Source organism: Enhydra lutris, unplaced genomic scaffold, assembly GCF_002288905.1.
Source record: "Enhydra lutris kenyoni isolate GAN:26980312 unplaced genomic scaffold, ASM228890v2 scaffoldscaffold20, whole genome shotgun sequence".
In the NCBI taxonomy this organism is placed as follows: Eukaryota; Metazoa; Chordata; class Mammalia; order Carnivora; family Mustelidae; genus Enhydra; species Enhydra lutris.
The window spans coordinates 12,574,523-12,646,611 of NW_019154104.1; positions in this window are offsets into that span (position 1 = coordinate 12,574,523).

Consider the following 72,089-nt stretch of genomic DNA (forward strand, 5'->3'; position numbering starts at 1 on the left):
GCTCACTCTTTCCCCAAATCTTCCCCTCCCTCTCCTTCCCACTCCCCATCTTTCCTGCCTAATTTTTAGTTTAGTATAGCAGTGTTTGGGTTTTCAGTTTGAGCTTTTGTTCCACACCTTGAGAGGCAATATGCCGTGGGGATTTGCAGCATGGGCTCCAGAACCAGATGTACTAGGTTTGACTCCCATCCCTGCCATTTATTAGGTGTGAACTTTGTCAATTTTCTCAACCTTGCCCAGCACTTTTTCTTTCCTTTTTTTCTTTTCATTTATTTATTTTTTTAAGTTTTTTGTTATTCATTTATGTGAGAGAGAGCATGAGCAGGTGGAAGGGGTAGAGGGAGAGGGATAAGCAGACTCCTCACTGAGTAGGGAGCCCAATGCAGGGCTTGATTCCAGGACCCCGGGATCACGACCAAAGCAGAAGGCAAACGCTTAACCGACTGAGCCACCCAAGTGCCTCTGGCCTTGTTTTCTTAATTACAAAATAGTGATAATGATATCACTCTCCTTATGGAATGTTGTGAAGAGTTAATACATGTAAAACGTTTTAAACAGTCCCCGCTGCACAGTAATATCTACAGAAATGCTTCCTAAGCCTGAATTGCCTGTGGAAGTCCCAGTAAGAATCAGGTAGGATGTTTACTCTATGACATGTGGACATGGCAAACACACTACTAAGAACTTTGTGATTTAAGAGTCTGTTCATGCACTGGCCAGAATGCAGGGAAGCAATAAGAACATGAACCCTAATGTTCAAAGGGCCATAGGAGGCTGGGAGGGCAGGAGGCTGTTCCAGAGAGGAGGAAGGGGTGTCCTGACACAGGTTTCAAAATCGTGGGGCTTTGTGAGGAAGTTCAGAATTTGTGAGTCAGATGGACAATCGGTTCCTGTAGTCAGCAGAATAATGCGCCCCCTCTCCCCACAAAAGGTCCACTTCCTACTCCCAAACGTGTAAGTGTGTTACTTTTCATGGCAGAAGGAACTTGCAGTGTTGATTAGGTTAAATATTTTGAGATGGGGAGATGAACTTGTATTATCTGTGTGGTTCAAATGTAATCACAAGAGTTCTTATAAGTGAAAGAGGGAAGCAGAGAAGTTGGAGTTGCCATGCTGCTGGCTTTGAAGATGGAAGAAGAATTGAGAAACTGGAAGAGGTAAGGAAACAGATTCATGTCAAGAGCCCACACAGAAAGAATGCAACCTTTCAATACCTTGATTTTTGCCCCCGGAGGTATGTATTGGAGTTCTGACCTATTGAACTGTAAGATAATACCTCTGTGCTGTTTTAAGTCAGTAATTTGTTACAGCAGCAATAGGAAATGAGTAGAGCTTCCTAGTGCTTCTATACCCTGTGACTTTTTTATGTTTTACCAAGAAACACAGTTAGGTACCATCACTATATATGGCTACCATGAAGATGTGACAAAATCAAGATGCCAGGCTTTGTGAAGGCCATTAATATTTGCCCACCCAGCACTTCTTCCATGGATACATATCTAGTTTCTGGTCCCCTCTCCTAAACAATCCAAGAAAAGATTTTGTCTCATTTTCAATGTTTGGTTGAGATTTATGTGTTTTCTGTGAGGTATCTGAATTCTTAGGATATTTTTCTCATACTTTAGAAGAAAAGCTCTGCTTCCTACTAGTGGAAGAAGAAGAATACATAGTTTGAAATCAAGGGATTCTTCTCTTAACTCTGTAGTCAGTCATTCAAGGATAAGGTTATCTGGAATAAATTGCCCTTACCTCATACTAGGTTTCTGTGATGACGGGTTCAGATGGTGTTGACAGTTTTGAAATCATCAACTTTCTTCCCATCCCTCTGTTAATCTTGTCCCAATAGTTTAATGAACTAAATTAATCTTATCTCAGTTCACATCCCAACATAGCAAGATGCTTGGTACTGAGGATACATTTTCATTGTTCCCTTCCCCTTCATGTATAGGTCTGTCTTTACCCAATTTCCTCATCTCTGAGCTACACAGCAGGTGAGTGATCAATGGTTATCGCCTTTTGCTCTAGCCAAGCATTTCCTGACCTGCACTTCATCAATTTCTGAAACATAAGGCTCTTTCAAAGAAGGAGTAAAGAGATTAATCATATGTGATGGAAAATAACTTGACCCTGAGAAATGCACACAGAGGTCCTCACCACAGAGGAGAAAACCCAGGCTTTCTATCTTATAACATAGTGAACGTTAGCTACTGCATGATGATTTCATTCAATTCAATCCAACAAACATTGATTGAGACCTTACTCTGGGCAAAGAATAATAATTAAGTCACACATGGCATTAGGGAAACTGCTGACATTTGTGTTGTTGATAGATACTAAAGAATTAACACAATTAGAAGGGAAAACCTAAAAAAATTGCCATGGTGGTATAAGAGTAATACTAATTACAGTAATTTATGGGAACTGCTTATCACTAATGCCTAATTATTATGCAGCAAAATCACGAGTATGCATGCCATTAAATGTGTGTTATGAGGGGCTTTGGTGTGTATTAGATTCGATTAAAACAATGAAATATAAACATGCATGCTCAGTCCTCATAATGTGTTACCATGCAGTAATTTGTCATCTGCTCCCAATTTTTAAAAATTAGAGAAAAGTGCTTAGCCCGTGAATAATATAACTTGGTTCTTTTATACCAGGGAAGCTATAAATTGATTAGTGCACTTGATTTCCTAAATGACTTCCCTATTATCGCCATCAAGAATTGTAGTATATTTTATGTTTTTTCCTCCCAGGCTTTCTTATAAATATTTTTAATTTTTCTTTTACAGCATTCTATTCTAGAATAAATGCAACTCTGAGATGTTCATTATCTCGATAGTCCTCAGAGAGAATGAGATAGATAGAATGAGAGTGACCAGCTCTGTGTGGTCTGACCAGCCCATCTAGCTGTTTGCAGATTACTTATCAATCCAGACAAGAAAGAAGCTCAGGTCCCGATTACTTCAGGTTCAGTTAAAATAACAGAATAAGACAGTATTAGTGTTAACATGGTTAACATGGACAAGGTCACATTTATGTGCCAACCTGAAAATTCAATGAAACCTTCTGGCATAAAAGGATTTAGAAATAAAGGACAGCCCCCAATGTCACAAGACTGTCTTCTGTCTCAATTTATCCATTCTTTCAACCAAAAATTGTTAGAGATCTGTTACGTGTCAAGCACTGTGCTACACACTGGAAAGACAGACATTTATGAGACTGAATCCCCCCACCCCCAAGGAAACTCATAGTCTCGTAGTAGCAGTTTCTTTGAGGTCTACAGAACTGTAGTATCAAAGATGCTGGTGCTTCTTCTGTGTCCATGACCCTAGTTGTATAAATGAGAAAGTAAGTATGAGTCATTAACTTCCTAAGGCCATAAAAGAAAGTAAATCCAGATACATTACAACCGGATGAATAGATACCTGCCCCGTCTTTTCATCCCATCTCCATTATTTTAAAGCCATGCCCAACCTCAGGGGCCAGAAGGAAACTATTCTGTGCCTCCATTAGCTTTCTTTTCTGTTCCACAAGCTGCCCTCGTGCTTGCAGGTCTTACTGGGGCCACTTCCATCCATCCTCAGGTAGGCCTTTGGTTTTGCTGCACAGCAACAGAGTATTTACAACATTGTACCACGAGGACACACTTAAAATTTGTGTTTACCTTTCCTCAATCATAAAATGATGATAATAATGTGCACATATGTATCATATATAATCAAATAATATAAATGACCTAAGCCAGTGTTTTACATCTGTTCGTGTATTAGGATGATAGTAAGTATCTGTATGCTACAGGAATGAACCCCAAGCAAACCTAAAACTTGGGCCTACTGATAGATGCTTCTGATAAATTGACCTTTGACTCACCAAAGAAACTCAGAAAATTTCTGTCATAATCACCAATGGGTGGGCTGCAGACGTGTGAACTGAGACTTTAAAAGAGTTTAGAGGATCTACAAACGTGTAAAAAAGATCAACGAAAATGGCAAATGGATCTTATGGTCTTCATTTTCTGCATCAGTTGTGCATTCGCTATATTCCCTGCCATTAAATGAGGCTTTACAAACTTAAACGTATTAGAAGCTTTTCATCAATCACATTACTGTGTCGTAACAAATATGCATCTAGTATTGTCTACCACCTCTCCCTGAAAATGGCATTCTACCTGCTTTTCTTCCTCTCAATTTTTTAGGAAAGATAAATAATCTTTTTTTCAAGTCTAAAACGTTGGCTTGTTTTTAATCTCAATCCTTTCTCTTTAGAATGTTAGTGCCTTGTATCTTTATTCTTCTCTTCTCTGTTGGATCCTTTCTATCAGGCCACAGATTCTTCATCATCATTTAATATTTTCAACTTTTTATGCATCACGAAATGCCCAATTGGTGATTCCTAACTTGTAAGCAAGAACCACCTCTTCTAGGAAGATATTTTTTATTCCCAAATTGACAATAATCCTTGAGATAGTATATCAACCCCCCTAAAACTTTTATACTTCAACCACAGATAACTATCAAAATATAGCAGGAAGTTTCCAGGGTAGTTGAGCTTCCTTAATAAGGGGTCTATGGTTATTGACTTTGATAATTGCGAATAGTGGGTATTCAATAAAATTGTCATATGAATCAACTTGCAATCACACTTCACTAAAAATAAGAAGAGTAGGTGGCTTTGATTTGATAATGACAGTCCCTCCAAAGGTTTTCCCTTTCCCCCAACTAAATTAACCCACTCTTTTGGGTCTTCAGAAAAGACAGAGACAAACCCCAACATTTATTTCCATCTGAAGGAAAAAATCTTTGTTTCTCCTTTGTGCTCCTTTCCACCATCAATACTTCACTCTGACACAAGGTAAGTGCAGTCATAATTTATGCCCTTTTCTGTACATATGCTTTATTTCAATTAAAACTTCATCAAAGTATAAAAGTACCAAAACATCAAAGTATAAATTGAAAACCAAATTTAGAACATGAATTACCAAGATTTAAGATGGGACCTTGGCTATGTATTTTTTTCATTATGTTCAGTTAGCCACTGTATAGTAGGTAATTAGTTTTTTGAGGCAAATACACAGCTGTAAATGCTTTTATTTTTAAGGAAGAAAGAATAAACTAAACATTTCATGTAAGAGGTTCTGAAAAGAATATCAAACAGAATAATCTAGCAAAAACAGAAGGAAGGAGTTTATAAAATATTGGCATATGGATAAATGAATTAGGAGACTACAAACAGGATAGCCAAAATATTTATCTCAAATTGATTTCCTTAAAAAAGCAAAAACACAGATAACCCATTCTCTGGCCTAATGAAGATAAAAGAGAGGAAACGCAGAAACGATAACAACAAAAAATTAGAAATCAGGAATGATTTTAAGAGATAAGATGAGTATTTTAAATCACACACAAAACATATGTGTATTTAAAAGCGAATTATTTACAATGATGGAAACATGGAAGCAATTTAAATTTCCACTAAGAGGGTATTGACCATATAATATTCCTATTTTTAATGTAATAATTTTTATTCAATATTATACAAATATTGAACAGATTTACACAGATACAGGGTTTTTTTTTTTATTTGTCCACAAGACTTTTATAAGTGTTATACAACAAAATGTTAGTTTTTTATCTATGGGCAGTGGTATTATCTGTGAAATACTACCTCTTAATGAGATTATTGCTATATTATTATATATTTAATTTAATTTAATTATTTAATGAAATAACATGTTTATTTTTTATAGTCAACAGTTTCATTCCAGTATTTTTTATGTGTCAGACTCAGTGCCAGGTAGGTAAAGAAAAAAGAAAAATCCCTGCTTTCATTTTAGTGATTATCTGCTTTTTGAATTAGACATTAATCACACCACCACATAAACTAACTTCAATGCATGGAAGAGCTATTTATAGTGTCGTTTGGGAACATATAAGAAGTACCTAACAATCTAACACACTGTTAATGCTCAATCCAAGTGTGTGTTGTTTTTTTTTCTTCCTCTCTTTTAAATATCCAACCTACTGCTCTTTTCAGGAGTTAAATTTCTTCTCAAAGGAATCCTGAATAGACATATTACAGCTTCCTAAAGTAATTATAAAAAATAATAAAACCAGGGAATACTAAAACCAGTTTCAACTCAAGACACTGGGGTAATCTGGCCCATTGTATGTCAATAACATCTAGTCTCTAAATCCCAACCAAGTAGGCTTGCTAAAATTCCCAGCTCAGGAGAATGGGTAATAAGTTACCTGTTCCTGGTACCTCATTATCAGTCAAAAATAGGTCAAAGCACCAGGCTAATGAAAATGCAAATATGGCCTCCAAATCTGTGTCACAGGCTGGTTTAGGCTGTTCCTGACCACTCACAGGCCCCTTACTTACTTGGACCCATGTCACCACAAAGGTGTGGGTAGGCCCATTGGTCATAAGTAGGATCACTGAGGGGAGTGTGTATATGCCATAGCACTTTTCGTGATACTTCATAATTCCCTTCATAGTACTTAGCATTATATGGAATTATATAAGCCTTGGGTTTGTTCCTGTAATTATTTGATCATTCCTTAATCACCTTGTTTTAACTGTCTGCATATTATGTTTCATAATTGATTTTTTTTCCTTGTTTCCTCTACAGCCGAGGGTAAGAAAGAATAGGGAGATAAGAAGACAGTGGATTCTAGCAAGGAACTCTCTATGTGAAGTCCTGGAAAAAAGAAGAAGACCCCCAAGAGTAAGAAGATTGTACAACTACTTTAGATTGTGGGGTCAGGAATACCTAAGGGGTGACATTTAAGCTAAATGTCCATTAGAAGCCATTCATATATCCCCTGAGAAAGCCAGTTCCTGGCAGTGGAAATAGTGCATGGAAAGACCCAATGGTGGCGAATGGACTTGATTCGTTATAGGAACCTAAGAAGGACCACAGAAAATGGGAATTTAGAGAGTGAAGGGAAAATTGATATTAAGTGAGTTCAAAGAAATTGTCAGTAGAAAGATCATTTAGGGTTTTATAAAGCTGGGAAAGAAATTCATTGTTTGTTTTGTGCTAAATACAATGAAAAGTCCTACGCTATTTTTCATCAAGAGAATGATGTAGTCCTATATTTCCAAGAATCACTTTTGCTGCTGTGCAAAGAATGATTCACGGAAGGGTCAAAGTTGTAGGGAGGAAACCAGTCAGGAGATTCTTGTATTTGTCAGGGACAGAGGAGATGGTTTTGAGCCAGCCAGGGTGGCAGGAGCAGAAATGGAGACAAGCAAATGGTTTGGGATATGTTTTGTAAGAAAAGTCAGCAATATTTACGAATGACTTTGAGATGGCAGATATAGATAGAAATAGATTTAAAAAATAACACCTAGATTTCAGTCTCTGAATCTGGATGCCACTGGAGCTGTTTGAAGAAGGGTAGAAAAAGAAGGAAAGAAGGAGTTGGTTTGGATGGACAAACCATGAATTCATTTTTAGTTTGAAATGCCTGGCAAGAATTCAAATGATGACATCAAAACCTGAGTTGATTTGAAATATATGGAATTAAGATTATAGTCTGGGTTTAAAGGGCTAGGAAATATGTTACCTCTTTGAAAAAAATTCACATGTTTTTGCTCTAGTCTATTACTTTGTATTTTATTGCTTAATCCCAGAGAACAGAAATATCTTCTCTCTTATTCTCATGGATTAAAGAGATCCTTTATTTGGGGCACCTGGGTGGCTCAGCTGGTTAAATGTCCAACTCTTGGTTTCAGTTCAGGTCTTAATCTCACGGTCCTGAGATAGGGCCCCTGTCAGGCTTGGAGCTTGGCAAAAAGCCTGCTTGCCTCTCTCCCTCTGCTCCTCCCTCCCCCATAAGTAAATAAAATCTTTTAAAAGAGAGAGAGAGAAATCTTTTATTCTAACCCCCTAATAGAAACATGAGACCATAATCTCCATAATCACTACACACGATGAACCCTAAAAACTTGTTCTTGACTGATAAGGTTTCTATGTTGAAATACCTAAATGGTAACAACCAGTAAGATATATATATGTGTGTGTGTGTGTATATATATATATATATATATATATATATATATATGACATATATACACACATAGATATACATATACATATATATGTTCTTTTTTTTAAATGGCATATTCAAAGTGCTCATTCATGGTGAGTCACTGAGAGCAATTGCTTCATAAATAGGAACATGGCTATTTTAGTCCAACTTAAAATAAAAAGACATTAGGAACTTATATTTGTAGCTGGCCTCCATCTTCTGCATGATCATGGTCAAGTTATTACAACATCCCAGTTTCTTCTACCATAAAATGAAAGTCCCCAACAAGATAATCTCCAGGTCCCTTCCATTCACAGAATTAAATGTAAGAGAAATCCACAATTCTCCCAGCACCAAGCACCCTTAAATGTGCCTCATAAATAATAATAATAATGTTTCACAGAGTGTATGGCATGAAGTAAGGATTGTTTGCAAAATGCAATTTAAACAGATCGCATTTTATGGCTTGCCATTTACCGTAGTAGTAAATAGCAAATAGGCAGTTGTGCCTATGTGTATTTGCTGATCTGTCAGACATTGGAAATAAGGCCAGTGCATTATCCCCTTATAAACCAGAGCACGCATTCATTTTCTGGGAGAGGCATTAAGTTTTTATTGAAAACGACAAACCACTGCAGCTGGGGTGAACCACAGAGGGGGCTCCTCCATTATCATTTAACATATGCATACACAGTTTTCAGAGTGAGTGCCAGGGTTTTCTTAGCCTTGATCAGCCATGTGCTGGAGTTGGCATCCCCATCTATTTCAATGATTTTAAAGACTACCATTTTCTCATCACATTTTATCTACCCACGTCGGACTTCACCAGCTCTAATTATGTGACTTCCTTCTTGCTGATTCTTTTACCTCAATGTCTCAAATATGATTTGGTTCCACAGTTTCTCCAACGTTCTTTCCAGGCCCCAGGTGGCTATTTCTTCACAGCTAAAATCTGCTAATGCTCTTAAGATAATGTCCTTCACCCCTGGAAATAGAAAAAGAGCAATAATCACTGATCCTCAGTATGAAATCCCTAGACATCGTATGCCTTCTTTCTTTTAAATGCCTTACATCCTTTTACTTTTAAATGAAGTAAAAAGCACCTGGGTCTCAGTATTAGCTCTCTTATAGATGCTTGAAATCATCAAAATTCTACGTGATTTCTGTAGTTACAGATCTATTACAGATCTATGAGTTGGGATTGGATCTACTGTATCCTCATCTATTTTATTCTTGTAATGAGTTTACGATTGGTACAGCGCATTGTATCTCAGTTGCTGCATTTACACGTTGCCTGAAAATGAGAAACACTTATCTGAGCTACATTACAGAAATTGGAGAAAAATTCATTCAGAGTCTTCATACAGATCAGAAATTATTAGGATGTAAAGATTAAGTCTGACCTGGTACAGAGGTTTTACAATTTAGGAGCAGCTGATCAGATGACTGAATTGTTTGCTAATATTTTAATCCATACCTTAGAAGCACCATTTACAGTTCAAAGGATACAACTGGTTAATTCTGATAATATTCTGTTCAATAAGTCCCCAGAACAGTGTAGAATTTAATGTAGAGTCCAACCAAATTTTCATATGTCCTGTATAGAACGAAACATGTAGTGTTTAGGTTCAGGGGAATTGATAGAAAATTCTGTTGGTAGATGGTTCTATTTGTTTTTGAGTGAAAATGATAAGGCACTTTCTCCTCAGATATTTGTAGATTAGTACGGGTACAAAACTCTCCCAAGGTCACATCTACACCTTGAAGGTTACTCTGTAGTCAAGCACCATTTTACAAGATTGTATTGTATAACTTACTGTCTCACAATAAAATGGAGATTGATGGGGGAGAAAAGTTCCTTTTAATAGGAACTAAATCCAGAAGCTGATTCCACAAACATAGCATATCACATAAACTCAATTTTGGATTATTCAGAGTAACATCTAAATAAAACCAACTGTTCCTCTTTTCCAGAACGGTTTGGGTTACCCAATATTATTAACACATCAGAGTCAGCATGGTTAACACGGAATTTAGAGCAAAATTTAAATCACAATCACGGTTCACCACAAGAACATAGATAAACAAGAAGCTTCCTTCCTTTTTTCTATTTACAGATCCACTGAATCCAGTTCACGCAAGAAGTTACGTTCAAGGCCTGTGGTCTCTGCCATTCCAGGCCAAGGGTAACCTCTTCCCTTCTTTTATCACAAACCAAGCACAATGTTACACTTCTGTTGTGACTTTTCCAGTAATGGGAAGTGCGACATTGATTGTCTTACATGGAGAAAGTCTTATATTTTAATATACAGTGCATTTTTGAAATGCTGCTTAATGGTTGCAAGTCTAAGAGAAAAACAATAACCTTGCAGATTTTGAAGTAAGGTTCTATTTACAGGAAAATAGAACTTTTTACAAATTCCTTATTGAAAATATACAGGTTATTGATGTTGTTGCTATTGTTTTTCTTAGGTTATCCAATCTCTAGAATTATTTCAAATGTTAACAACCTGAATTTTCATTTGCTATAGACCACACAAATTAATTTTATGTATTTTGGAAAGCTCACTTTTTTAGCTAAACTGGGTTGACATTGAGTGCAAGGAGAAATTAGTTCTAATATTTGGAAGAAGATATTAAGACTGAAAACATTGCAAGGGATTGAGCATGGATTAAGGCTGGAGATGGGAGGCTGTTTTTTTGTTTTGTTTTTTGCATAGTCCACAGATAACAAAATGTAATCAGAGGAAAGAGAATGGCGATCTTCTTCAAACAAAGGGTTCTCTGGTGAGTTCTAATCCTATCAAGAGGTAGGCAGAACTATGAACTTCCCTTTGCATTTAGATCACTAGGATGATGTTTTGATACAAATCCTTGTGACTGATCAAGTCACCTGAGGTCTCAAGCCTCAGTTTCATAAAGCCGGGAATAATAAATCATTGTTGGGAGACAGTGCTCCATGGTCTTTCATATTTCTACATGTCTTGTGAATCAAGGTCCTGACAACATTTTGTTCAAAATGAGCTTTTCAAAAATGTTTGCATAGAAAACAATCTTGGAAGATAGCATAGAGCCAGCCTTTTACGGTCCAGAATAACAATCATGATGTCTCCCTCCAGGGCAAACATTTGGCAGGTTTGCTTAGAGCTCCTTTCAAAGATTGAGCTTTCCTAAGCTTGAGATTTCTGTCCTCTAACATTAACCAAGAGTTACTTGGCCCTCCTTGCTCTGCCCTGCAGAAATTTAGGCTTACAGAACCAGTGTAAACGCTGACGCTGGCTTTTGCTGTTTCTGTAGTAGCAGTCATTGTCTCTGATCCAGGAATCTGTATCTTCTACCATCAATCTGTGTTATGCTAACTTGTTAGTTGGCAAATGGAATAAAATCTCAGTCCCTTCACACTTCCTGACATGTATTTCGTACGGTGGTTGTGGGAATCAAATTACACAATGCATTTATAAACTTTAGCTCTGTGTTTGGAAAAAAAAAGCTTCCAAAATTTTTAGCTATAATATTATTAATTATTACTCAGACTAGTTTAATAACATCTCCTATACATTTATCATTAAGCCTCACCTTTCAAAACTAGATTCAATTATAATTTTCTAGGATTCCATATCATTTAGCTTTTTATTTTCTTTCATAATTGAATTAAATTTAATGAACATTAAAATGGATTAAAAGTTTCACTCTTAGGGGTGCCTGGGTGGCTCAGTGGGTTAAAGCCTCTGTCTTCGGCTCAGGTCATGATCCCAGAGACCTGGGATCAAGCCCCACATTGTGCTCTCTGCTCAGCAGGGGACCTGCTTCCTCCTCTCTCTCAGCCTCTCTCTCTCTGCCTACTTGTGATCTCTGTCAAATAAATAAAACCTTTAAAAAAAAAAAAAGTTTCACTCTTAATATGCTTAATATTTTCATCTTTTTAGCACTTTCACTTTTCTACTCATTTCAAAAGACAAGACATTATGAAATTAAATAGTCAAATAATTGCACAAACACTGTTACACAAAGATATTAATAATGCCAAAATCAAACAGTTGGCAGACATCCCAAGCCTGAGAAAGTGGCAAATATTTGCCAACCGATGTCTGAAAGCATATTCAGTATGAGGAGGGTCCTTGAGGAATGGGATTGATTATTTTAAGGCTATATAACACCTGTGGACAGGATAGAAATTTAAAGTCTCGAAATTTCAGGGGCACCTGGGTGGCTCAGTCAGATGAGCATCTGACCCTTGATTCCTGCTGAGGTCATGATCTCAGGGTTGTGAGATCAAACCCTGCCTCAGGCTCTGCACTTAGTGCGGAGTCTGCTTGGGATTCTTACTCTCTGTCTGCTCCTCCCTCTGCTCACATGCTCTCTCTTTCTCTCAAATAAGTAAATAAATAAATAAAAATAAAATCTTTTAAAAAATAATAAAATACAAACTCAAAATTTCATATATCGACTCACTTTTCCAGCTACGAACCTATATCTTTCATTTTATAAGCTTTTCCTATGTCTACCTGTAGCCAAACCACCAATCAGGAAAATGAAAGAAGTCAGTCAAGCTAAAATTAATAGAAAAACAAATGACCAAACAAACAATTAACATTAAAAATAAAGATTTATTAATGATATCAATTTTCTGAGATTTGGGTTTGTAGTATATAAGTAACTTTTTTTTCAGTTTATGTATATGTATATGTTATGTATATGTATATGTATATGTATAAATGCTTCACAGATGAGGAAAACAGACATTCGAATTTTAGTGTGGTATCCAAAGCACCAACAAGGATAAAAGTACGCTCAGTGTACCTGTGTGTATATTTGAGAAAGAGGCATATGTACAAGCATATGTATTTATGAAAATTAAGGAATTTTGTAGCAGTAAAGATTGCCCCCACATACACTAACAAAAACAAAATTAATCTAGAGCAATTTTCATATGTTAATTTATTTGGCAATCTATAAATGGATCCCAAATGTAAAGTCAGCCAAGTATTAATGAAGAACCAGAGACTATATTCCACAAAGTCTTTTTTATTACTGTAAAGTTAACATTGACAGTTCTAAAAAATAATTGGAAAGGCATGTACTGGAGTTAAAGTAAAAGAATAATAAATTTGGGTATATAGATGTATGACAGACCATTTAAATATCCTTGAAGCAGAATGAATTCACAATCTGCTAAAATATTATAATCATTGTTGTAGTGTACATTTAAAATACTTAAAATATTTCCCTCCGTTTTAAAATGTAGATTTTAGGGGCACCTGGGTGGCACAGTCGGTTAGGCGGCTGACTCCTGATTTTGGCTCAGGTCCTGATTTCGGGCTGTAAGATGGGGCCCCATATCGCGCTCTGCTCAGCCAGGAGTCTGGCTAAGATGCTCTCCCCATCTCCTTGTGCCCCTACTCCACTCTCTCTCTCAAATTAATAAATATATCTTAAAAATAAAATGTAGATTTTATTATCATTCAGGTATGGCGGGACAACAGATCAGGGGATAACTGCTATAGAAAGGATAGTTGGTTGTACTTACAGATCCCAAAAGGAGTGGACATGATACTTCGCGGTCGAGCCACACAGGGAAGTGGCAGTGTTAGTAGCGAGGCAGAGGAAATAAGGGAAAATGTTGGCATTTATTGTAGTTTCTGGGAAGAAACAGCAAAGCAGGCTAAGCAGGCTCAGAATTGCCTAATTTGAATAATTTCAGTGGGCTCTGGGGCAGAGGGGCTGTCCCTAACTGTCTGGTATATGTGTTATTATAGTTAAATGGTATTAATATAGGTATTTTTCAGTATCCAAGTAAAAGCCTCACAAAACAAATAAAATGAATAATGAAAGCAGAGTGTCTTATGGGAGATAAAGTTCATTACCAAATTAAAGGTTTATTCCACATCAACAAAAAATTCCCTAACCATTAATACGAATATAAGTTTTTAAAATGACATAAGGAATATTACATTCTTTTTTTTAAATTTTTTTTGTGATTAATTTTTTTAATTTTATTTTTTATAAACATATAATATATTTTTATCCCCAGGGGTACAGGTCTGTGAATCGCCAGGTTTACACACTTCACAGCACTCACCATAGGAATATTACATTCTTAATATTTGACTATATCCAAGCTTTTAGCTAGAAGTAATTGTATACAAATACACTTCCTGTTTTGTGTGTTGTTCACACAAAAAGACAACTTAAAACTTTTATTCAAAGTTACATGAAATTCTCTCACCACGGCTAGGTATCTAACTGTTCCTTACCAAAGTCGGCAATTAGGTTGTTACTACCTTCTTCACATGACTTGAGTTTTCAAAGTAAGAGAAGCGTATAGACTAAGAGAAGGGAAGATAATTAAAATATATACCTGACCCTTGAGCACTGCTAGGATTAGAAGTACCGACCCCCCTCTACAGTTGGAAAACCTGCACATAACTTTTGACTCCCCCAAAACTTAACTAGTAATAACCTACTTTTGACTTAAAGCCTTACCTATAACATAAATAGTCAATTAACACATATTTTGTATATCATATATATGATTTACTGTATTCTTACAATGAAGTAAGCTAGAGGAAAAAGTGTTAAGAAAATCATAAGAAAAAGAAAATACATTTATAATACTATACTATAAAAAATCCTCATATAAGAGGACCTGTGCAGTTCAAACCCATGTTGTTCAAAGGTCGACTGTATAACAATAGTGAAGATAATTTTAAAATTCCAAATAGAAATTATCGACATGTTGCATTAAATTTTATTTCAAAGAATGTATGTGCATATTCTAGACTAGAGTATAATAATGGTCCAAAATCGAATTATGAAGTATCCATATTTATCTTTAAAAACTTATCTTAAATAATCACAATTCAAAAGTCAGTTGGAGTTTCAAAACTACAGGGAAAATATATAGTAGGAAAATTCAGCCCATTAAGATTAAGAAAGATTAAAGAATTCCTTAAGTATTTACAAACTCGGGCTTAAAGACCTGCATAACAAGACTAGTCTTTTACTAACACTGTTCATCTTTAGAATCTCTTGCAGTATGATCTAGTTAATAAGCATAAACAAATCCTGCTGTGTCCTGCAAGGCTCTCAAATGGCCTTTCTGTGGTTGGAGCCTAATTAAATCCAAATGTACTTGTTTCTCCTTTATAACAAATTAGCAACAATTATTTAAACCATATAAAATTTTAGGGAGCATGTCATCTGAACAATTTTAAATCCCATGAAATTTGGGGGGTTTAAGATTTGTTTCCTAAAACTACCTGAATACTTTATTCTTCTCCCTAAGTTTTCTTACCTAACTTCTGTTACCTTGACAGTTGATAACCTAAACATCTTATTTGACTTATATAGAAGGGAAGTTAAAGAAGGTACAGCTCACACAGAGATTTTAATCTACAGCAAATAAAAAATGTTACAAGATATATATATTTTTAAATTTTGGTTAAAAAATATTCAATGACTATTACACCTCCCAATTAATGATCTGGCCCAAATATTAACTAAATAACCATCTTGAGGGGAAAACAATTTACTTAGTTTATCCTTTTTTTTTTTTCTTTTGAAAGAGTCTGCTCATGTTTCCCTAGGCTACCTATTTTGTTTATTTTGAATTTTATTCAATATCTCTCTAAGCTTCTGTTTTCTCAGTCAACGATCTGATACAATAAGTAGATTAGAGTGAGAAAATGTCTGTCCCAGAGAGATAGGAAAATTGTCTAGCAGAATATTAACGAATCCTAGTTTCAAGCATAGCCATCGTAGTCATTGGTCTAAATTAACGACTTAGAAAAGTGGGAAGAAATTATAAGTGAGAGGACAGACTGGGATTTCAATATGCCCTTTCCCATCTCTGTGATTACTAGTAGAACCTTTGCCTTTCCCCAGAATCATTGGATAATATTTCTGATGTGATATGTATTCAAGTAGCCAAAGGCGTTGTAGGCAGAAATATAGAAGCTTGTACTAATCAAGAAAAAAGGAGATAAGAAAAAATCATCAACATAAAAAAATCAACAAAGAAATCATTACCAATGCCATCTTTGTTCCATGTTCTAAACAAGGAAAAAAAAAAACATTTTGCAGACGAAGGAGCTTAACAAGTCTTACTCTTCCCTTACAAAAGTATACCAACGACTAGGTAGTGAATTCTTTGTTCTCTACACAGGACTTCATTCCCAAAGAAATCAAGAAAGGATCTCAGAATACTTTTGCTATTTATTCCACCAAAATGTTACTTCTGGCCTCACTAGTCATTTTAGCTAGGAAAAGCATTTGATGATATTTAGTATAGTGATTCTGGCTTCAGTAAAGAAAAAATCTAAAGCTCATACTTTACAGGGGTTTCTTCAAGCACCACCCTTGCTTCCTCATCCTCGTTCTTGGGGCTTTATAATTTTTGCTTAATCCAGGAAAATTCTATGTCAGAGCACAAGTTGAAACTAGCAAGGACCTCCAGTTTGACTCCAGTATCAGTTCCTTGCCTCACTAACAGGAGTTCAGTTGTTTTGGGGCACCTGGGTGGCTCAGTGGGTTAAGCATCTGCCTTCGGCTTAGGTCATGATCCCAGGGTCCTAGGATCGAACCCCACATCAGGCTCTCTGCTCAGCGGGGAGCCTGCTTCTTCCTCTCTCTCTGCCTGCCTCTCTGCCTACTTGTGATCTCTGTCTGTCAAATAAATAAAATCTTAAAAAAAAAAAAAAAAAAAGAATTCAGTTGTTTTTTTGTTTTTTGTGCTTTTGTTTGTTTCTTGAGATAGGAATTTCATTTTAGGGAAACACTAAAGTGTTTTATTATGTTTCCTTATTGTGATTCATATTTCTCCCTTTCTCAAAGTATTTCAAAAATTCAGTCAAATTTTCCTTTCTGGTAGAGCTGTCCTAGCTGCTGAAATGGAAACCAAAGAAGTTTTGTACAATATATAAACTGAAAAGAATTTCTTTTTTGTTTTGTTTTGCCAGATAGATAGGTTTTATTTATTTTTTTTTTCAGATAGATAGGTTTTAATCCTCACTCTGCAAAATGTTGTCTGTGGTATCCTAGAAAAGTTATTATATCTAGAAGACTTTATTTTCTCATGTGTGAAATGGAATAATAATAATTAGATTACAGTGACTGGAATTAAAAGAGATGATGGAAACGTTGTGCTTATCAGATCTCTAACCATACTGAGTACTCATTAAACATTGTAGCTGTTTTTATTGTCAGTGGTTGTGGTTCTGTCATAAGAGCTGGTTCTTATTTCTCAAGAGATACAAATTCACTTATAAATATAGGACAAACAATAAAAAAAATTAATCAAAAATTAGTTTGTCAGACTATGTGTTTAGATAAATTCAAATAGAAAGAGAATATACAGATCCAGTGATGGTCATAGATGGAATGAAGGATCAAACTGAACTTTGAAGGGCAAATGCCCACTTATTTGGTCAAGCAGATGGGACTAGAGGAAACAAAGTTGCAGCAAAGGCTTTAAAGTTAAGATTGAGAAATACTGAAAGAATTTTAATTTTTTTAAAGACAAATAAAACTTGTGGATAACTTGAATGTGAAGCTATTGAGTGAAGACTTTATCCTGACACAATGAGTAATCACTTGAGAATATATATATATATATAGAGAGAGAGAGAGAGAGAGAGATTATATAGGAGTGTGTGTATGTGTGTGTGTGTGTGTGTGTGTGTGTGTGTGAATAGTCACTTGAGAATGTATATATATTAAAGATCTATCTCTATCTATCTATCAATCTATCATCTATATGTGTGTATATATTTAACCATGAAAGCAATCGTATGGGATCGGCATTTTAGAAAGGTAATTCTAAAACCTTGCATAGAAAGAAATAAAAGAGAGAATGAAGAAAGAAAGAATGACATGAGTTGAGGACTATTTGGAAGAGGATGGAAGCTGTGGGAATAGGAAATAAAGAACTAGATGCACAAGATGTTTCAAAGGATGGATCAGCATAAATTAATGCAGTAAATATCTAAAATTAAAGGATTGAATATTTCCACTGAGGCTTCTTCTTTTATATTTTCATTCACACAGCTCTGGCTCCTCACCCTTACTTGACCTGTCTCTTTGGAGAAGAAAGAGAATAATAAACCACCTCATCATTTATGTTTCAAGTCTATATCCTCATCCTTGGCTCTCAAAATATAAAGGCCACATTTATAAATCAAGGGAGAAAGAAAACATAGTAAAGTGTGGGTATAAGTGCTTTTCAACTTGAGTTGAATCAATGATAAGATGTAGTAGTTCTGTCATAAGCAGTTATAAAAACAGAAGGTTTGAAGGTGAGAATAGTTCACTATTCATCCACCATATCTGGGACAACAGACCCATTAGCCTTCTAATCATATAAAACAATTAATGCATTTAATATAACTCTTTCCAGAAATGGGCTTGAAATATACGATCTGGCTTATAAGACAGAGTGATGATGAACTTATTAGAATTTTGATAAATTCCCATTTATTATTTTGATAAAAGGCAAACATTTCATTAGCAGAAAAGCCATTTCTTCAAGTAAAGTTTCACATGAAAGCTTTGCTAAAACAAGCAAGGCTGTTCTAGTGAAATCAGAAAGATGGTTTCAAAGTCCTGATAATAATCCTCCCCTATCACAACTATAGGAATAGACCACAGTCTCTGCAGGACACAGTTTGAAAGCCACTGCCTCAGTGGATTGGAGGTATTGGTTGTTGAGCCAATATTTATAACAGGGTTGAGGATGAGGTTCTAAAATGAAAACATCCCCTTTACCAAATCAATTTTATGGTTAAAATATGATTGTAGAATCACTTTTATGAATAGTCTGAGCTCACCAGGGTAATGCACAAAACGGTCAGGTGCAACACAAAAAAAAAAAGAAAATCACTCACCTTCTCACTTGAACAGTGAACAGTCAGTTTAAATCATTTTTAAACCTGCATTTGGTTTGGGCTCATATACATGTAGCATCCTGTAAACTACCCTCTGTTCATTCACATAATGATAGGTTAGCAAATATGCTTCCCATATTCAAGGCTAGGTAAGAAAGAACAGTAAGAGGGGCACCTGGGTGGTTCAGTTGGTTGAGCTTAGGACTTGGTATCAGCTCGAGTCATGATCTCAGGGTTATGAGATTGAACCCTGTGTCAGATCTGCACAGGGCTTGGAGTCTGCTTGGGATTCTCTTTCTTCCTCTCTCTCTGCTGCCCCCTCCTCCATTAAAAAACGTAAAAGAGAGCCAGAATGGTAAGAAAGACAAATGAGGAAGATGAGAAAAAGTAAGAGAGAGTAACATTTCATAGAAACATGCTGTTTAAATAAAGATTTTCAATGCATAATTTTACACAATCTTTTTAGCACACTCAGGGAGTAAACAACATTATTATTTCCATTTTATAGGCAAAGAACCTGAAAACTAAGAGAGGAAATAAACTTTCTAAACTTAGAGAGAAAATAAAATTTGCCCATGATCACATGAACAGAAAGTGACAAGACCGTGCCTCACTCAGAGCTTCATTCTGAGTTCTGAAGAGAAGAGAAAAATGAGAAAGGAAGATGCAAAAAAGAAAGGCACCTAAAGCATGCTTCATGAAATAAAAGATTCATAAATGAGACATCATTAAAATTAAACTCTTCAGATCTGTGGAAGACTATTAAGAGAATAAAAAGGAAAGGGACTTAGAGAAAACTTTTGCCAAACAAATGATCAGATAAAAGATGAATATCCAAAATATACAAAGAATTCCTACAACTCACCAATAGGAAAACCAGCCAACCCAATTTAAAAATAGCCAAAAGATCTGAACAGGCACCTCACCAAAAAAGATACACAGATGGCATATGAAAATATCCTCAATATCATGTTATTAGGGAATTGCTAATTAAAACAGTGAAATACCACTACACACCTATTAGAATGGCTAAAATTCAAAACACTAACAACCCTAAATGTTGATAAGGATGTAAAACAACAGGAAATATCATTCATTGTTGATGAGAATACTAAATTGTACAGTCATTTTAAAGATAGTTTGGAAGTTTCTTGCAAAGTTAAGCATAGTTTTACCATAAAATTCAGTAATCACACTCCTTGGTATTAAGTGAAATCCTGCACATGGATGTTCATAAAAGCTTTATTCAAGTTGGCCAAAACTTGAAATTACCCTTGAGGTGCCTGGGTGGCTCAGTGGGTTAAGCCTCTGCTTTAGGCTCAGGTCACCATCTCGGGGTCCTAGGATCAAGCTCCACATCGTGCCCTCTGCTCAGCTCTGCTTCCCACCCTCCTCTCTTTCTGCCTGCTTTTCTGCCTACTTGTGATCTGTGTCTGTCAATTAAATAAATAAAATCTTAAAAAAAAAAAGAACTTGAAATTACCCAAAATGTCCTCCAATTAGTGAATGGATAAACTGATTACTGTTGACCCTTCAGCAACACAGGTTTGAACTGCATGGATCCACTTATATGTGGACTTTTTTCAATAAATAAACTACAGTACTATAACTGTATTTTCTCATTCTTATGATTTTCTTTTTTTAAAGATTTTATTTATTTATTTGAGAGAGAAAGATAGCGAGAGAGAGCACAAGCAGGGAGGACAGGGAGAAACAGTCTCCTGGGGCTCCATCCCAGGACCCTGAGATCACAACCATAGCCAAAGACAGCTGCTTAACCAACTGAACCATGCAGGCGCCTCTCTTTTGATTTTCTTAACAAAATTTTCTTTTCTCTAGCTTACTTTAAGACTACAGTATATAATACATATAACATATAAAATATAAAATTTGTGTTAATTGACCATTTACATTATTGGTGAGGCTTCTGGTCAACAATAGGCTATTAACAGTTATGTTTTGGGGGAGTCAAAAATTATATATGGATTTTTGACTGTGCAGGGAAGGGAGTTCGCTGTCCGACTCCCATGTTGCTGAAGGGCCAACTGTACATTCATGCAATGGGATATTATTCTGCAACAAAATGGAATGAACTATCAAGTCACAAAAAGAAATGAAGGAGTATCAAATTGGCGAAGTGAAAAGAAGCCAATCTAAAAGGGTTATATTCTGTATGACTCCAAACACAAAACATTTTGAAAAAGAGAGTAAAAAGTTGTTGCTGCCAGAATTTCTAGGAGTGAGACAGGGAGGGTTGAGTAGGTGGAGCACAGGGAATTTTAGAGCAATGAAATTATTCTGTATGATACTGTAATGATGGCGGCATGGTCTTACACATTTATCATAGCCCATAGGATGTACAACACCAAGAGTGAACTTTAGTGTAAACTATATGCTTTGTTTAGTTAATGAAAAGAAAAAAGAGAGAGAGAGAAAGAGAGAAAAGAAAGAGAGAGAATAAGAAGGAAAAAAAAAAAGGAAGTTGGAACAAATCCAAAGAAACAATGGCTAAAGGCATCCACGCTGACCACGCTGACCACGCTGACCACGCTGACCACATATATTTCTTGGCATTAGCTTAGTGACTCTCATTATATTTGCTCAATTAACTATTGTCATGTAATACATTTTTTCATATTTCCCCTTTCCTGTTCATAAATCTTTATACTGAGTCTTCTGCAAATTAATCTTAACCCACTTCTGAGTCAACCCTTGTGTCAACAAATCAGATGATGAAGCAGATTATTCTTTATTATAAGGACTTAATGATCTCCCACTTAATTAACTTATATTTTTCATAAATAATGATTTATGTATTAGCTCTCCCTTAAAAAGGACAATATACACACAGACTCAAGAGGCATCTATACATACACAACATAAACACACACACAGACACACAAATGCATACACCCGACAAGAACCAGTCTTTTGCTTTTTGCTATAAAACCCTGACTAAACATGACAGCAAAGTCTCTAGAGAACTTTACCCAAGCAACAGGAAAAGCATGAAAATCCTAAAATTTCAAAATATATAAATTAGGAAGAAACAGATGGCAAGTCAATAATGATGACATGATTATCACAAACATGTCGAAAAATAAATTGAAAATCTGAGTAAGGAAAGACAGCATTCTGGGGAATTTTCAAATAAGCAACTAGCCCTTGAACTTAATTCTCAGTTTCATGGGACTCCAAATAATTGAATAAACAATAAATGGCTTGGGGAGAATTAAGGGAGAGACAAGATTTCACACAACCTATCCAGAGAATGGAGGAGGGGAAGAGGGAGTTAAGGATGAAGGTGAGAGATTAATATTCAGTCTTATTTTTATTGCAAACCGACAGGAAGATAATGAATTCTGGGCCTGGCTCCTGAGATGCAGGTTACCTCCATCCAGGCAAAGGAGGCATGAATAATTAATAATCCACTTCAAAGTTCACAACCCCCATCTCCTCCCCAAGGTAGTCATCAAGAGAGGCAACAACCAGCTAATGGGAAGATTGCTTAGTACATCTCATGCAAATTGAAGCTCCTCTGCCTCCAGGTTTTCTATCCTTTGCCAGCTCCAGAAGCAGCTGGTTCCCCCGAACTCCAGTAGAGAACATTTAGCCCCTTTCAAACACAAATCAGCCACCCCATCCTAGCTTCTTTAAAGGTTCAAAACATCATAGGGGTCTGGCCATCAATCAGTGATGGTATTTTTTTTCCTCAGTCTCACTGTATAGGAATGTATTTCCGCTAGGGAACCAAGTCTTTCACCCAAAATACAGAGCTCTGTATACTTGAGGACCCAGTTTATTTTTCAACTAAATCCAAGCAAGATAGTCATTGTTTTTTAGGGGGAAATATCTTAAAAACCAGCCTTCTTCCCTCATGACCAAGCAAATATCAGGCTAAGTGCATTTGCTGATTTTGGTATATCTTCAAGTTTTTCTATCAAATCTAACAGCATAGTTTCAAACTTGGGTGTTCATAGAAGTAGTTTTAGAAAATTTATTAAAAATGGGGCTCCTGGACCCCATCCCTGGAAGTTCTGAGTAAGTAAGTCTTAAATGGGGCTGAAAAATCTGTGATTACTATTGCATCATGACTATCTGTATCATTACTGTTACTACATTATAGTGATATGGAAAGTCTTGAACTAGATCTTAACAAACACTGAGGAACACACAATTGACACACATTTAGCATCCATGGAACAAATACTTTCAGTTTTGAGTTTTTTATCAAACCTCAACTGCAAATGTTACATGTGACATATTCATGACACCAGATTGAAACACATGCACAGTATAAGCAAAGCCGGCTTGCTTAAGCTACTACGCTGCACATCTCAAGATGGCTTTGTTCTGTCTGCTTTTTCTTTTTGAAATGATCCTCACAAAATTGCTTCCCCTCCCTTCCCCCCAAAAAGGAGGAAAAAAAAAACTTCCCTGGAAAATCGTCATCAAATGAATGAGAAAACTTTAGGAATTGTTGGAAATGTAGAGATGCATAACAACAAGACGGAAGAACAATCCAGAGCAATCACGATGAACCCTCGGAAGTACCTCTATAACATTCTCAGCATTTGTCGGTGATAAATAAGAAAATAAGGAAACTTGCACATACACATGTACCCATACACACCCATACACATTCATACACACTCATATTCACACCCCCCAAAAAAGATAATATAAACAAGTCAGTCTCTTTAAACACCTAAGTTTCTCTTCTACAAAGTAAGTTGATTGGATTAAATTCTCTGCAGCACAAATATCTATGACTACATTTGCCAATAATTTTGCTGACCTTCACTATGGTGTCTGTCATAGTGTTATTCATTTTACCTTAATACTAAAGAACAATTTTTTTTTTTATTTCTGACTTACTTGTCCTTAAAGTCTTCTTTTTCTTTTTTGTGTTTCTAAACTGCTCATCTATATTTACATAGGGCTCACTTATGGTATCTGTTAGAAAATGTCTTCTATACTTATATTAGTTAGGCTTCCAAAAGTAAACAGTTGGAAGACTTAAAGAGGGTATCTTGAAGAGAGTTGAATAAACCAAATTATTTTAAAAGTGAGGGCATTTGTAAGGAAATCTTAAAGGGTGGTGCCGTACTCTGGACAAGTACCTGCAGGGGAGCTGTCAGTCTCTCTAGCACTGAAGGGGCAGGGCCGTGGGCAGGGGAAAAAGACCTGCTGCCAGGACCTGTACCCTCTGGTGGAGGGAGGCAACCAACCAATGGCAACTCTGCAGAAAGGAAGTCAGGGAACTAAATTCCCCACCTCATTTTCCTCCTTCCTCTCACCCACCAGCTAGTGCTTTCCATCACCCAAACCAAATCAGAAGTCAGAGGGTGAGAGAGACCTTTGATAAAATCCATAAAGATTAGCTTCCTGGCACACAGAGCAGGGTGAGAAAGTGTAAAGAATTATTCTAGAAGGAAAAACAAAAAAAGGAAAAACTTCCAGCACAATTCCCCTTATTTCGTCCATAGAAATCAACGGCAACACAACGTGAGATTTCTTCAAATTCCCACTGGCTTAGCAACTCTCGGGCTCACTTGCAAACCTGTTGAAGTTTAGAGTTAAAACTCATTTTGTCTTATGAACGTTATTTATCTTGTTTTATATCACCTCAGAATTAGGACTTGGCTGCTTTCTCTTGATTTCCACAAAGCAGTCCTTGCATGAGTCCTGTGTGCATAGAGCAGACTTTACTAAATGGTTGGGGAAGTAGGAAGTAGTATAGACCACAACAATGCAACAAATGTTGAATGTCCATGTTCTCCAAAGACTCTCACTCCTTCCCACTCCTTTAGGCTCCAGTTTCTTTCTCATGGATTTTGGATCCTTCTTCTCCCACTGATGATCAAATCTTAAATAAAGATCCATCTTAAAAAGTCAATGAAGGAACCTTAGAAATGACGTAGTCCTCAAGCCCCCACCTCTCACCGAACCCTATGCATCTCACTTGCTCTGTTTCTTTCCCCTTTCCACATCATCCTATAATTTCTTTAATTACCATCTCACTGATCTTCTAGACTTCAGAGGTTCTTTTGAGGATTGAGTCATTATCACATCTGGATCTCCAGGGTCTGCCATCATTTTTTAATAAAGTAGGCACTCAGTTAATGCCTTTTGAATAAATGTGTGACCGCCCAGGATATGACATCCCCCGTGCCCCTGTGTATCTAGGTACACACACACGCACACACACACACACCTTTCATCATATATAAGTTTATAAGACTAGGCTCTGAGGAAAATAACATGCCTCAGAACCCCAAAACAAGAATGCAGGTATCCTACCTCCTCAGATTAATATTCCCCACAATATTCTGCTACTCCAGCTGTTTACATGTTATTGTGTTCAATGAATTTTCTTATCCTAGCTCTGCTATAAAACATCTCTACAGTTTTTTTTTATCAACAAATTACATTTAAGAGGAACAAGTTATAGAAAGAAATTTACTGTTGATAGGAAAGTTTCCTGCACCAACATCCTAGCATTTTCAACATATGTAAGTTCACCATATTTACAATATTAATTTATTTAAAATGCTGAGTAGGATCAATCTTTGGAATCGGCACTAAACAAGAAGAGGAAAGCAATTAACCTGCAGTGATGGCTATTTTGACCTCAAAGGACAGTTTATCTCTAACATTCAGCCTAACACTCTGTACCCAAAGCTTTTCTCTGGTTAAGCAAAAGAAAACAAAAACAGAAACAAAATAAAACGAAACAAAAAACCCAGTGCTTGCTGATGGTATATTTTGTTTTCCTATGAAAATCTATGAAGGAAATTTTTTAAATATTTCAAAACATCCCACTGCAAATCTGTTAACTTTTTGTAAGAGATTATTTTGTTGTTCTTTCATCAGAGAATGCCGCTTAAGATTTCGTTATCACTGATCATCTTTCCATGACTCATTAATTAGTTTCACATCCTAAACTAACAGAATATTTTGCTCACCTATTCATGCTACTAAAAACCTGACAAAGTGAAAACACAGTATCACCTTCTAGAAGTCTCTGTGCCTCTGCACGGACTTCATTCCCAGGTACCCCCTAGGATCTACCAATTGTGGAAAGAGAAACTTGCCCTCTGTGCGACATCCTGAAAAGCCTTTGTCCCCATACCACATTCTGCAAATGGTTCCACTACCCATAGTTTCCAATGGCTACTCTTTTTTAATGACTTCTATGGACAAATTAAGGCAATGTTTTTATGATAAAGCCATTCCATAAATGCATTTTTCAAATAACCAACTGATTTGTCTGTATACGTGTTCCACTGGTTTATATTTGATAGTATAAAAACAGATTTTTTAACTACTTTGTTTTGTCACATCTGTTAATTTGTTTCTTCCTTTGATCTCAATCTTATATGTGAAGAAATGATTCAAATATAGTAGGTTTGTTTCCAAACTTACTAATCATAATCTCCTAGACGGGAGGCAGGCAACTGGCATGTTTTAAAGGACTTCTGATAATTGTGACGATTTGATAGGTTTCAAAAGACTCCATGATGCCCAAGAATAGATCCAGGTAGAAACTGGAATTAACCGTAAAATACTTACATGCATTCGTTAATGTATTTTTTTTTTTCTGGAAAGATGATGTCTTTCCCTTTTTACATTCTCAAAGTCATCTTTAAGAGTGGGACAGACACACAATGAAAATAATGCATATACTGAAAGCTTTGGGATATTTTAGGATCTCAAGTCTCTTGACATGAGGCCAAAACAGAATCACCTTTTTAAAATTCTGTTCTCTGTTTATTAAGAAGAATTATAGTTCTAGAGGTCTGGGTCTAAAGAGCCAAATAGAATGATTCCTACTCCATGCCAAAAAAGTACTTCTAGATTTTCCTATTAACTTACATGCCTTCCTTTATTGACCCACCCCCAAAAATTCTGCAGTGTCATTTATTCCTTCTACATCAGTATGTGCTCTAGATCATATAATTCCTTCCATAGTCACCTTTCTCCCATCATTTACCCTAGATTACTGTGCATACTTAAACAGGTTGGCCATTTCCAAGCACACTAGGCAATAAGATATATGGCTCCATGCATCAACCCTGTGCAGCATCTACCCAGAGGAGATGTCTTTTCTCTAAGTCACATAAAAGTGGTGTATAGGTTGACTGTAGCCCTCCTTTTCTCACTCTTTTTTCTTCCTGCTAGGAAGAATAGAATATGCAGATCCAAAAATAGGAAGTCATACATAACTTGTACCCTTTCATCCCATAGTCTTGATCCTTCTTGGATCTTCTAAAGAGTAGAAATGTTTTGAGTAAGTCTGTTTCTGCCTGTATGCATTAACCACAATAAAGGCAAGTCAGAGTTGAGATAATGACAATAAAATCTTCCTACTTAATAATCAGATTCTATGGTATGTTATGACTACTGATAAGTATTTTGACAAAGTTTTATTTGATTCCATTTATTCATCTGCAAAATTAGAGTAGATGCTTTACTCATTGGGCAGTTGGAAGTTGGGGAATCTCAAGAGAAATTATACTGGGAATATTTTGTAAAATCATAAAATGATGCAAATATAAAATGGCATTAATATTATGATTATCATTAAAAATTGCTATTGGCAAAGAGAATACTGCTTAGGACTATGAGAATAAGTCATGTCTCTGACTTCAAAGAGCTTATAACTCAGTGAAGGACCTAAGACAGTATATACAAACAACTTATTATATATTATAGTGGAATATTAAGTTCCAGTTAGGTCAAATGAACAACGGAAGCAAAAATATTATCATTCAATCAACGTAGTCCAGGATAACTCTTGGAAGGTAGAAGGTAAACTATACTTTAAAAGATGGTTAGGATTTGAGTAGAAGGTATGGTGGGAAGGCCTGAGAAATGCTACTTTTAATTAACACTCTTTCTTTTTCTAAGGAGTGTTCCAAATTTTAACAAACTTTGAAACCCCCCAGGCAAAGTCATTAGAAGCATAGTAGAGTGAAAAAAATCAACAAGAGGCAGATCAGGATTCATAAGAGAAAGACAATTGGGGGAAATGAAATGTCAAATCAGCTTAGAACTCCATTTATTGTGCAAGAGTGCCCATTGTTTTGTCATTTCCACCTTGCTCATGGTACAGGATACACTTAAAAGTTTGGCCTAAAAGTAATCAATTTGGTAAAAGAGATGTTTTCTAAATCCAACTGTCCTTTGGGCCTGGAATACAAAAATTTGTTTCTAAATTTTAAGTCCTCTTTTAGAGAACTCAGAGCTTTGAGGGGATGTCCTCAGGGAAATTCTCTATAGAGAAGAGATTCCTTTTCTTGTGTAGTTTTCAATTTATGCCTCAGACCTGGGCATGTTTATGAGGTCCAACTCAGATGTTGGCGTATTAAACTCAGGCTTTCTACGATAAAAGCCTAATTCGTGTGAGTTGGGCCAAACATAAAATAAAACAGCTTCCCATTCAGGTAGGCACAGAGATCATGAAGAATTTGAAAAACTCCTATTAATCCCCCAAAACTCATATAAAACAAGTCACACTGCAATATTTCTATTTGCCCATATTTTTAGGGGTATATGATATAATTCATGGCAGGTGAATTTTTGGCTAAGTCAATGACTACCCTTCAAGCGAAAGCAGGAAATGAACACAAGAACATGGTTAGTCACCGTAGCCCTCTTGTTCTTTCTTATGATTGCCCTGTAATTGGTCATCCAATGTCTCGTGGGAACTTCTGAAAGAATAAATATCAAAAATATTTGTCAAATGAGTGAATGAATGAATGAATGAATTGATAAGGCACAAAATTATATAAAGGATTTAAATGTAAAGACATATGGTTACCAAATCAGACTTTCATTAGCATTGGCAACAACAACAGGGAGCTCATCATCTGTTGAGAGTGTCCTATATGTCAGGCACTTACATTGTTGCTCTCAGTAATGAACATTCATCACAACAATCCCTTGAGGTAAGTTCTATTATTACACCTATTTTATAGATGAAGACACTGAGGCTTAGTAACATGTCAAAGGTCATGCAGCATCAAAACAGCCAGATGAGAATTCAGAACAAAATCTATCAAATTATAGAGCTGAGCTCTTAACCTCTGTAGAGTTTCTATCCTTATCACTCAGGCTTCCCAGTTAGATTTTTGGAGGTAGAGAAAAAGTGACAGAAAAGAAGAACTTGAACTGTTTGGGTGATGGGATGCAGATTATAAAGAAATATGCGTAAGAACTTGCATTGTAAACTTAGGTAAATACATAAAACAATTAGATTATATGGTATGGAAGCAAACCATAACTTGTGTGTACATTTTCTGTGCAACATGTTACTCTGTTAGTTTCAGTCCAATTTTGAATTATATTTTTTTTCCAGTTTCCTCAGTTATGGTTGCAATCAATAAAAATAATAGTTACAATTTTTAACAAATTCACAGATTCCACAGAGGTTTACACTTTAATATTATTAAATAAGATGAAAAAAATACCTGGAGATCACAGCCCAAGCATCTTCACAGTCACATGGTGATATGACTTGGTAGCCTGGGTTATCCCTACTCCTTGCAGTGGGGACATCTATGATCACAAATAAATTATTTCTAGGCAATAAAGGAACATTAATCACTTGTCTTGGTGCTATCCTATTAGCAACTTCATCCTAATATTTTCATTCACTATTTATTTCCTTGATGGATACTCACTTTATTTATCCCCAAATAATTGAACCAGGTATTTTCCTAGTAGAAGGAAATCCTTATCCAGAATTCATCTAAATTAACTTGGAATATTATCTAACCAACTGAGTTTCTGTTCTTCAGCTATAAAACAAAATAGATTTAACAAATTAAAAAGGGAAAGAGTATAATAAAAATATCTGTCCAACTGTCTTCTCTATTTTCAAGTGATTACATCAAAACCATAGGAAGATAATATGAAACCATTAGCTGTTGTGTTAAGAAGATACAGACACTCTCAGGTAGAGAAAGACTTCTATTAACTATTTTCCAAAATTTTAGGGGGCTGGGTGATAAAACACTCCTGTTTTTCCTGGAATTATTTTCCCCCATTACTCATAGCCAAGCAACACCAAACAGTGATTTAGGTCACTACCAGGTGATATGAAATAAGCATGTGCAATAGTGCCTGCAGTTGGCCATGATCCTAAAATGCATTTTCTTCCTTGTCTAACTCTTAATTTTTTTTAGGTGCTATTTTATTGTAAGTTACAGAGTATAACACAGTATTTCTATTACAGCTGAATTCACTGCCTCTACTAAACATGTCTAGACAGAGCAGCTAACAGAAGAAGATAGGTACAGGGAAAAAAACTATTTAAAGCTGGAAATTTTGAAAAGTGGAAAAAATACTTCAGTGTTTTTCCATAGAAGGATTTTTCTCTTCCCATAAATCATTTTCAATTTGTTGCCATAAATTACTATTTACCTGTATTCTCATCAATAAAATGCAGTTGTCATTTCCATTATTGTTAATAAATACCCAATTATAAAGGATGTTATTTACCTATATAATTTTATTTATCAGCTCATTTTAGAGATGGAGAATTTTGTGCCAAACCAGTGTTTAAAACAAGATCTGCATGACTTTAAAACCTGAGTTCATTTCATTTCTGCTACCCTATGTCCTAAGCATACTATTGCATATAACAATTTGTGAAAATATTTCATCATGAAATTATTAGTATTTGGTTAATCACATAATTTTAAGTTTGCTACATTCTTTAGGATGATTTTTTTTATTCTTTGGGATTTAATTTTGATGGGAGTATATCTCAGAAATTACCATATAAAATCTGATTTACAAACCTTTGAGTTAAGTGAAACGCATTTATCATTGAATTTTATTTTTCTATGATACATCAACATGCAAAATGAAGACTTTGTCTTTTAAAGATGTGTTGCCTAGTGAGAATCTCATAAGTCTTGGAAAAATGAAATCTTGCCCCAGCCTGAAAGTATCTCTATAGTTAGATCAGAGTGAAATAGAAAAAAAAAAAATAGATTTCTTTCATGAACAATATGTTTCATCAGAAGAAAAAAAAAACAGAGCTCTAAATGCTGGGTTTTCTGCTTCCCTGAGATGTGTAAGATTGTCAGAGGTTGACAAGTTCTGATGTTCTCCTTCTGAATTTTAACCTTCTGACATATTCTTACACCATACCACACTCTAGACATTCGAGGAATATGGGCAAGAAAAATGACATTTATTGATTGCCCTCTGTATGGAACAGAGTGAAGACTTTACATATATTACCCTGTATGATCCTCACAAGATCAGTTGTCAGTTTATGGAAAAATGTTATGGTATCTTTCTCCACTACAACCTAAAAAAAAGAAAATAAGATTGTCCATTTTATTATTATTTCAACACATAAGATATGCAATGACATTTTATTTTTTATAATTTTTTAATTCAATTAGCCAACATGTAGTGCATCATTAGTTTCAGATACAGTGTTCAATAATTTAGCAGTTGCATAAAACACCCAGTGCTCATCACTTCATGTTGCAGTGACATTTTACAGAAACTATAGAGGTTCTGTCCCAGCAAGACTTGATTCTGGCAAGAATGAAAGCATCGGCATATCCCCCCAACAGACAGAGGGATGGTCACTCATGTGAGAAGAATCACAGGGATTAATTTGGCAGTGATCATCCAGATACAGACTAGAAGAGAGAGATCTTTATGAAACATGCACAGCTATCCTTGTTCCATTGACAAGGACTTCCCTAAAAGGAAGGTAGATAATGAGATGCTAGCTGAAGGAATCCAAATGCTCTAGTTTCAAAGGAATGTCTCAGGATGTCTTATCCCCTCGCCATTCAGCAAGCAATTAATCTAAGTGCCTTTGTTCAGAGTCAATGTTCTACAAGCAACCTTCAGTTATGACTTGTCTTTCCAGATTTGTCTGCTGGAGGGTGGAAAACAGGCTGCTGTGGAACCACTGAAGATTCCCATCTATGTGACAGAATTTTATTTTTTAATTACAAATCAATAAGCTGACATTCTGACTGTGTACTGGTTTACTAAGCTTGTCTGCCTGTAGGGAGAAAATGGTCTGGACAGAAAGACATGCCTTCCAGTCAGTGGGAGAGTTAGATCACACATGGGAAATTGATAAGTTATCACTGTGATTTTATGCTTGCGTCTCATATCTTGGTTCATGTGTGTGCATCCCTAGAAGGGATGTGGTAGCTAAGAATTGCATTCTGAGAGCACAACCTGCCAGCTGAATTGTGGACCTTGGTACATTCACTAAGAGTCTCCTATGACTGCCGTATCAGATTACCACAAACTTGGGGGCTTCAAACAATGATTTAATCTCCTACAGTTCTGCAGGTCAGAAGTCTGGAATCCGTTTCACTGCATCAAACCCAAGGCGTCATCTGAGTCATGCTCCTGTGGGGTCTCTAGGGAGAAATCTGTCTCTTCACCTTTTCCAGCTTCCAAAGCTCCTTTCTTTGCATGTTTTGACTCCTGGCACATTTCTCCATCTTCAAAGCCAGCAATGAAGCTTCCTGATTCAGCGGTCACATTGCCTTATTCTTCTGTGTTAAGTTTCCCTCTGCCTCCCTCTTATAAAGACACTTGCAACAGTATTTATGCACCACCCAGATAAACTCAACTCAAGCTATTTAATTCAATCACATCTCTTCTTTATATATAAGGTAACATTTACAAGTTCCAGGTACTCCCCAAACCTGGACATCTTTGGGGGCCATTTTCAACCTAACAGCATCTTTTGAAGACTTTTCAAGGAGTAAGTTGCATACTCCTTTCTGTATTTGCTGGGTGGCTATTTAGACGTTTTCTTTGAAAATAGACAATCATTTTGTTACCAATAAGGGTTCCATCAACAAATTGGATACCTCCCAGATGGTTCAAAAGAATGCATGGAAAACAGGACTAAGGGACTCAACAAGGCATGTGAGGCACTCAGAGATTAGCAACAGTAGGAAACATTTACTCGGTTTCCTCACATATTGGGTACAAAGGGAAAACATTGCTGGAGCCAGGTGACAATAGGAACCCCAAGAAGAATCCACCTGGCAAGAGCTGTAGTCACCACCAGGACAAAGACATTTCCAGGGACCAGAGCCAAAGTAGGGAGGGAGTGAGGAAGAAATACTTGAACTTTTCTCCCCTGCCATTGGTATCTCCCATTCACCAATCCAAGCCTGAAATAGCCAGCAGGGGAGCTTAGGGGAAACAGTCATAGTCATCAGTCTCTGAGGCAAAGGGAAGGAGAGAGAAAGGTGGGAAATTGATATTGGGCAGGTAGAGAGGAAGGGGGGTTAGCACACATATTAATCCTATGGTACCTGTAAAAAAAAAAATGAGTTTCAGAAAAATGGGGAATTTAACCAAAGTAACGTGACATGTGGTTGACCTAAAATTTGAGCCTACATCTGTCTGAGACTTGCAAGTTATTTTTCTTTCCCATTTCTTAAATTTCTCTCACAGCTTGCTACTTTATAGCATTTGGAGTGTAAGTTTGCCTCATTTTGTATATCTGGCTCTGAATTGCTTAACAATAGTCAAGCATTACGGAGTCATTTCTGATTTTCATAACCATTCAACATACAAAATTATATTATCTTCTCATTTATAATCTCAAATTGGTTTGAGTGTCCCTCCCACTGTGTCTCTCCCCCTAGCATTATTTCTCTAGCTTGAAGAAAAAAATGTCTTGATTGTGTTCAATTATTCATCCTCACGGCAAAGTCTGAATCAAGAATAATCAAATTCTATATTTCCCACCCCCAATTCCATGCTCGAAATAGTTTAAGTTTCTCAGTTTCAAGAATGTTCTTGCACACTCACCATTGTGAGAATATTGAATTATATGCAGAGTTTACAAATAGATCCATTATACATTATGTTCCTGCCTGATTTCCAGATTTTACATTTCTCTGGAAAAAAATTATTTTAACTGGCAACTTCTCCCAAGCAGAGTTGATGCACTCAGCACAATCTCCTTCAGAGTGTCTCCCTCTCCTTGTCTACACTGAGCCCACTTCTTATCCACTCACTGGAGCACCCTCCCCATCTTTCCATGGGCATCCTTGGCTCAGGACAGCTGCTTTATACATCACACTCAGGGCCATTCCAGAAGGTCTGCATTGAGTGGCACTGCATCTGCCACTTCGGAAATTAGATTCTGGCTCCAAATGCCATGCACTGTTAACAAAACACCTTTCCCCTTGCCCTTCTCCTGACACTGCCTTGCAGCCGGAAACTCCCAGAAGGGAAGCAGAGAGGAGCAATCAATAGCATCTCTAAACAGAAGATGCCATTGGCAAGGAGGTAGCTCTCAGCCACCACAGTGAACCGCAGGCCTCTGATTAAGACACCCGTGAGAGCCTGATTGATCTGCTTGTTCGCGCTGCATGCAAACCAGCTACCTACCCTCTCTCTCTTTGCTGCTTCATTCCCTCACAGAATGGAGAGCTCTTGGAAAGGAAAGTGGTGCTCCAGTCTGTGAGAGCTTAAAGGGAATTAATGACAGCTGATTGTTCTCCTTGAATTCAGATTCTTTAATCAATTAGGAGATATTTCATAAAAATGGCCACTGGAAGTGAAAAATCCCAGTGGGACCACACTACCCAAGTTCCTTGTAGCCTGCCTCATTAGAGACAGCAAGCTCCCAAAGATCTGTTTGTGCAACTTGATGCGGTCCAGCTTTGGACCACACTGGTGTTTTTAAAACACCAGGGACCCATAGGTTACAGTCAAATGAGCCTCACAGCATTTTTACATACAGTCAAATCTTGGAAAAATGAAGTTGGGTCGTAGATTGGGTGAATTTACTTAGAACCTCCTCAACACAGGAAACATTCAAGATAATTTCATTTTCTGAGGGTCCAGGTGCCTATTAAATATGTACATAAATATGTAATACCTAACACATGTATAACATGTACATACATAAATGGCAAAACAAGGTTTACAAAGTTGTAAAAACTTGCAATATGTGAATAGGCTCTATAGTTTTACTTTATATATTGTATATCTGTTTAGGTAGAGTACCTATGTATACTGTATATTTATACCCTACTTATGTAGTATATATTATGCTGATTTGTATTATATCAGTATAATATTGTGCTTACTGTATGTCAGTCATGGGATCAGCCACTCTGAGAGGGAAAGATAATAACTGGTATTCACATCCTAATATGTCCAAACGTTTTATATATCATTAAACGACCCTAAAACTCTGCAGTGTGAATATCACCGGCCCTATTTTGCTGAAGAAATTAACATTTACAGAAGTCAAGTAGCTTGTCCTAGTTTGTGCCACTAGTGAACAGCAGAGGGATTAGAACGTTATCATGTGTTCCTTGACAGGGAGCCAAATAAGAATAGCCACGGTCTCTGGCATCTGTAACTTATAATTATACTGTGGAAAGAAGTCATCTGTAGGTAAAAGGTCAGGCGATAATACAAAAGCACATAAGAAATGTCTGGGGTGATAAAAATTAAAAATTCCCAAAAGAACGGTATGAACAGTAAGTACTTGGAGTTCAGCAGAGAGAGAACTTCCTTTCTCTCAACTGCTTGCAGCCATGCTGTCTGAAATCCTCTTCCCCACTTGTCCTCCTTCCTATGTGTTTATACCCACCACAAACCCCTGGGCAATTGTTCTTCCCCATCGTCTTGTCATTTACTCAAGTTTATTATATACTTGGCCTCTGACAGTTCCTAAGAACTCAGTACTTCCAATCTGCCTCAGACCATATTTTCTTTCATTTCACTGAACTCTTTCCAACAGTCCTATCTTTCTGGAACTGTGCCTCTTTGCCAAGCAAAAGAGCATATAGTAGTCCAAGTGAAGCCAGGAGTTGCCGGCAACAAGCCCCCAAGTTCTATTTCTCCTTCTGAACCTCATGAAGGGGGTATTTAATCACAAAAAAATCTTTCTCAGGGAAATCAGAGCTGAGATTGCACAAACTACTTGCTGATCCATGATAGATAAAAGGCATGGTGGGAAGAAAGAGCTTTAGTAAGAGGAAACACTAAAACTTGACAAGTGTCTGTAGAGAGTTTAGGAAGCCCTTCAGCCATTTCAGTCATGGCTAGTGTTTAAGGTAGTATTTCAGTAAGTTGCTTGCTCCATCTGAGAAGAATGTCTAGCTCCTACACAGGTTAGTTCTGGAACAGAGATTACAAAGTAGGATAGAAATCACGCCAGTCCTACCTGCCTTATGAAAGAAAGAAAGAAATAAAGAGAAAGAGATAGAAAGAAAAAGAAAAAATAAGATCTTCTTATAATTAGAAAAATTGATTTTACTACATTTCTACTATTAAAAATTTATTTATATCCTTCTTTCTTTCAAAAGAGGGTTTCAGCATTTTGTATTATATACATGTAAATCCAACAATGTAATGATGTGTAAATAGTATGACTGACCATTGAATCTAGCTCTGAGTTTCCTAGTGGCCAAAGAAAGGGGAGGAAAGAGTATAGAATAGAAGTTTACTCTGTCATTATTTGATAATAAAGGAACCAGTATCTTCATGAATGACTAATTTTTGCTATTTCTATATTTCAAATACTTATTCATTTATTTTATTCTTACTGGCCTATTCAGGATTTTTCCTATTTGAATCAGTTTTGGAAAATCATGGTTTTCTTTTTTTTTTTTAATTTTTATTTATTTTTTAAAATTTCTTTCCAGTGTTCCAGAATGCATTGTTTATGCACCACACCCAGTGCTCCATGCAATATGTGCCCTCCATAATACCCACCACCAGGATCACCCTACCTCCTACCCGCCTCCCCTCCAAAACCCTCAGTTTGTTTCTCAGAGTCCATAGTCTCTCATGGTTCATCTCCCCCTCCAATTTTCCCCAACTCACTTCTCTCCATGTCCCCATGTCCTCCGTGTTATTCCTTATATTCCACAAATAAGCAAAACCATATGATAATTAACTCTCTCTGCTTGACTTATTTCACTCAGCATAATCTCTTCCAGTCCCATCCATGTTTATACAACACTCTCAGTAACAGACAGATCATCCAAGCAGAAAATCAATAAAGAAACAAGAGCATTGAATGACACATTGGACCAGATGGAACTCATAGATACATACAGGACATACCACCCTAAAACAACAGAATACTCATTCTTCTCAAGTGCACATGGAACTATCTCCAGAACAGACCACATACTGGGTCACAAATCAGGACTCAACTGATACCAAAAGATTGAGATTATTCCCTGCACATTCTCAGACCACAGTGCTTTGAAACTGGAACTCAACCACAAGAAAAAGTTTGGAAGGAATTCAAACACTTGGAAGCTAAAGACCACCTTGCTTAAGAATGTTTGGATCAACCAGGAAATCAAAGAAGAACTTAAACAATGGAAACCAATGAGAATGAAGACACTTTGGTCCAAAACCTATGGGATACAGAAAAGGCGGTCCTAAGGGGGAAATCCATAGCCATCAAGCCTCCCTCAAAAAAATTGAAAAATCCAGAATACACCAGCTGTCTTTACACCTTAAAGAACTGGAGAATCAACAGCAAATTAAGCCAATCCCACACATAAGAAGGGAAATAATCAAGATTAGAGCAAAGATCAATGAGATAGAAACTAGAGATACAGTGGAATGCATCAACTAAACTAGAACCTGGTTTTTCACAAGAATCAGTAAGATCAATAAACCATTGGCCAAACTAATCCAAAAGAAGAGAGAGAGGACCCAAATTAATAAAATTATGAATGAAAAGGGAGAGATCATGACTAACACCAAGGAAATAGAAGCAAACATCAGAAATTATTATCAACAGTTATATGCCAATAAGTTAAGCAACCTAGATGAAATGGATGCATTCCTGGAAACCCTATAAACTTCTAAAACTGAATCAGGAAGAAATTGACAACTTGAATAGACCAATATTTAGTAACGAGATTGAAGCAGTGATCAAAAACCTCCCAAAGAATGGAGCCCAGGACCTCTTGGATTCCCTGGGGAATTTTACCAAACTTTCAAAGAAGAAATAATACTTATTCTCTTGAACCTGTTTATGAAGCCAGCATTACCCTGATCCCCAAACCAGGCAAAGACCCCACCAAAAAGGAGAATTTCAGACCAATATCCCTGATGAATATGGATGCTAAGATTCTTAACAAGATCCTAGCTAATAGGATCCAACAATACATTAAAAAGATTATCCACCATGACCAGGTGGAATTTATCCATGGGAGGCTAGGGTGGTTCAACATTCTATTCTCTAATTTAATCATAATGATAGCCAGATCTAACTGGTACTTATTCTCTGCTAGACACAATTTTAAGGGTTTATATATATTAACCAATTTAATATTAATAATAATTTTGGATATACATGCTATTGTTATCCCAATTTTATACAAGTAAATCAAAGTCCAGAAGATTAAGTGATTTGTCCAAGGCCACCTAACTAGTAAGTACTATTGTAACTCAAATGTAAGCCTGCTTCTAGGATTCAAACTCTTAACCATGAGAATACTAGACCTTAATTTAATCCTCTCTAGTGGAATATTAGAAGGAAGAGGATGAAGTAATCAAACGAGGATCACTAAGACAAGAATTGCCAAACTTGGGGTTCAGATGTAGTACAAACCAGTTCCAAAGCTCACATCTGTTCCACTGCATTCTGCCGTGGTCCCTAGAAGCATGGAATCCCATGGGTCTTTAGGCATAGGGTATTCAATAATTCAGATCATGTGCCTTACAGGTGTTCTTATATTGACTCTTGATAAATATTAAAAGTATTGCATTAAAATTTCAATCATTAAAGACATTTCTATAATAAGTTAAACCAAGAAGATTCAGGAATGGTACTTTCTTGTGATCTAATTTGATTCCAAGAATTTACTTAGTCTGAAGAAGTTGAAAAGAAAATCCCTTGTCAGATTTTTAGGCAATACTTTTTCTCTTCGTGTTTTAGTAGAAGCCAGATATTAGCAAGGGAAAGGAGATTCACATGCTATGGCTATCTGAGCAGATAGAGAGAATATTCACATTCTATCATGAGAGTTGAAGATTTATTTTATTTTATTCTATTTTATTGTATTTTATTTATTTGAGAAAGAGAAAATGAGAAGAGAGAACATGAGATGTGGATGGGTCAGAGGGAGAAGCAGACTTCCCACTGAGCAGGGAGCCCAATGTGGGACTGGATCCCAGGACTCCAGGATCACATCTGAGCTGAAGGCAGTGGCTTAACCATCTGAGCCACCCAGGGGCCTGAGAGCGGAAGATTTTGATCTGAAATTGACCTAGAAGGAAATCAGATTAGTTAGAACAAATAGGTTCTTTGGAAAAAAGTATTTGCTACACATCAAAAATTCAGGTACTACCCACATGTTTCCACATTGCTCTTGGTTAAGTGAGGCCATATGATAAGTTTTGGCCAATGCGCCATGAGTGGGAGAGATATGTATCACTTCTAGACCAGAGCACAGAAGAGCCAATGTGTGTTTTGTTTTATTTTTTTCCTTAGCTCAGGTAATACTGGTGGGTCATGTCCATACAAGCTGTCAGAACCTTCCATTAGCCTGAGTCTTTGAGCAGCTATCTGGAAAACAGCTCCCTACCAAACTGTGTTGGACATATAGAATGAGACAGAAATAAACCTTAGCTATTATTAGGTCATTTATATTTCAAGGTTAATTTGTTTTTGCAGCAAAGCTACTCTATCCTGACTAATATAGCACCTCAATACTGCATCTAAAAGAGGGACTGCATCTAAAAGACATAAATTATCCTGGAATTTCCTAAAAATATAATATTTTATTTAAAGACATATTTAACTTTCTATCAAAATCACTTCATTTCTACATATGATATTACATTCATAAAATGGAGCACTGTTTTCCAAAGGAATAAATGTACCCCATTTTCAAAGTCTAGGCTTTTATTTGTTACACTTTGCTTTTTGTCCTCTAGTCATGATTTATTCTATGTATTGAGTACCTGCATCTGTGATATATCTTTCTTTAAAATCAAGTTCCTAGGCTTTTTCTCCTCCCAGATCTAGTTATTTGTTGTTCTGTCATTTTAAAAGTGTTAAAAATCTCAGTTCCAATCTACAGCTTGTCATAACATTAACCAACTCCATGAGCATGCCTTTGGAGTAGGTATAGTTAAAATATTAAATAATAGCCTGGGTAATTATACCCTTGGGAACTGTCCTATATCTCAACCACCAGGTGGCAATTTCATCACATTATATGTCCCATTAGGTAAGCAATGGCCTAAATGGTGTGAAAATATGATTCTTTTTTTCCTTCTGCAAGTTTGTGCTTTAAGGAAAGGCTGAGAGACACCAGGAATGGAGCTCAGGACTATACATAAAGATGGATGGAAGCCACCATTCTCTGGAAAGTGAGACATCATTGTTTTCTATGTGTCTGTGGTTGTACAAAGTGTACTGCAGAGAAATGATGTGAAGAGTAATTTTAGGGTGCCACAGACATTCTCTGTCACTTTACTATTAGAAGTCAGATTATTTCTTGGGAAACCATAGACCCTGGATTAACCCCTTTCCCTCAACTAAGACTTTGAGTTTGGAATTCAACATTTTCACTGTTTTTCTACTCTTTTTTTTTAAAGATTTTATTTATTTATTTGACAGAGAGAGATCACAAGTAGAAAGAGAGGCAGGCAGAGAGAGAGAGGGAAGCAGGCTCCCTACTGAGCAGAGAGCCCAATGTGGGACTCGATCCCAGGACCCTGAGATCATGACCTGAGCCGAAGGCAGCGACTTAACCCACTGAGCCACCCAGGTGCCCTGTTTTTCTACTCTTAATAAATATCCACTCAGTGGCCCAGAATTTTAGTGCACCAGAATCATGTGGAGAGCTGGGTTCCACCCGAGTTTCTATTCAGTACATATAGAGTAGATCCTGATAATTTATATTCCTAACAAGCCCCAGGTAATGTTGATGATGTTTATTCAGTAAACATACTTTAAGAACCATTGCTTGACCATGTGCCAAGCTCTGGGATAAATCTTGGAGAAACAACAGTGAAAGCAATGTAGTTGCTCCTGACAGAACCCCTCCCTAATTATAAAAATCAACTGACAATACTTCAGCCTTTTTTCACCTTTCTTGTCTGTAAGTGAGGAAAATATCACCTAACTCACAGGTTTTCTATAAGATTGGATAAAATATAATACATGCAAAGATTTTTCCCAGTACTTAAAAAATAGAAAGCACTCAGTATATGAGAGCTCACAATTCACAATTTCTGTGCATCCTTAGAAGGAAGAGAGACAGATTAGCAGGTAACTTAATCCAGTGACAGAAGGGCTAGTGTCTCACCCACTTCCACCTTTTAGCTGAAGTAATCACACATCAAGAAGCCCTTTTCAACAATCCCTCCTCCTCTTCCTACTGAAGGCAGATTTTAAAAAAAGGAATTGACATCTGTTTAATATTAGTAGTTGTATTACTCAGTATTCTTTCAGATATGAGTGATAAAAAATCAACTTACACAAGCATAGGCAAAAAACAAAGAACATTGGCTCATGGAACTAAGTCTAGAGGCAGAAATGATTGAAGGCTCTACTAAATCCAGATGTTCTCTTGATGTCTCTCTTTCTACCCCAGCCACACCCCCATTTCACTCTTTTTTCCCATTGCCAGATAATTTCACCCTGCTTTCTTCTGTGTGGTCATGATATTTATACAACCTCTCTCTATATTATGATGACCATAGATGAACCCTGCTTGAATTATTTGCTCATCTGTAATGGCTTGAGTGATGGCCCATTTTGGGGGATACGCCTACCCAGAATTTATGAGTGTGAACTCATTTTGAAAAGGATTTTTGCAGATGTAATTAAGTTAACGATCTCTAGATGAAGTCATCTTGTATTAACTGGTTTAGTCCCAACTCCAATGACAAGTGTCCTTGTCACTTGTCACTTGAGATACCGAAAAGAAGAAGACACTCAGAAAAGGTAGGTGTGAAGATGGAGGTAGAAATTAGAGTGATGTGTCCACAAACCAAGGAATACCAAGGATTGCCAACAATCACTAGAAGCTAGGAAAAAAGAATTAAACAGATCCTCCTTCAGAGCTTCTGGAAGGAACTAACCCTGCTACAGCTTGATTTGGGTCTTCAGAGCTGTGAGAGGAGACATTTTTATTATTTAAGAAATAATTTCTATAACAGAATTAATTTATCTTCTTATTGTTATGTGGTAAATTTTTTATGGCAATTCAAAGAAACTAATACATCATCCTTTGGATTAATTCCTGAGGATTTCTGGTCAGCCAGGTCTCAGTTTCTTGCTCAAAACTTCAAGCACAGGGTATAGACAAAATTGTTATTGACCGCCTCACCAGAACTGCACATGATGAGGTGGAGCATTTCTCCAGGACACCTGATGATGGTGGTGGTGATTGATGATGATGATGATGCTAACTCTCAGGGGATGCTTACTGTATTTCAGACACTACTAAATGCACACGCATTACTGCATTGGATTTGTAGAACAACTTGGGAAGTAGGTATTTTCAGCCCCATTTTATAGATGGGTAAACCAAGAATCAGAGGTTAAATAACATATACTGAATTAATGATGGAACTAAAATTTGAAAAGTTTTTTTGATTTTGAAACCTGTTTTGACAACCATGCTAAATGTCTCCTGCCATTCTCATCCCTCAACTTAGTCATAGAACAAATAAGCATTTCTAGGATTTGGACCTAGTTGTATGTGACTTCATGTCTTCACTCTTGGGAGGGCAACTTGTCAGCCCCTGTGGGCTTCCATATTTGGTAGGAAGCAGTGTTCAGAATACTAAATCCTCTTTTAAAACAATTACTAGAATTCAATTTGGTAATATCTCTCTTAGTGTTATTGCAAGTTGCCCAGGAAGGATGTTAAGATCACAGCCTCCTCTCAAACACTTTTATATTGATGAGGTCCTGGGTAATTTGCCTGGGGTCTTGCCCCCTTCTAGGAAAGAGCTTTCTATTCCAAAATGTGTGCTCTTTTTACAACATCATTCCACTATGTATGAAAGGAAGTAAAGGACACTACTTTAACTCTTTAATAGAAGGAGTTGAGTATGGATAGACTGATTGCTTAGCAAGGTGGCATGACATACAGGCTGGCAGCATAGCTTAATAATTTAAAGTAAGGCCATGGAATCAGACTGCCTAACTGCAGATGCTGACTTTACTTCTTAGCTTTATGACATTAGGCAAATTTTTAACCTTCTGTGTTTGGTTTGTCCACTTGCAAAATGGGGGAAATAATAGTAATAATAAGAAAGCTGTTATGAGAATTAAAGCATTAACATATTTACAGTATTTAGAACTGTGCCTGGCATATAGTAAGTACTATACATGCTTAGAAAATAAAATTAAATTAAATAAACTTAAATCATATCTATTTCAAAAATAAAGATGATTCTATCTATCACAATAGAAAACAGTAATGCTTACTTAAAAATGGCTGGAAAATTATGCTAAGATGAAGTTTTAACACTTAAGATGGATTGGGTTGTATAGGTTCATTTATGATCTTTTCCTTCTTGTGAAAGTTATCAGAGCACATGGCCTGACCTCTTGGCACTTCTGCAAGGTATTTTCCATCCCCCTATCATATATATCCTTCACTCTAATAGGGATATGGTTGAGTTAACAGGCTCCCTTGCCCTCTGGCTTCTGGTTTGGTTGAACCATCTTTAGGAGATTATAAATCAGGAGACAGTATGATCAGGGTTTTTTTCCTTCCCTGGCTTGCATTTTCTCTTCATTTGGCCCACACTTTGTAAATAGCTATTTTATTAATCCTTCTTCATTTACCCAGTTTGAATGAGCCATCTATTTTCTTCCAGGACTCGAAGACATCTCTATAGCAGAAATGTACTCTCATTACTCATGCCTCATAATTAAGTCCTACAATGCTAAGATTGCTCTCAAAGTTAGAGTTATTTAAATCCCAGGTCTACCAGCTTAAATGAAGCAACCCCAAAGTCAAAACAGATTTTCTTAGCTTCATCACTTAGCAAACAAATTGATGGAAAAGGCTATTCCATTGGCATAACCAAGGTGGGGTGTCCATGTTTTGTGTATTATGGCCAGAAACTTCAGAACATTTGAATTAGTCTTCACCAATCATGCATCCCTTGGCCCAACTCACTTCTAAAAGGTAAAACATAAATGATAATAGAATGAAAATCCAAATATCACTTCCCTACTTTAAAATATAAATTTTTTGAGCCAGTGGAAGAAAAACATAATTTCAAAGGGCAAAGAAAGCATAAAACAATACCTTTATGAGATGTAACACTGCCCAATAGTATATTATGGACCTATGTGAACCATACGATCAATCATATTAACTTTTTTTTTTCCTTTGAAAAAAGAGAGAATTCATGACATGAGTGTTGTAAATGTAGGGAAGGGTAGCACAACAAGGACGCATATATATCATGCCTGGAATAATCATGACCTCACTGAGCTCTAGAATGATAAGGAGAAGGGACTTGAATATCATCTACTCCAGAATCCAATCCCCTTTTTACGTGCAGAACACCAGTGTTTGCCAAGATATCAGTTCATTATTTGCAGAAAAGAGTTGCACAAACAAGTCAGAGAAACATGAAATTAAGCAAATTAAATTAACTAAATTAAATGTTCTTATTAAGAGAATTCTCAGAGTTTTTGCTATATTTGAAGCATGCATTATAAATAAAGATTATAAATTATAAATAAATTATACAAATAAAGAGGAAGCCGTACTATATGTGCATCCCCTCCTTACTTTATCTGCTTCATAAAACACAGTTCTAGTCCAATTGCTCACTTTACAGATAAGAAAACTAAAGCACAAAGACGTTAAGTTGGCCAGGATAACACTGAAATGGCAACAGAGTCTGAAATCTTTGGGCTTTGATCACAGTGGTGGCTTCTACCATTTTTATGCTTCTTTGGGATTTTATATTTACACATATATATGTATATATGTATATGTGTATATGCATATATATGTATATGCATATACATATATATATGCATGCATATGCACACATATATATGTATTTGAAAAGCAGTAGAGAAATTACTCTGTCAAATACCGTTCTTCAACCTAAAGAAAATGGAGTTTTAAGAATTTACCTAATATTAACAAAAGCTCTCCATTCCATAAACAAATACACATATGGAGTAGGCACCAAGTCATCTTTATCTTGCAGACTGAGATTTGGAAAAGGCATATGATCTCCCCCAAGGTCATTTATTGGTAAATGTAAAACAAGAATTTAGATAGATAAGTCAAAGACTTCTCTTTGCAGGGCTTCTTACCAGAATGAATCCATGAATATATGGCTTATTTCCCGGGGCAGTGCCATGAAGGGACTCATCATGTTTACAGAACTTCTCAACTAACCATAATTGGAAATGCCAGTGTCCAAGAGTCTCTTCCAGGACAACAAATTTGAAATTTAAGAGAAAATGAAAACATACAAGGAGAAAAATCTCAGGAGGGGTCTTTAAAAACAACATAGAAAGGGAATTGGGACAAAGAAAGAGCAAAGGTTATTGCTTGGCACAAGGTAAGGATGATGATAGCTCACATTTATTGAATGCTTATTATTTTCCAGGCACTATTGTAAATGTTCTAGGATTATTACAGAATTAACTTTCACAACTATGACATGAGGTATGCACTATTATTCTTCCCACTTTGCATATAAGAAGTTGAGGCTATTAGATTAATTAACTTATTTAATTAATACTTAGAAAAGAATATTTTATTTGATCTGTATTCTCAACCACATTTCCAGAGAAGTCAGCGTTTCATGCTGCCAAGACAACTGGCAGTTCTAAAAGACATTTCTAAAAGACCTGCTGGGCTGGAAATAATTGAAGCCAGACCCTGCACCCTCATCCTTTTTCTTAGCTGCATTACATTTAGCTAGCTGGAGAACAATTATCTTAGTCCCTGTCTTTTCTGTGCTCTAAAATGTCACATTAAAGAGTAACCATCCATCAGTTAGCCATATGGTATTTAATTAGTAACTCAGTTTTATCCAAATGAAAGTCCTGAAAGAGTCCACTAACCTGGAGAAAAGTGTATGTTGAATTTGAAAGATGATTTGGGATATTAAACTAGTGATCCAAACACAAACCTAGGTGATGGTAGTTCATTCCCATCTTCCTCATCCCATCTAAACTCAGGAGCCAAGTGATGACCTTCTGACTGCTAGAAAAGAAATCGAGAGTGTCTAGTTTAACAAGTCTCTAGCCGTAATACAATTTGTGGTTGCTATTATAATGTGTATCTAAAATGAGAGTAAAAAAAAATAAATAAATAAAAAATAAAATGAGAGTCAATTAAATTTAAAAAGGGGGCAGGGGAGTTGGGTGCCTGGGTGGCTAGGTCGTTAAACATCTGCTTTGCCTCAGATCCTAATCTCAGGGTCCTGGGATCAAGCTCCACATCGGGTTCCCTGTGGAGTGGGAAACCTGTTTCTCCCTCTCCACTCCCCTGGTTGTGTTCCCTCTCTTGCTGTGTCTCTGTCAAATACAAACGTACATATGATACATACATACATACATATATATACATACATGCATGCATACATACATAAAATGAGAGTCAACTTGATGTATAAGAAGGAACATGGACCTGGAAGACGCAAAAACATGGGATCAAATTTGGATATGACTACAAGTACTTGTCAATTTCCAATTATCCCCACGCCATTCTATTCCCCATTCTTCCCTGACCTGCTCTGTGCCCCGAGAGGCTGGCTCTGGCAGCTCCCTTGACTGCTGGCAGCCAGTTGGGTTCAACCAGTAGGAGGCGCCTGCAGGTGATAAGAAGGCAGGAAGTACGGGTTGAGTATCTTTTCTCTTCTTTCACTCTACAGCTCTGGCAGGAGCTGTGAACCTCTACTACTTTAGTTCCCACCAGTTCTCACTGGGTTTTGGAAATACTATTTCCTTCTTTGGTTCCTTCAGATCTGAGGGGTTTTAATGGCTTCCTTTAAGTTGTTTGTCTCTGAATACCTCATCATCCCCTTTTTGTTACCTTTACCATACCCACATCTCTACATGGAGATTGTCATTAAATCATCTTCCTTTGAAATATCTGGGAAGAACTGTTTTCCTGCCAGTATCCTATCTAGCACAGCTACTCACTGGTCAGCCATTTAATCTCAATCCTTCACCTTTCTTTAGACTCCATTTGATCAACTGCAAAAAGGATGTAATATTTACTTTGCAGTGTTCTTGTAAAATATGTTATCTACAAGAAAAACCAGCATATCAGTGGGATGAATTTGATTAAGAAGGTGATGGAGATTTTTTTTTTTTTCAGCATGAATATCAACATAACATACGAGCAAGAGTAAACCTACACTTCTGGTTAATAATGACAGAAGAACTACAGTATCAGATGAGGAAAATGAGGCACAGAGAAAGAAGCTATTTGTCTGTGGACACACACCTATGTCAGTGGCAGAGCTGAGATCTGACCAGGTTAACGGCATCCAGTGTGGGCACGAATTATCTACTATGAGCATTCTTGGACATGCGTCTTCTGGTACAAACACACAAGAATTTGTCTAGATAAAATACCTAACTGTGGAATTGCTGGGTCTTTGACGTGCTCATATTCAACTTAGTGGATATTACCGGACAGTCTTCCAAAGTGCTTGGACCAGTTCACATTTGCAGTTAACGAGAACATTTTAGATTCTTTTGGTTATGAGGGGGAAAAAAATATGTGTGTTAAGTTCTTGGCTTACATTAGGGGTATTATATAGGGCAACAGAAGTTCTAAAAATGCAAACTCTAACATGTTATTACATGGCCTACACTGTGTATTATTTTTAAATTCTTATCAGCCTACAATGTTCATGATTATGCAGATTCCTTATTTTGTCCTCCCATTTATTTTCCAGGACTTTGGTCATGGTTTAGTCATCTGCATTAGATCAGTGGAGATGAAAAAGGAATACGTGAAATGAAATTTAACTCAAAAAAATTTACTGAACATGTACCCCCATGTCATTTATTGTATTCAGCCCAAAGGACACAATGATAGGAATGAAGCGGGTCTCTATATTCAGAGTACCTAAAGCTAGTGAGGGTCAACTACAATTTTTGGTTTAGTTTTTTTTCTTTTAATGCAAAATTTAAATTTACACAAAATGAGATGTATTTATGTAAAGCATATATTTGTTCTTTTAATAAATGCATACATCTATGTAACACAAAGCTCTATCATGATATCAACCTAAAAAGTTTTCTCTTGTGTATTCCCAAGCAGTTTCTGCCTCCTGCTCCAACTGTTCTGATTTCTTTCATCATAGATTAATTTCACTTATACCCTTGCATGTAAAATATCATTATTCTCCAGTTGCTTCAAAATTTCCCCTTCATCCTTGGCTTTCAGCAGTTTGATTATGCTACGCTCTTGTTTTTGCTATTTTGTTATTACCCACAGGTCCCCAAGGCTCTGTTCATTTTTTTCAATCTTATTTTCTCTGTTCAGATTAGTCTTCTATTGAGTTAAAGTTCACTGATGACTTTCCCTATCATCTCTATTCTGCCAGTAAGCCTATCTAGGGAATTTTAATTTTGGTATTTTATTTTTCAGTTCCAAAATTTTCATTTATTTCTATTTCTCTACTGAGATTTCCCATGTTTTCGTTTATTATCAGCTTATTTTCCTTGACTTCATTGAGTATAACTATAATAACTGTGTTAAAATCTTTGCTCATTCCCACATCTGAATCATCTCATGGTTGGTCTCAGTTAAATTCCTTTTCTTTCAAGACTGGTTCTCCATATATCAGGTGATTTTGAATTGTATCTCAGACATTACAGATGCTATGTCATAGAAAGCCTAGACCCTATCATGTTCCTCGAAAGAGTATTGATACCTTAGTTTTTATAGGCAATTAACTTGGTTATGCACCCAATACACAAACTCTTCTTTGGGTAGAAGCTCAATTTCAGTTCACGTCTTTTATCACTAGCTGTGAAGATTTGAGTCTTCTCTGCCCTTGCATGGATCAGGAGGTCAGCCAGAGACTTAAACTGTATTTTTGTTTGATTTTATTTTGATTGTTTATTTTTTTGTTTATTTTGATTGTTTGACTGATTGATTGATTGATAGCATGCACATGCATGCATGTGGGAAAGGATGTGGGTGCAGAGGAAGAAGGGAGAGAGAATCTTTTTCTTTTTTTTTTTTTTATTTGACAGACAGAGATCACAAGCAGGCAGAGAGGCAGGCAGAGAGAGAAGAGGAAGCAGGCTCCTGGCAGAGCAGAGAGCCCGATGTGGGGCTCGATCCCAGGACCCTGGGACCATGACCTGAGCCAAAGGCAGAGGCTTTAACCCACTGAGCCACCCAGGCACCCTGGAGAGAGAGAATCTTAAGCAGACTTCAGGCTCAGGGAAAAGGCCCATGCAGTGCTTGATCTCACAACCCTGAGATCATGACCTGAGCTGAATTCAAGAGTCAGACGTTTAACTGATTGAGCCACCAAAGCACCCTTTAAACTGTATTTTTATATAGAATTTGGGGCTCCCCATCTTGGGTTCTCTCCATCGTAATAGCCCCCTTCTCTTTTTCATGGCCATTGTCCTCCAAATTTGTTTTCTTCTCTTCAGACCAGCTTGAGATTTTCTGAGTTTTGACCATCTTATGCAGTGCTGACTTTGGCCTTTTCTCAGGATAAAAGCAATCAAGGCAGGAAACTCATCTGGATCTATACACTTTTACCAAGTTTTAAGTCTTCCACCAGCATATGACTTTTTTCTTTTTCTTTTTTTTTTTTTTACTCTTTTCTTGTATCTTGTCTGAAGTTTCATGAGGGTTGGTGTGACAAGAAATTCTACTGATAAAATGTAAACCTGAAATTTGCATATACAATTGACATGTGTTTTGTTACAAAAAGGGAAAGTATAAGAAGTAAACAAGAATACCTGGGTGGTTAGTACATGTAACATAAATTAGTGAGCCCAATAGACCCTTCTGTAAGAAGCATTACCTAAGCTGAAATTGCAAAGATATATAGGAATTACCTAAGGCAGGAAAAGCTTGGCTTTAGAAGGAATATCTCAGATTAAAAAAATAATAATAATCCTCTATGCAAGTCTTATTGGTATGAGAGATAGTACCAAGTTTTTATAAGAGAAAATTCATTGCCTATTAGAATATGAAGTTTGAGGTTTGGAGTATAAATTCAGCTACCTTGGGTTTAAAAGACTTACATCTATAAAGTTTTTAAACCTCTTTTTAGCTAGAAAAAATTACAGTACAACAGTAGCTTATTCTCAGAGAAATGATAATGAAAATACATAGCTTGATAAACAAATTAAGCTGACACTTGTGTGTGTTATTAAAATTAAACTTTTTAAATCATTTGCGATATGAACACTTTAAAAAACAAACATTTATAAAAAATCAAGGTCCTCCCATGAACTTGCTTATATTGTTACAATTCAGGTAAGGTAAATATAGACATCAAAGTAACATTACTATAGCTGTTGGTATTATAGAAGTTACTCAGTATTAGAGCAAGAAAATTGACCTGTCATTTTCTAACTAGATATTAAAAAATGAAAGTATCTCAGTTGTGTTGTCATATCAACAGCAATGGTACAAAATCAGTCATAAGTGAATACTTCTTACCTGCTGATCTATGTTTGGCTTGGTGCTTTCAGGTTTTCTTTGCTCTGCCTACCTTATTAATAACAAATTCTTTACAGATTAGAACCTAATTCTGGCTGTGCCAGATTTGACAAAGTATGGAATATAACAGAGTTCTCTTCTCTTCCTCCATTAGATGAGTGTCCAAGAAGCTCATCATTTAAAACTGTTTTTAACAATAGATTCCAAAGAATTTACTAACAATTTTCTATACAAACACTAATAGCCATCAATAGTTGAATTCTCAAAAAAAAAATAGGACACTTGACTACGGCTTAAATGAGAGCAAGTGGCATGATTTATTATGATGTTCCTTAGCGGTAAACCCAGAGAAAGAATAACCTTCAACAAAACAGTTCTTTATTAGTGGGGGAAAAAAAAAAAAAGACTATACTGAACAATGTCATCCTAAGTCATAGAAGCCAACATCTATCAGAATTAAAAAGTAGTATAGTGTTTACACTTACTCAAGTGGAAGAAAATATCAAGTCCTTCTGGCATACTTAATATTCTCTTTCTCTTTGCTAGTATAAATACATCATGCGTATGCTTGTGGTGTGGGCCCAGCCTGATACTAAACATTGCTTACTAATGACATTAACAAATATCTGGAGGTGGGGGGGGGCGTGGCATGGCAGGTGTGTGTATTTTTGCAGGAGGAATGGATAGACCATGAGGAGAACACTCATTTTAAGAAAAGGCAAAGTCTGGAAGGCAAGAAGAGAAGCAAAATTGAGGATATAATGATATCTTTCACCCAAATTTGTCTTACAGATCAGTCCCCAAGGACTGACCCTTCCAAGCCTGGAAGAGAAGTTTGCAAGCAATATACCCTGAAAAATCTAGGTCTATTTGCAAAACGCAGGGTGAGACAGTCTACATGCTTCCGGCACACTGGGACTCCAGAATGGAGTGTAGCCTTGGAGAAGAAGGGTGCTATCCCATCAGTGTACCAGATACTTGACAAAACTACCGCAGTACCTTCTGACCCAGCACTAGCAACCACCAGCTGAGGCAACAGCCAAAATAAGGAGGGGCCTCCTACAGCCCAGCAGGAATTGCAGATTCAGCCCACAAAGTGAGGAAGCTGAAGACCATAACGTCATCATGGGAAAGACTTCTTAATGAGCATACAGTGACATGCCCTGGTGACTTCCAGAAATAATGGAGAGATTTCTCAGGGCCATGAAGCCTCACTGAATAGATATTGATAATAAGTATTCTTTAGTGACCAATGACGATGCATCAGACACTGTGTGTATTGCTTTTCTCACATTCACTCAATCCCCACACCAACCCCATAAAGGAAGTCCTAGGAGCACCACTATGCCCCATGGGAATAACCTTAGACTCAACAACTGTAATCCCACTTCTACCTTAAACCTTTTTGTGGCCTGAAGAAACAGATATGTGATCAACTTTTTTTTTTTTTTTTTTTTTGACAGAGAGAGATCACAAGTAGGCAGGCAGAGAGAGAGAGAGAGAGGGAAGCAGGCTCCCTGCTTTGCAGAGAGCCCGATGCGGGACTCGATCCCAGGACCCCGAGACCACAACCCGAGCCGAAGGCAGCGGCCCAACCCACTGAGCCACCCAGGCGCCCTGTGATCAACTTTTAATCAAAGAAGTATTTCAAAATCTCCATCTTCAACATACTGGAATCTTTCATGAGTATGTTAAATTGACATTTTCTTAGTACAAAACTATGTGCAAAAATAGATAAATAAATTCAACTGTCTGGCACTAGAGATGAGTTCTTGTTTCTGTGGTATCTCTTTTGTCTGGGAAGGGCTCTGAACTCTTTGCCAGATGTCTCCAATGTCCTGCTCACTCCCAAGTCATTGTACTCAAATGCTTCAGTTTCATTGCCTGTCACACTACCCTTACTGATGCTAAAATTCTACTGAATACAGCACTGTATTTTGCTGAGGTCTGGGCCCTTCCTTAGAATTATATAAAGAATAAAATTATATAAAGAAAAAAATAAACCAAATGCTCAAAGTAAGGAAACAACTAAGTTTCAAGAAATGTCATGTCAGGATATTGGATTGACACTTAGAAGAGTCCAGTTGGAGAACTGATAAATATTTAGTGTAAAATGACTGTACCATCTTTTGGCTTCTATATGATTTTTAATATCTTAACATGTTGTGTCCATTTACAGTGCATCATGTGTTTTTGCATAATTATCTCATGTGATTCTTAGAATATTTGCAGTTAAGTCGGGTGTTTGTTAGAGAAACAGTAAAATAGAATGGGGTCAGAATATCTGTTTGAAAACCTGATTTTACCACTTATTGTCTATACAACTGTAGTCAGGTACTGATGGTCCCCAACTTAAAATGGTTTAACTTCTGATTTTTCAACTTTATGATGGTGCAAAAACAACACACATTCTGTAGAAACCATACTTCGTATTTTAATTTTTGATCTTTTCCTGGGCTAACAGTATGTGATATGATCTTCTCTCATGATGCTGGGCAGTAGTAGTGAGCCACAGCACCCAAATAGCCATGCAATCACCAGGGTAAATAACCAGTACACATACAACCAGTCTGAATCCACATAACCATTCTGTGTTTCAATTTCAGTATAGTATTTAATAAATTACTTGAGATAACCAACACTTTATTATAAAATAAGCATTGTATTAGCTGGTTTTGTCCAACTATATGCTAATGTAAGTCTGTTTAAGGTAGGCTAGGCTAAGCTATGACATTTGGTAGGTTAGGTACATTAAGTGCATTTTCAATTTGCAACATTTTCAATTTATGTGGGCTTATCAAGATATAACGCCATTGTAAGTAGAGGAAGATCTGTTACATAATCTCCTTAGGAGCCAGTTTCTTCACCTATAAAATGGATGACAAAAAATAGCACCTACCTCTATTGTTTGGGGCATAAATAGATGTGATCATGTTTATGAAGCACCTGGCACATAATAAACACTTACTCCATGACAGGCACAATACTTAGTTCTCTGCAGGTATCCATTAATTTAATACTTACAATGAAGTAGATGTTATTATCCATGTTTCACAGTTCAGAAAACCAAGCTACAACAAGCAAGATGTATAACTTGCCCAATGGTACACTTTCTTTCAGAGTGTTACATCTTTCATTCCCTTTTCTTCTTATTATAACAATTCCCTTGTTCATAGATAAAGCAGCTAAGCTTATACAAATAACCTGCCCACATTATTTTATTAGACAATGATAGAGCTGGAACTTCTATCCATATTTTTTGTCCTACTCATGTGATGAACAAAAGGAATCGTAGAATCATGTCATGTATTACAAGATATGTAAGAACTCCGTACTTTTGTGCTACTACTTATTGGAATATTAATATAAATGTGACTTGCATGCAATAGAGTTTTTAAAATAAAATGAAAGCCTTTCAGAAAATGACTATTAGAAAATAAGCCAACTAACACAAACCTTTTAATATTCCCCCAAAGAAGTCATTTAAAATCAGGGTTCATGGAGTAACTAAATAATTCACCTGTTTATTGGTGGTTCTTAACATGAATTTATGTTATGGGCAATTGCTCAATTTTTTTTCTCTTAAAAAAAAAATCTCATAACTTGATGAATGGAAATAAGATAACCGAGGAATGAATAGCTATCAGTGAAACAATTATTCTGTGCCCACCCATACACAAATCACTGCAGAATACCAGCAGTGATTGTAAATGGAACAAAAACACCAATATTGACCTCGTATCAACATATCTCTAACAAAAAATCCACATTCATTCTATAAATATGATATGAACATACAGTTACAAAGTAGAGTGTGCCACTAAGCCCAGTACCATAATCAAGACCATATCAAAATCAAATAAAAGCATTATCATTCCTTAAAGATGCTCTAACACTTTCTGATTTGTTTTACTTTGTTTTTGTTTTATTTTTGCCTTTACTCAACTCTTCCTCTTTGTTTAGTGTTTTAAATTATTTATGAACTGAGCCTTTGGTTCCTTGGCCCTTGTCACCATGACCACTGGCACAGAAGAACAAAGGTGTGCCCAAGTTAATCCCTGGGTTCCAGGTACACCTGGGTTCCAGGTACCTCACTTTTATTGTGCAGCAGAAATCCTAGCTTCTCATAGTAATGACGGTTGATTGCTCCCTTAAGTTCAGTGCTTCTTTCTTTCTTCACTGGTCCATTGGCATGACAAACCTGAAGAAATCAACTGTGAATCACACCTAGACGTTTAGCAGATAGATCCTTTACTGTCTCCTGATGGAACTGTTCCAACCTAGAACCTGGGAATATCTATTAGAACAGAGGCTTAAGTTGCAGGATGGTAAATACAAATTTCTTTTACCAACTAGGTCCCTGTAAGTTATGGTAAAAGAGATCAGTTCTGCTTCATCCTTTGGTTCTTGGATCCATATACTCTAGCCTTTGAAGACACAGTACTATATATTGTTCATTGATTCAGCTCATGTACTTCACTGTGGAGGTCAGAATCCCCAAACCACAAGATGTTATTTTTGACCTGGTATGGTAACCAAGACTTAACAGGCAATCCACCATCATTTTATTGGGCCAGTTCTGGGTGACGGGGTATGTGATAGCTAGCATATCCTCTTTCTTTGCCATCAAATGGATTCTTCAGTCGAAGGCAATGTTGTTCTTAGATCAGACATTCTGTATGTCTTCTGAAAAGATATGAGTTGAGGAACTGGAGGTAGTGAAGGCAAATACAAATGCAGAAAATGTACACTCTGGAAAGGAAGAACTTCTGCATCTCTAAGAAACACAGGAACATGGAAACACAGAAAATGTGTCCATTGACCCCTCTCTCTGAAGGCATTAACTCCTCCGTGCTTCTGGCTTGGGTACTGAGCTATACATACAAATGTACAGGGTCTCCAAACCTCTGCATTAGCAGGAAACAAGAGGTTTGCAGCATGAGCTGTACGGAGCACCATCAGACTGGATCTTCATGTGTCCGTGAGAGCCCACAGATTGCTGATTGCCTTAGCAATAGCTAGAATAAGATGGGGGTGAGGCCAAAATGAGCTCAGGTGGCACATAATAGAAGGATTCCTTTTTAAACAATGCCGTAACTTTCGAAATTATTGCTATCTATCATGTAGTTATAGGACTCATGAACATAGTCATTTAAGAGTAATAGCAAGTATTTGCATAACACTTTCTATTTTCTAGATATCCTAAGAGTTTTACACATGGTAAATCATTTACATCTGCCACCAACCTATAAGACAAGATAATCATGCAACTGAGGAAACTAAGGAACAGAGTAGTTGTGTAAATTACCTAAGGAGACAATACTTGTAAGTGAAACAGCCAAGACCTGAACCCAGATTTTTATACTGCCTAAAACATAAATGGTTTTGCAGTAACTTTAAAATAAGAGAAGGGATAAACTGGGACTAGGGGTCTGGGACTGGTTTGGAGGTGGGGCGGTCCTGAGGGTGAGGAGGGATATGAAAGATTTTTATCCCATGTCTCCTGGGGCTAATCACCTGGAAGTGACTATAGCACATGGCCCGTGGGGTACTGTAGCCCTTGAATTACTGTGTTGAGAGCTGCTTAAAGCATTAGGTAAATGCCTCCCAACAACGATTAAAAAACAAACAAACAAGCAAACAAAACTGCAACCTGTACCAGAGCATTTTGTGCCACAGATACCTTTGTCCTTCTACTGACAGAATAATATTTCTTAGTGCAGAAAATGCAACTGATTATTACAAAGGAAAACAAATTAGTTAAGAACATTTTTAAAAGAAACAAATCTGTGACATAATACATACGTCTTCTATGTCATGCACTAAAAACTAAGATCTTGCTGGAGTAACTACAATTTCAAGAATATCTTTAAAGTATATACAACAATTGTGATAAGAAATATTTGTGGTTTCTCTTGATGACCAAGTCACAGACACTGCTAAAATTACTAATGTTTGTGGCTTATTCTCAGAAGAAAATGATAAATGTCACCTAAAAGTTTGTGGAAATAAAGATGTAATTTTTCCCAAATTAATCACCCCCCCAAATTCTTTGATACACACTTTGCAGATTCATGGAACCCCTGGAAAGGGACAAGAGCATGGAAACATCCAGTGGAGGAATAACAGGGAGTGATTTCACTTTTTAAAACCCATTTCAATGTCCTTATGTTGCTTCACTAACCTACTGGATACCCAAATGGGTAAACAGTGGTGAACAAACAGTGGTTCCTGCCTCATGTAATTGCAGATAAGCTCACGTGTGTGTGTGTGTGTGTGTGTGTGTGTGTGTGTGTGTGTGTGTTAGGTCGAGACTACATACATTAATAATTTCTTATGACAAATTATGTCTAAACTAAATTATGACAAACTAAAGAGAACCTACTTGTTATGATACAGACTATTGCGTGAACAATGCTGGTATTCAAGTACTGCCTAAATTAATTTAGCAGAAAAGTTAAGAAGGGATAATCCAAACAAATTTTCAATTTCTTTTTTCCTTTTAATTCTTCACACAACCTGCATTACAATAGGAGGAGTTTAAAAACATAAAAGCATTAAAATTCAGTTTTTTTCAAGAACCATAAAGGTAACAGAAAGGTCAAGAGGGTTCAGGAAATAAGATGCCAATGTTAAATTAATGTATTTCACACACATTTTGAACTTGCAAAATAGACATGCTCACATTCACCTAGAAATACAGAAACAGATCTGTAGTTGATCTGTATTCACTGTAAATACAGAAAAGATCTAAAGATGAATATGAAATATTTTTGTATTGGCTGCCATTTGAAGCATACCAAGCCTTACTCTTTCTATGGGAGTAAGTGAGAAATGAGTTGATGTAGGTTACAGAGGGGGAATCAGAAATCTTAGTCCTGAATGCTAAGCACTTCATCTAAACAACCAGTAAATCTATGGAGGTTGCACAAAACACTGATTTTATATTTGGTGTTTGAAACCTTGACATTGCTAGAAATTAATAATGATTGCAAAAACTAGAAAGTAATAGATTAATTATCATTGTAATGACATATAAAATTAAGTTATAAAATGACTTTAATAAATCAAAGAGGAATGAGCAAAGTCTAAAAGAGTATTGTGAAATTGTTTTCGTTAAGTTTGCTAGAGGATCCAGCCCACCAATAAGAGATTATCAGACGACTATTATTCAAGGTCATTCCTATATAGAGGAGGTTATAGAAACTTTCTGTGACAGAAAACCTTCCAATAACTGCAATTTATTCCCCCTAATACACCCTGTATTAAGGAGTATTGACTGACAAAACATTAGGCCCTTCCAACAAGATCCAAAGCTAAATAACTACATGCTTCACAGTTATTCAAAACTACAAAGAGTTGCCAAATTTATTTTTTTTATTGAAAGTCTGCTCTGTGACAAGTACTATGCCAAGTGCTGGGACTACAGTACTGAGAAAAATAGACACTATCCCAGATTTCTTGGAGCCAAGATATCAGGCAAGTAATCACTATAAAATGTGATGCATGTTATGATGGGAAAAGTCCAGTTAGCTGTAGGAGCACAAAGAAGAGACACTGAACTTCATGCAGGGTGTCCAGGAACTATAAAGGATATGGGTGAACTGGTAAGATGAAAGGGAAGAGTGTGGATACAGAAAATCATCCAAGGAGAAGGACTCTGGTCATGAAGATTTGTGGGGCTCAAGGGATCATGGTAGTTTTAAGGAGCTGAAAGTCAGAAGTAGCTGGAACATAGAACAGCAGGAGAGGAAAATGAGCAAGGTGAGACTGGGAAAGCCTACAGTGGCCACACCATAGGCCACCTTGTAGAACGTTGTTGAATTGAATTGTGTACCTCCCAAAAGGCATGATGAAGTCCTAATCCCCAGTACCTGTGAATGTGACGTGATTTGGAAATAGGATCTTACAGATTTACTCCATTTAAGATGAGGTCATACTGAATCAGGGTAGGTCCTTAATCCAATGTTCTCAGTTTTCTTTTCTTTTTTTTTTTTTAAAGATTATGTTTTTAAGTAATCTCTATACCCAACATTGGGCACAAACTCACAGCCCCAAGATCAAGAGTCACTTCACCAACTGAGCCAGCCACATGCCCCTGTGGTTGGTCTTCATATAAGAGGAGAATGCCATCTGAAGACATGGAAACCCAAGATGGAGGACTGATGTGTGAAGACAGAGGTACTGCAGATGTGCTGTTGCAAGCCAATGCAAGCCTGGGGCTATCAATCAGAAGCTAGAAGAAACAAGGAAGGATCCTCCTCCCCATAGGAGGCCTTCAGTGGACCTTGACTTCAGACTTCAGGACTCCAAACTGTGAAAGAACACGTTTCTTTCATTTTAAGCCACCCCAGTTTGTAGTAATTTGTTTTGGCAACCCCTAGGAAACTGATAACTTAGGAGTTTTGACTCTTCCTCTGGCCAGAGGAACGCCACTGGCAAGATTTGATTAGGGGAGCAATCGCATCGATTTTCAGTTTAAAAGAATGACTCTGATGACACTGGAAAATAGAGTGGCAGGAGAGCAAGACTGGTTGAAGAGAAACCGGAAACAGTAGCAGTAAAACTGGACGTTATGCTGCCGGGAATCACACCCAATTATATCCCATTAGAATTGTTCTAGCAAAAACACTATGGCTTCCACTGCTTGGCAGCAATACTGTGGCTCAAATGATGCTCCAAACTGGAGAGTAAAACCTCCAGGACTTTCCACCATGCTACCCCAAAGATGGAGCCTGCTATTTCCTCAGGTTGCCCTTTGGTGGGGATGAGGATATCTCTCTAAAGCAACTCAGTGATAAAGGAAGTAGTGACAGCAAATTCTAGTTTCCACTTTGTACAACAGTATCATAATACAAGAATTTTTCAGGCCAGAGAAGAGAAATCTGAAGATGCTAAGTAGCCTTGCATGATAACGTCCACAATGCTCAGCAAATGTAATTATCAAACCATAACCCTTAAACCAGAAATCTGAGATTCATACTTAATTTATCCCTTCTCTTACCCCCTTTTCCAATTAATCTTCAAATTACGTTGATTTTACAAGCTTAATGTCTCAGAGCCGATCATATTTTTGTCTCCTGCACTCCCCCTCTTTCAGTGTAATTGGGTATTATTCCTGGTTGTATCACTTCTGAGACTGGTTCTCCTACAACCTGGAGAGTCTGTGAGCTAACTACAATTTAACTAATATCCTCTTGTTAAGCCAGTTAGAGAAGATTTTGTTGTTTACAATCAAGAATCCTGACTTCTATATCAAGAAAAAAAAATTGGAAGATGATCAGGTTTGGTGAAAAGGGACTGTTAGATAATAAGTTGTCACAACAGGTTATGTCCATAAACAAAGAGAACTTGTATTTTTCCAGGATTGTATATAATGGATCCAGAAAAGTGGAGTATCTTGGCAGAATTTTAATGCAACAACATCTAATTCATTTTCTTATCCAAACTGGCGTTCGATAATAAATTTATCACCAAGCAAATGCATGAAGTGTGTAGTATTTTGTGGGCTTCTTTTGTGTGTATGAACTACTAAGGATAAAATTGTAGAATTTATAGATAGGTAGAGGAAACAAATAATGACCTAATACATTTTATCAGAATTCTCCATGGGATGAGACCTGTCATTGTATTATGAACTTATTTTTTAAGTCAAGTCATTTGGGGTGGAAAATTAGATCCTGAAGATATTAATTAACAGAAAGAAAAGATTACAAAACTCATCTATATCCAAAATGAGTGGGAATTGGATGTGTGCTAATAGGGAAGCATAAGAGAGAGGGAGGGCTAAGAGAAAGGAGGAGAAAACTAAGAGAGGGGAGACGAATTAAGGAGAAGCAATTTTTTGACAGGCTAGAGTCCATATTGGTAGATATGGCTACAAGATATTCAAAGATTGATGCCTATTACACAATTTTTTATTTGTTTATGTGTTATACCATAACTTTGGTAGCATCCCCAATTCTAATGAAGTCTACTACACACATAAAGCCTTGGGTGACTTTTGTTTTTGTGGTAATCAAGGAAGTGAATGAGTGTCCTATTTCGCTTGATATGGTAGAGAACACAGAATCTGTGCAGGGGTCCATATAAATAACTAATTCTCAGAAATAGGTCAGAAAAAGAAGTCTTTAGAGATTTGGCCTCTGCCTACCTATCTAACATCATGCTCCTTGTCCTTCACAAGCCTCCAGCTACATTAACCTGGTCTCTGCTCTTTAAAATATATATATATATATATTTATTTTTTTTTTTTTTTGAGAGACAGCACACAGAGGGAGAAGGAGAAACAGACTCCCCATTGAGCAGGGAGCCCAATGTGGCACTCAGTTCTAGGACCCTGGGATCATGACCCAAGTCAAAGGCAGATGCTTAACCAATTGTGTCACCCAGGTGCCCTGGTCTCTGCTTTTTAAATAGCTTGAACCATCTCCAACCTCATAGCTTTTTATCTCCCCATCACCTATTGAGAACACCCTTTTCTCTATTCTCTTGGTGGATGATTATCCTCCAAGAGAGGTTAAATCTTTCTTCCTTAGAAAACTTTTAGAGTACTTCCTCCCCAATATACTCATGCAGAATGACGTATGTTTCCCTTCATAGTACTTACCTTGTAGGATCATTTTCTGGGTTTAAAGGAGATAACTCTAGAAGGCTCCACCTATATGATAGACACTCAAAATTTTGTAATCGCTATTATTAATATTATCATAATCAAAATTGATCTCACTTTTGCTGTTGGCTTCATCTCTCTTAAGGAGAAACAATCCAGCTGGCATGCACATGTAACTCAAGATGCCACCCCCTTTCATTCCTGAATCTGCTCTATCTCTAGAATGTTTTGAGGATCAACAACTGCGATAAGGGAGATGCAGTGTTGAAAGAATTTGGGCATTGAAAGGCTATTTTTATTCAGACAAATAATGAAATGTATCCAAGATTGGTCAGTCTAATTCACCACGGTGTTTCTACAAAATTCTTTGGTAATGGCAATTTGGAAACATAAGTCCTGTCTTTTGGAAATGGGTCCCAGCACTTCCTGGGAATTTAAAAGAGTCTAACATTCAATGACTTATGCTCAACTTAGCAAAGTAAGGAAGAAAAGGGCACACTCACTCTGATAGGAGCATCGCTTAACAAAAGTGCAAAGCTAACAATTAACTCAGATTTAGTCTATTCTTTCCCAGAATATTTACATTAACATTGCCTTAAAGAGGGAGTTCCACTGCCAGTTATTTTTTTCCATTGTCAATTACTTAAAATAATTAAAACATGCTCTAATATAGTGGTATATTAATATTGTTTCACAAGATATAAGGAAAAAAAGAACAGTCACTCCTTTTTGTTATGTGCTATTCTGTAACTGGTGAATGATAAATGTTAATATGCAACTGTTGTTCCTAATTAACATATGTAAAGCTCTCTGAAACCCATTTGGCAGTCCTCAAATGTGCCTCTAAAAGTTTGTCTTCCCTAAGACACAAAACAGTGAAGAAAGACTTGTTTGATAGCAGGGCTCCATCATGGGAAAGCTCAAAAGAAAACAATAAAAGGTTTTTCTAACTGTTCACTCTTCCAATCAGTCTCACATAAGAAACACTTCTCATCAGCCTGTCAACTGGACAGATTCTGAACATGAGGCACAGAGAAAGGGTGGAGAAGGGGAAAACCTCTTCCAGATTGCCCACTTAAGAGTCTCTAGCAACCATCACACATGTTGCCCATACACTAAAAAAAAGATAAAAGAACATGTACTTCTTTGAAGATTATAAATCATAATCACTATTGTTGGACACTATCAGAGTTAAGAATCACTTTTTTTTTTTAAGATTTTATTTATTTATTTGACAGACAGAGATTACAAGTAGGCAGAGAGGCAGGCAGAGAGAGAGGAGGAAGCAGGCTCCCTGCTGAGCAGAGAGCCCGATGTGGGGCTCGATCCCAGGACTCTGAGATCATGACCTGAGCCGAAGGCAGAGGCTTTAACCCACTGAGCCACCCAGGCGCCCCAAGAATCACTTTTAAAAAAATGTGTAGGCATTAATCATTGTATAAAACATTCAAAACACCTCCCTCCTCATAACCCTCAGAAACAGTGCCTTCACTTACATTAAGATGGAAGAAAGAACGTATTGAAATGTCTCCTGGTCCCATCCCACCCTACCACCATCTCCTGCACTGACTTTCAGGGACAAAACTGCACTGACTATTCAGGGAACCACTGATCAGAGGGAAAGTTATTTACTTTGGGCACATCGCGGGAGCTTCCCTCGCAAGAACTGTTTGCCACAAACTGTCATCATTGCACAGCTTGCTTCTGAGATCCAGGGCTGATGAGAATTAAGAGTTTGCTTGATTTGGTAGAATTATCTCTTTGTCTAATTTTGGAAGAGTTAGGTAATCTGATAAAGAGATTCGGTTCAGCAAGGGAAAAGGCACGTTGGTTGTGCAGCATGATACACAAGTAGTTTTCAAAGCTTCATTGGCATAGAACTCCTTGGTAAAAGGATTTTTTTTTTCTCACCATAGCACATACTCTCCCCAATGTCCATCACCCAGCCACCTTATCCATCCCACCCTCCTCCCCTCCAGCAACCCTCAGTTTGTTTTCTGAGATTAAGAGTCTCTTATGGTTTGTCTTCCTCTCTGGTTTTATCTTGTTTCATTTTTCCCTCCCTTCACCTATGATCCTCGGTCTTGTTTCTCAAATTCCTCATATCAGTGAGGTCATATGATAGTTGTCTTTCTCTGATTCACTTATTTTGCTTAGCATAATACCTTCTAGTTCCATCCACATCGTTGCAAATTGTTTGTTTTTTAACTTTGAAAAATTTTTTATATTTATTTTTATTGTGGTAAAACACATAAAACTTGCCATGTTCACCATCTCAAAATGCACAATTCGATGGCATTAATAACTCTCCCAATGTCATTAACATTCACAATAGTGGGTGCAATCATCACCACTATTTGTAAAACTTTTCCATTGCCCCAAATAAAAAATAACTGCTTGATACCCATCCCTTTCATTTCCTGGTAGCCTCTAAGCTACTTTTGGTATCTATGAATTTACATACTCTAGTTATTTCATAGAGATGGAGTCAACCGACTTTTGTCCATTTTCACTTAGCATAATGTTTTCAAGGTTCATCCGTGTTGTAGCTTGTGTTCTTTTTATGTCTGAATAGTATTCCTTTGCATGCATATGCCATATTTTATTAATCCATTTATCTGTTGATGGACACTTGGGTTATTTCTACTTTTTAGTTATTGTGAATAATGCTTCAGGGATTATTGGTATACAAGTATTTGTTTGGAGTATACACCTAGGAGTGGCATTGATAGGTCATATGCTAATTCTATGTTTAACCTCTCAACTACCAAACTGTTTTCCACAGCAGCTGCATCCTTTTCGTTCTGTTTGTCTATCTGTTGTTTGTTTTCTGTGGAAGCTTAATGTGTAAAACACATAAAGGCAGAGGGATTCTGGCAGAAGCTTCTTGAGTTAGCCTCTCAGGAAATACCCAGAAGGTTTGGCTTCTGCAAACAACTTTTTTTTTTTTAAGATTTTTTTTATATTATTTATTTATTTGACAGAGAGAGACAGTGAAAGAGGGACCACAAGCAGGGGGAGTGGGAGAGGGAGAAGCAGGCTTCCCACTGAGCAGGGAACCCAATGTGGGGCTCATTCCCAGGACCCTGGGATCATGACCTGAGCCAAAGGAAGATGCTTAATGACTAAGCCACCCAGGTGCCCCTCTGCAAACAACTTTTAAAAGCCCTTCACTCCTGGGGCTCCTGGGTGGCTCAGTCAGTTAAGTGTCTGCCTTGGGCTCAGGTCATAAGCTCAGGGTCCTGGGATCAAGAACAACATTAGGCTCCCTGCTCAGTGGGGAAGTGCCTGCTTCTTCTTCTTCCTCTGCTGCTCCTTCTGCTTGTGCTTTTTCTCACTCTCTGTCCCACTTCTGTCAAATAAATAAATAAAATCTTAAAAAAAAAAAAGCCTTCCACTCCTTCTTTCAGTAGGTGATGGTAGAGATACCTGAGAACAGAGCAAATTCCTCCAGGTCACACAGCTAATGATTAGTGTTCATGGTGAGAATCAAACCTTGATTGCTGAATACAAGCTAGGTTACAGTCCCTGTTGGTTGCATCTGGATACACTGGACTTTTTTTCTTTAAAATTTTACTTTTTTTACCTTCCCAAAGAAAAGTATCTTAAGATTTTAAAGTAAATATTTCACAATATTTCCAATATATGCTCTAGGGTGAACACAAGGGAATATGATGATGAGAGCTTGTGCAACTGCCCGCATTTGTGCATTGGGTTTACAAGAACTTAGTTATTCAGATATAGATAGTAATTTCCTCCTTTTCTATTATAAATGCAGAATATGTACCAACCGAAGTTTGTACAATAACCTTAAAGGAGAAGAAAGGGTAGCTTCACACTCACAAACCAGAGCCAAAATCCTTCTCTATGTCATTCCTCTTGTTACTTAACTTGTTCTAAGTTCATGAGGCAGGACCTCTCCATGTCTGATAATAGGACCTGAGACAGAAGAGGGCCCTCTTATTGATTCACAGCCTCCTAAATAGGCAGACAACATTTTGGTTTATCTGATTTATTATATCTATTGTATCAACAGAAGTAGGAACTCTAAAATTATCTACATTGTGTTTACCACTAATTTCACAACATTTTCAGTCTAGATGTTATAATATGTTCAGTTGTGGATACAGTTGTTGTTATAAACAATGTCTAATATGTCAGGACTTAAGACAGATCATTTCGCTCTCAGATCACTGTCCATACAGGAGAACAATGGGGTGGTATCTGAACCATGTAGTTATTTAGTGACCCAAGGTCTGGAAGTGGTTCTGACATTTCATTTTCTATTTTATCTTTGGATTTGGCTAGCTGGTGAGAGAAGAGAGAGATTGAGCATGGAAGATAGTTCATTAGTTCTCTAGGGTGGCTGTAACAAAGAACCACAGACTTGGTGGCAAAAAGCAATGCCCTTTTATTCTCTCATAGTTCTGGAGGCTAGAAGTCCAAAATCAAAGTGCTGGCAGAGCCATGTTTCCCCTGAATCTTGTAAGGTAGAATTCTACCTTTCTTCGTCCAGCTTCTCATAGCCCCAGACACTCTTTGGTTTGTAGCTGCAACACTTCAAAAAATCTGCCTCCCCAGTCCAAAAGCACTCTTCCTCCACTCTGTGCCTTCACATGGTGTCTTCCTCTGTTCTGACCGCTGTAACAAAACTCCACAGACTGGGTGGTTTAGAAACAGCAGAAATCTATTGTTCACGGTTCTGGACACTGGGAATCCGTGATCAGGTGTCAGGAAGAGCCCCCTTCCAGGTTGCAGGCCACCAAGTCTTCATTGTATCCTCACATGGCATTAGGGGCCAGAGATATTTTCTGGGCTTCTTTTAAAAGGGCAGTAATTCTATTCATCAGAGCCCTACCCTCATCACTGAAATCACCTCCCAAAGGCCCCACCTCCCAATACCATCATTTTGGGTCTTAAGATTTCAACAGATAAATTTGGGCCAGGTGGGGGAACCATAATATTCAGCTCATAGCACATGGCATTCCCCTCTTCTCATCAGGACACCAGTCATATTGGATTATGGAGCTAACCTGCTCCATTATGACATCTTAACTTAATTAATTATATCTGCAGTGTCTTTATTTCCAAGTAAGATCACATTCTGAGGTATTTGGAGTTAGGACTGTCAACATAGCTTATTTTGGAGGGGGGCAGTGGGGTGTGGGGCAATTCAACCTATATGGATGGAGAATTCCGTATGAGCCAGCCCTGGAAATAGTATATTTTACCCCTATTGCCATTTCATTGACTAGAACTCAATTATATGGGCCCGCTGATCTGAAATTGAGTTTGAGAACTATAATGTAGCCACAGGGTCTGGTGAATACATAACACTGTGCCACAGAGGGTAACTATGCAACCCAAGTAATTCAATTCTCCACCTTCCAATGGTGAGAAATACTCAAAACATGGTTGTTAATTACTTTTAAGTCATATCAAATACATCCATGTAAAGATCACTGACCTATTTTCATTCATGAAAATGAGAATGTTCTATATTCTTAGTTAAAATAGAAGCAGAGTAGAATTTTAGAAAAGAAGGTTAAGGAAGAACATGAGACAGAAAAGGGAATGTGGCATTATTTCCTATTTCATATGCTTCTGTTACTACTCAACTTAGACTGGAGAAAAAAGACAAATGGTGCTTTTATTCATTTGTTTACTTTTAAATGTGTTTAACTCAGTCTTTTATTTCTACTTTAAATCAAAGGAAAGACTTCTGAATTTTTGGATGGACCTTGAAGAAACTTGTTTTGAAGATTTTGTTTCTTCATCCTGTCAAGACGTGGCTAGGTAAAACAATATGAAAAGTTGGTGTACATCAGGCCCTATCTGTAGTCAAATGTGGCTCAAAATGTTATAGAAGTTCTAATTCTGTTTACTGAGTATGGTCAACTGTTAGTTTTCTTCCCAATGTCCATATTCAGAGAAACAAATTTTGATGGAGTAAAAATAAGTCTAGCTCTGGGAGATAAATAATGAATAACGGGAAGAAATTCAAGAGTCAAGCACGTTTAGTCAATCATGGCAAACCTGTTTGCATCAGGCAGTATTGATTTAGGTAAGTCACGTGATCCAGTTCTGGTAAATAAAATGTAAGGTAAACTTCCCAAGAAGAGCCTCTGGAAAATATTTTTAATGATGAGAGAAGTATGCAGAAAAAGTTTTTTTTTTCCCTTTTCCATTCCTACTTCTTGTTTAGAATGCTGTCACATAAAGGAAGACTTGTGCTTGGAGCTGCAGTGACCATCTTGCAACTAAAAGAGGAATCGTCGTTAATACACTAAGAATGGTAGAGTGGCAAAATTGAAGAATTTCATTTTCTGTCACAGAATAACTCTTGACTGCCTGCTTCCAGAATAATTGTTAAGTACAAAAATAAGCATCCAGGTGGGATGAGCTGATTTTATTCAGGTGATCTGTTACTTAACGAACACATCCTAACTGATACAATATGCATATGCCTAAGGATTCAACTATCTTTCAGGGACCCTATCAGCTAAATTCAAGAGGTCTCTAATCTTCATGTTTAGCTCCTCTTCGTAGTCTGTTCTGATAAGAGAAAAAAATAATATCTGGTTCAACACCCTGTAGACTAGCAAGAGAAGATGGTTGTAATCACGGTTACCCATATAACAGGTGAGTTTTGATTATTATTCATCTTTTCTCCAAGTCTCATTCTTTCTGCATTAAATAAGGTGTGGGCACAGTTTTCTCCACTATGTAAACTCCATTCTGGATTTGCAGTTGTCCCTAGCCCAGCCATCAATGGCTGAGGTTCTGATATGCTGCTTAGTCCTTCCCATAGCCTTTCTCTAGGTGTGAATCTTGTTACCTCAACTCACACCTGGAGACCTGCTTTTACTAAAGTGGTGATGTCAAACCTTAGATTCCATCATTTAATACACTGCTTCCTGTAATTCTCCTGTTGTTCTGTTTCCTGGAGTGAATTCCCACTACTGCTTTCTACCAGAACCATATCAAAATTTGCCACACACTTTGTAAAGCTTCGTCCAATGGTCCTTGATGGTTCTAGCCTAGCCACAAGCTTAGTCTCTCCAACTCTCCCATGTATTCTACATCTCTCCTTTTCCCTGCTGATCCATGCTGCTGATGCCCCTGGATGTCTCCTTCTCAGATGACATCAGCTGGAGACAGCAATGAGCTGTAGTACAAACAGCCCAGGACTGGGAGTTATTCAATCTGAATGTAGCTATAGTTCTGCCCCATACTGTGTGACCATGAGCAAATCACTTAATGTCTCTGGGCCCTGGCTTTGTCATCTGTAAAATGAAGGGGTTGAACCTAAGATCTCTCTCCCTGATCTAAAACTTGAAAATGAAAAGGAAAGCTTTAAACTAGTTTGACCACAGTCATTTATTTTCACAGTGGGAGTCTTTTAAAAGTCTTTAAAAAGTTTGCCTTTTGCTTGAAGTTTCTTCCATTTTTCTGATTTTCTTTCCTTCTGGATAACTCTGATTCTCCTCCTAAAGGCTATTCTCTATTTCTATGATAATGTCCTAAAACACTATGAAATATGAAATCTATGAAATATCTAGGCTTCTTACCAAAACAAGCTGTAAAGGCCCATTCCTAGGAGGATTCTCTTTCTCCCTCTTTCTGTGGAAATAAACATGATGAAAATTTTGAATATTAGTTAAGGGCAAGCCTTCTCATTATACCATCAGTCTAAGAGCAAGTCTGCAGAAAAACCAAAGAAAAAATAACTCCAGGGACCTGAATGAATAGAAGTGAGTGTCATAATAGATTAATTGCTTCTCAGAAGGTTTTCCTGATTAGTTCATCCCACTGTGATTTTCCAATTCTTTGTCCACTTATTACATTCTGATCTGTACCAAACAAACAATCTAGCATTTGTATTTTCCTCTAGCTTTTTCTGTATTCTTTATATAGATATATAAATATAACTGTTTCAAAACCTTTGTGGAATTGCAGCAGATAATGGATAAGTAGATTAAAATTATCCAGCCAATGGGGTAATAGCTTTAGTGTTCATAACATAAAAAATATATACATAAACTAATCTAGATCTAAATGTTCTTCTCTGTAAAGGTGTTGGTGGGAAGAAGTGGGTGGAAGGAAGGAGGTGGCATAATACTAAGGTTTTCTATGGGCTAATGAGTCAGCTCTGAGACTCAAACTGAAAAGGCCACCCCTTCAGCTGCCTCTAAACCACACCCACAGAACTCTCTCCTGAGACTATATGTGCAGGAGGGGAAGGTGGGTGTTCAGCTTCAGCAACTCCAAGGTCTAGTATAGTCAACTCCTACAGCCTTAGCTTGTGAGGAGTGTCAGATAAGAAGAAGCAGGAAGGATGGGTGTGATTCATTCTACCTCATAGTTCATTCTTTTCCTCTAAATATCAAATGCTGACCAACGCCAAATTGTTCAATAAATATGTATTGAACACTTAATCTATATAAGGCAATGTATTATGTCCTGTGAGGAATATAACACACAGAGAGATATGGTTCTTGACCTTAAGAAGTAGTTTAAGATTCCAGCCATGTTTAAGAAAAGACACCATCATGGATGCTCTTTGTGCCAAAGGTTGAACAAGGGACATGGTCATGGGTGATTGTTTGTTTACAATCCCCATAAATCCTAGACTCCCATCCCCAGCTTCACTCACCCATCTATCTGGGGACAGAACTCATACTCATACCCCTTCTGGGCTCTGAAAGAACAATAGTAGATAAGCCGTGGAAAGGCAGGACAGATAGAGCCTGTATTAGAATTCAGAATTCTCAGGAGTTAGCTAAAGGAAGGAAATAATCTCAGTGGAAGGAAATTGATGTTTGGCTTATAGATCATTTATGCTTGGACTGGACCAGGAATGGACAGCTCATACCCCACCTCTTTCGCCTCAAGGACTTGACGGAACTAGAAGAGCTTCCTCCAATTTTAACCAGGGAAAAATTAAGTAAAACCTAATAATTGATAAAGTGATTCAGGGAGCTTTAAAAGTCAGTCCAGTCACTTTTCTAGAAACTTACAAATGTCTTCTAGTTTACCCAGAGTAAAACTCCCAAGCCCTGCAAGACCCTAACATAACCTGGGTCCCACTCACTATTCTGTCTCATCTCTTGACACTCTCCGTCCAGCTCTCTCAGTTTCAGGAACAAGAACTCCCATCCCAGCTGTTCCTCAGACAGATCAGGGTTACTCCCACCCAAGAGTCTTTGCATTTGCTGCCCCTATCCTTAGGAGCCTTTCCCTTAAATCACTCATTCTCTTGTTGTCATTCAATTTTTTTTTTATTTAATTTCTTTTCAGAGTACAAGAATTCATTGTTTATGCACCACACCCAGTGCTCCATGCAATACATGCCCTCCATAATACCCACCACCAAGCTCCCCCAAACTCCTACCCCTGCCCCTTCAAAACCCTCAGATTGTTTTTCAGAGTCCATAGTCTCTCATGGTTCATCTCCCCCTCCAATTTCCCTCAACTCCCTTCTCCTCTCCATCTCCCATGTCCTCCATGTTATTTCTTATGCTCCACAAATAAATGAAACCATATGATAATTAACTCTCTCTGCTTGACTTATTTCAATCAGCATAATCTCTTCCAATCCCATCCATGTAGATACAAAAGTTGGGTATTCATCCTTTCTAATGGAGGCATAATACTCCATAGTGTATATGGACCACATCTGCCTTATCCATTTGTCCATTGAAGGGCATCCTGGTTCTTTCCACAGTTTGGTGACCGTGGCCATTGTTGCTGTAAACATTGGGGTACAGATGGCCCTTCTTTTCACTACATCTGTATCTTTGGGTAAATACCCAGTAGTGCAATTGCAGGGTCATAGGGAAGCTCTATTTTTAATTTCTTAAGGAATCTCCACACTGTTCTCCAAATTGGCTGCACCAACTTGCATTCCCACCAACAGTGTAAGAGGGTTCCCCTTTCTCCACATCTTCTCCAACACACGTTGTTTCCTGTCTTGCTAATTTTGGCCATTCTAACTGGTGTAAGGTGGTATCTCAATGTGGTTTCAATTTGAATCTCCCTGATGGCTAGTGATGATGAACATTTTTTCATATTTGAAGAAGACACAAAAAGATGGAAGACCATTCCATGCTCTTGGATTAGAAGAATAAACATCATTAAAAAGTCTATACTGCCTAGAGAAATCTATACTTTTAATGCCATTCCGATCAAAAGTCCACTGATATTTTTCAAAGAGATGGAGCAAATACTCTTAAAATTTGTATGGAATTGGAAGAGACCCCGAATTGCTAAGGAAATGTTGAAAAAGAAAAAAACAAAACTGGCGGCATCACATTGCCTGATTTCAAGCTTTACTACAAAGCTGTGATCACCAAGACAGCATGGTACTGGCATAAGAACAGACACATAGATCAGTGGAACAGAGTGGAGAGCCCAGATATGGACCCTCAACTCTATGGTCAAATAATCTTTGACAAAGCAGGAACAAATATACAGTGGAAAAAAGAGTCTCTTTAATAAATGGTGCTGGGAAAATTGGACAGCTATATGTAAAGAATGAAACTCGACCATTTTCTTACACCATACACAAAGATAAACTTGAAATGGATAAAAGACCTCAACGTGAGACAGGAATCCATCAGAATCCTAGAGGAGAACATAGGCAGTAACCTCTTCGATATCAGCCACAGCAACTTCTTTCAAGATATGTCTCCAAAGGCAAAGGAAACAAAAGAGAAGATGAACTTTTGGGACTTCATCAAGATCAAAATCTTCTGCACAGCAAGGGAAACAGTCAACAAAACAAAGAGGCAACCCACGGAATGGGAGAAGATATTTGCAAATGACAGTACAGACAAAAGGCTGATATCCAGGATCTATAAAGAACATCTCAAACTCAACA